This window comes from Pogoniulus pusillus, chromosome 27 (genome assembly GCF_015220805.1).
Source record: "Pogoniulus pusillus isolate bPogPus1 chromosome 27, bPogPus1.pri, whole genome shotgun sequence".
Taxonomy (NCBI): Eukaryota; Metazoa; Chordata; class Aves; order Piciformes; family Lybiidae; genus Pogoniulus; species Pogoniulus pusillus.
In genome coordinates this window covers 17,315,009-17,379,955 of record NC_087290.1, presented here as the reverse complement: position 1 = coordinate 17,379,955, position 64,947 = coordinate 17,315,009, and the positions used below count along the sequence as shown (strand labels likewise).

Here is a 64,947-nt window from a genome sequence, read left to right as displayed (position 1 = left end):
GTAAAGCTCTCAGCTCCACATTTCCCAGTGTGAAGGATTATGGTAATGACAGCTTAATTTTATTGAATTTTTAATTGATGATCCCTGGACTCACTGTGCTAACACTGGGGCTAGGGAGAGCTAAGCCCTTGAAGGAGAGCGGGATGCAAGCAGGGCTGCCCTTCCCCGAACAAAAGCAACGTCCACTTGTGGCCAGGAGGGCCAATGCCATTCTGGGGAGCATTAGAAGGGTTGTGGCTATTAGGTTCAGAGAGGTTCTCCTGCCCCTCTACTCTGCCCTGATGAGGCTGCATCTGGAGTACTGTGTCCAGATCTGGGCCCCTCAGTTCCAGAGGGACATAGAACTGCTGGAGAGAGTCCAGCACAGAGCCACAAAGGTGATGAAGGAAGATCTTCCTTAGGAGGAGAGCCTGAGGGAGCTGGGGCTGTGCTGCTGGGAGAGGAGCAGCCTGAGAAGTGACCTCATCAATGTTTATAAAGATGTGCAGGTGAGTGCCAGGAGGCTGGAGCCAGGCTCTGCTGCGTGATGCCTGATGACAGGACAAGGGGCAATGGGTGGAAGCTGAGGCATAGGAAGTTTCATGTGAACATGTGGAGGATTTTTTTTCCCTGTGAGGGTGGCAGAAGCCTGGCACAGGCTGCCCAGGGGGGCTATGGAGTCTCCCTCTCTGGAGATATTCCAGAGCTGCCTGGATGTGTTGCTGTGTGATCTGCTGTAGGTGATGCTGCTCTGGCAGGGAGCTTGGACTGGCTGAGCTTTGGAGGTCCCTTCAAGCCCCTGACATTCTGTGATTCTGTGAAAACCCTCAGCTGAACATGGCACCTAGTGTTCACCAGAGCTCACTGCTGTCAATTGTCAGCCTGCTTCACAAGCCCTTGTGCTGCAGATCTGTGCCTGTTCCTTCCACAGGGCTGCACAGCCCTTTAAGGAGCCCACACATTAATATGTGCTTCAGCTGCTGTCCTGTAACAAGGTGAAAGAAGTAGGGTGGCTCCAGGTCGCATGAAACAAAGCAAGCAGCAGCTTGTATTGATCCCTGGGTCGAAGACATCACATTTCTCTCTGCAGGCTGGAAAACCCTCAAGCCTCCTTCCTCTGCACCACTGCCATTTCCAGCCTTTCCACTGCTGTTAGCAGCAAGAGCACTGGACAGCAGGTTCTGCAACCTTCTCACAAAGGAGCAAACCCTGCTGCTGGCTACAAAGCCACAGAGCCATGGAATCACACAATCATGGAATGGTAGAGGCTGGAATTGAGCTGCAAAACTCAGCCAGTCCAACCCCCCTGCCCGAGCAGGAGCACCTACAGCAGAGCTCACAGGAACACATCCAGGCAGCTCTGGATTATCTCCAGAGAGGGAGACTCCACAACCCCCCTGGGCAGCCTCTGCCACACTTCTGTCACCCTCACAGGGAAAAAAATTCCTCCTCCTGTTTCCATTGAACTTCCAATGCCTCAATTCTCACCCACTGCCCCTTGTCCTGGCACTGGGCATCACCCAGCAGAGCCTGGCTCCAGCCTCCTGGCACTCACCTTTACATACATGTGTGCTCATAGCATGCACAGGGTCAGCCATGCAGAGGACTGTGCTGCAATACCAGCAAAGAATGACACAGCTGAGCTGGTGCTTGCCAGGTTGTTTTAAGGAGCAGTAAAGCTCCGTGATGACAGATAAACACTACTACCATGTATTAAACATGTGTGGTTTAAGGACAGGAAAAGGGGAGATTGAAACTGGATGTCAGGAAGAAGTTCTTTGCTGTACCCCAGGTATGCAGAGAGAGTACAGACAGTGGCACTGGCAGAATGCTGTAGGCTTAGGCTTTCTTCCTTCATGCCTCATTCCCCTGGCTTGCTGAAGGATTGGAAATGGAAGACTGCTTCAGCATCCATTTGTATCTAATAGCTGGCATTGATTTCCAATTTCATATCTGCTTAACAGTAGCCACTGACCACATTCAAATTCATCATTTTCTTCACTGCACCTTCCAGTTCAGACTCTGCCACCACCCTTAATGAATCAATTCATGTCAGAGTGCAACACATACATATGCATTTAAACTATTTTTGGTGACTTCATGAAGCTCATTCAGCTGGTCTCTGAACAGCCTGGTTTTACTTTGTGAGCCTGTATTGAAAAACTAAGTATTGGGCTACTCTCTGTCATTGAATCATAGAACCATAAAGTGGTTCAGGTTGGAAGGGACCTCAAATCTCAGACAGTTCCAAGCCCCTGCCATAGGCAGGGACACCTTCCACTAGAGCAGGTCACTCAAGGCTTCATCCAGCCTGGTCCTGAACACCTCCAGGGAGGTTGTGGAGCACAGAAGCACAGAATGGGATCAAAGATCACATTTGGTGCTTCTGTGCTCCACAACCTCCCTGGGCAACCTGTGCCAGTGTCTCACCACCCTCACTGCAAACAACTTCTTCCTAACATCCCCTTTCAATCTCCCCTCTGCCACTTCAAACCCATTCCTCCTCATCCTCTCATGACAAGACCTTGTCAATAGTCCCTCCCCTGCCCTCCTGGAGCCCCCTTCAGCTACTGGAAGGCCTCTCCAAGGTCTCCTCAACACAGTTGCTCAACAGGGCTCACATGGGGCTGTCAGGAGGGGCAGAAATGCATCATCTCTGCTATCTTATGTTGCTGTGTCAAAATTTGCATGGTGCTCCTCAGAAGCATCTTCCATCCCTCATTGCAAGAGGGATATGAATGTGCTGGAGTGTGTCCAGAGAAGGGCCACGAGGATGAGCAGAGGCCTGAGGCTCCTCTGCTATGAGGATGGGCTGAGGGAGTTGGGGTTGTTCAGTCTGGAGAAGAGAAGGCTCTGAGGAGACCTTATTGTGGCCTTCCAGGATCTGAAAGGGGCTACAAGAAGCTGGGGACGTTTTAGGCTGTCAGGTAGTGATAGGACTGGGGGATATGGAGCAAAACTAGAAGTGGGTAGATTCAGATTTGCTGTTAGAAGAAAGTTCTTCAGCATGAGGCTGATAAGAGACTGGAACAGGTTGCCCAGGGAGGCACTGGAAGCCTCATCTCTGGAGGTGTTTAAGGCCAGGCTGGATGTGGCTCTGAGCAACCTGATCTAGTATGAAGTGTCCTTGCCCACAGCAGCAGGTTTGGAGCTAGATGGTCCTTGAGGTCCTTTCCAGCCCTGACAATTCTATGATTCTATTTTAATTCTCCTTTGCAGTGGCTCCCATTTGTTAAGCCTGTTTTCCTCATTTCTATGTCACCCTTGAACTGCACTGCCACTGGGTACTGACCTCTCCTTGGATAATCTGTATAAATTTGGCTGTTAAGCTTAAAGCATTAACAATTTCCAACCAACTTTTGCCATTGTTTTGGCACTGCCAGAGGAAGAAGAGTCCTGTCTGAAGTTTATTTGGGCTGCTGATCAGAAAGCAGGGGAGGAATGAAGCATGGCTGAAGTATCTCCAGGAATTACCCATTGTGTGAATGCCTGAGATTTTTTTAATTAGTGGATATTTGACATTTCAGCCAAGCCTGACTTCTCCAGGATTTAACTGCAGCAAAATCAATGGTGCAGCAGGAGTAATGAGGTATGTCTGAATTAACCTGAAAAAGATGTAATTGTTGCATAACTCCCCCCCAGCAACTCCCAGTTTCCCCAGTTACAGTCAGTATCCAAGAGGAAGTCACTTTGCCAAGAGTAAAGCTGTTGAGCCAGTGGCATAGGGCAGTACTAGCCAGGGAGCTCTTGCTGGTTTTGAGTGACAGGTAAGAAACAGCATTTGAGAAGGGGAGAGTGTGCTGGAAGATGTTGGCTTGCTGGCACCCTGAGAGGCCTTCATACTCCAGTGGTAGAATTGGATGCCAGGATCACAGAACTACAGAATCACAGAAACTTTCAGTCTGGAAAAGCCTCTCAGGATCACCAAGTCCAACTCATAGAATAGAGTCATAGAATCAAAGAGGTTGGAAGACCTTCAAGCTCATCCAGTCCAACTTATCACTGAGCCCTATCCAGTCAACCAGACCATGGCACTAAGTGCCTTGTCCAGTCTTTTCTTGAACACCTCCAGGGACGGTGCCTCCACCACCTCCCTGGGCAGCCCATTCCAATGCCAATCACTCTCTCTGTGAAGAACTTCCTCCTAACCTCCAGCCTACACTTCCCCCAGCACAACAAGCATGCATGACTCCATACTTTCTCTGCTGGAGGCCTGCAAGACACCAGGATTCTACTTACTGTGCTGCACTTCCTCCTCTGCTGCAGAGGTTCCTTGATACGCAGTGTTACTGTGTCTTAATTAAGGGCACTCAGCTGGAGAGGCAGGATCCACAGCTGAAGGTGGGATTTGATGTAGGTCTTCCTGCTGTTGCAACCACTGAGCTACAGAGGCAGCCTCTGTGGCCTCTCAGTGTTGTGCCAGGTTGTGGATGAAAGGTTTCTGGAAGAAAGTGATTTGATAAAGTTGTATTAAGCATTTTATTTTATTTTTAATACCAAAGAGATCATTTACAAGCCCTGGGAGATGTAATGGGGGATATGGAGTCATCTGGGCTCTGACTAAAAACAATACCAGACAAATTTAGCTAATGAGTTCAGTGTGTAGAAGTTTTCATAACTTTAACTTGCCACAGTCTCCTGCTGGCTCCTGTAGTGCATCAATGTTTCTTTCAACACATGTAAGTAATAGAGAGGATGCAATTCAGACTCTCACAGAAAACAGCTTGCTTTCATTTGCAGGCAGAAATAAATGCAGCAGCAATCACAAAGAACCATCCCATAGCAGCAGCAGTGTGGCCAGCAGCACCAAGGAGGTCATTCTGCCCTGCACTGGCACTGGGGAGGCCTCACCTCCAGCACTGTGTGCAGCTCTGGGCACTCACTGCAAGAGACATATTGAGGGGCTGGAGCGGGGCCAGAGGAGAGCAACGAGAGTGGGGAAGGGACTGGAGGGGAAGGCTGCTGAGGAGAGGCTGAGGGAGCTGGGCTGGGTTAGCCTGGAGCAGAGGAGACTCAGGGGGGACCTTAGCACACTCTACAGCTACCTGAAGGGAAGGGGTAGTCAGGTGGGGGTCAGGCTCTGCTGCCAGGCAACTTGTGCCAGGATGAGAGGGCATGGCCTGAAGCTGTGCCAGGGCAGGGTTAGGTTGGATGTTAGGAAGCACTTCCTGATGGAAAGGGGAATTAGAGACTGGAATGGGCTGCCCAAGGCAGTGGTGGAGTTGCTACCCCTGGAGGCATTTCAGGCCAGCTTGGCTGTGGCACTTGGTGCCATGGTCTGGTCACTGTGGTGGTGTTGGGTCCTAGGCTGGACTGGATGATCTCAGAGCTCTTTTCCAGCCTCAGTAACTATGTGAGTCTGTGATTCAGGCAGTACATAAGAAATCTGGCCAAATTCTGCACCTTTTGCCCATGAAAATCATCCTTCCTGACTTCCTAACCTGAGTGTGATAAGCAGAGACAGATAATCACAGAATCAGGATGGGGCAGAATTCCATCCACAGCCCCTGCAGAGAAGCACACAGCAACATCCAGGTTGGCAAAGCCCCTCAGGATCACCAAATCCAACCTCCAACCCTGCTCTACAGGATTCACCTTAAACCATAGCCCCAAGCACCACATCCAAACCACCCTGAAATGCATCCAGGGTGGGTGACCACATCCAAACGATCCTTAAACACATCCAGAGTGGGTGACTTCAGCACCTCCCTGGGCAGCTCATTCCAGTCCCTGACCTCTCTCTCCATGAAATCCTTTTTTCCTAGTGAAAAAGTTGCTGTCTGAACCTTTGCTTCTTCCAAAGTATTTTCATCTGGACAAAGCACTGTGTACAATTTACTAGTGGAAAGGGATTTTCAGTGCATGCCTCTTTACCTCACCTATGTAGACAAAGTTTGATCTTACCCACACAAAGATGTCTGTTGCTGCTTTTGGTGGGATTGGGTATTAGAAACATGAAGAGAGGCTGCTACAAGAAAGTGCTTCCTGGCCAGTTTGCACAGAAAGGCTGGGAGACACCAAGTGCAAGAGTGCAACTTCAGGGAGAAGAAAGATGCAGATGTTGCATTTTCTCTGCTTAGAAATAGGTGTCCAAAAAAAATCAATACTCTTTATACATAGCTTTAAAATGTGCTGCCTAAGGTGACTTGGACTCTGCAGTGATGTGTGTCCTAGAAATCTGATCGATACAACATCTGTGCCAAAGGTTGCTAAGTCAAAACAGGACATGGGCAGCTCCTGAGTAAAGAAAGTATAGACATGGACTCCAAACAAGTCTGCTTATTCAGAGTAACACTTCAGCTGCAGCTTGCCTGCTAACTCACTTGTTGTAAGTTGTGCAAGGAGCAGCTGGTACAGTTTGAAAGGAGTATTAGTGACTTTGAAGAGATACTCTGCTCTCAGGAGCTAAGGAAAATGCATTCATTCTTTAAAGCATTACCCTTAACGATGCTTTGAGGAAGGTATTGCTGAGAGGGACATGTTCTTGTACAGGATCACAGCACCACAAGATGCTAGGGGTTGGAAGGGACCTCTGGAGAGCTTCCAGTCCAATCCCCCTGCCACAGCAGCACCACAGAATCTACTGCAGGTCGCACAGGAACACATCCAGACACGGCTGGAAAGGCTCCAGAGGAGACTCCACAACCTCTCTGGGCAGCCTGTGCCAGGGCTCTCTCACCCTTACACTCAAGCAGTTCTTCCTCACGTTGAGGAAGATGAGATGCAGTTTCCATCCCTTGCCCCTTGTCCTATGGCAGGGCACAAGTGAGCAGAGGCTGTCCCTGTCCCTTCTTCCTTCCTGATCCCCAGCTATCGATAGACATTGCTCAGATCCCCTCTCAGCCTTCTCCTCTGCAGACTAAGCAGCCCCAGGGCTCTCAGCCTTTCCTCAGCAGGCAGTGCTCAGCCCCTTCAGCATCCCTGTGGTACAGTGCTATTACTCCTAACATGTTAGTCAGATTGCATCACCAACACAGACCAGTAAACTAAAGAGCCAGGGCCCTCATTTGCACTCATGAACAGTGCAGTAATCCCACCAAGCCTGATTTTCTGTCATGCCTGAGCTGGGAAGAAATGTCTTGGAAAATCCAGTTACAGGCTGAAGACTGCTCCTCTTTTCTCTGGATGGCAGCTGGGGATGGGCTGGCAGCACTGTGCACTCAGACCATCTCCCTCCACACCTTTCCTCTTCCTGCAGGCCAAGGAGGGGTACGTGGCAGCTCAGTGCTGGCTGGGAACTCCCCAGGGAGAGGGCAGCCTGCTCAGGAGACCAAGCCATGTCCCACCTCCCTTTGTGCTAGCAGGCTGAGGCAAAGCAGGGAAGCAGATACTGAGTCAGACCGAATCACTCCCCTTTCCTGGCATAGAAGAGGAGCCCACAGTATCTTGTGCCTGCTGAGCACTAAGACAGAAATCAGTGCATTTGGGTAGAGTGTGGCCAGCAGCACCAGGGAGGTCATTCTGCCCTGCACTGGCACTGGGGAGGCCTCACCTCCAGCACTGTGTGCAGCTCTGGGCACTCACTGCAGGACACATATCGAAGGGCTGGAGCGGGGCCAGAGGAGAACAAGAGTCAGGGAGGGACTGGAGGGGAAGGCTGCTGAGGAGAGGCTGAGGGAGCTGGGCTGGGTTAGCCTGGAGCAGAGGAGACTCAGGGGGCACCTTAGCACACTCTACAGCTACCTGAAGGGAAGGGGTAGTCAGGTGGGGATCAGGCTCTGCTGCCAGGCAACTTGTGCCAGGATGAGAGGGCATGGCCTGAACCTGTGCCAGGGGAGGGTTAGGTTGGATGTTAGGAAGCACTTCCCGATGGAAAGGGGAATTAGAGACTGGAATGGGCTGCCCAGGGAGGTGGTGGAGTCACCATACATGGAGGTGTTTCAGGCCAGCTTGGCTGTGGCACTTAGTGCCATGGTGGGGTCGATGTTGTGTTAGGTCCTAGGCTGGACTGGATGACCTCGGAGCTCTTTTCCAGCCTTGGTGATTCTGAATTCAGTGGTGGAGTCTGGAGCCAGCTGCCTTTCTGCTCTGTTCAAATGATGCAATGGCCTGTGTCCTGGCTGACCTTCACAGTATTAATTAGTGTTAACCATGAGCCAGTAATGTGCTCTTGTGGCCAGGAGGGCCAATGCCATTCTGGGGTGTATTAAAAGAGTTGTGGCTAGTAGGTTCAGAGAGGTTCTCCTGCCCCTCTACTCTGCCCTGCTGAGGCTGCATCTGGAGTACTGTGTCCAGTTCTAGGCCCCCCAGTTTAAGAGGGACATAGAACTGCTGGAGAGAGTCCAGCACAGAGCCACAAAGGTGATTAAGTGAATGGAAGATCTTCCTTAGGAGGAGAGCCTGAGGGAGCTGGGGCTGTGCTGCTGGGAGAGGAGGAGCCTGAGGGGGGACCTCATCAATGTTTATAAAGATGTGCAGGTGAGTGCCAGGAGGCTGGAGCCAGGCTCTGATGGGTGATGCCCAGTGCCAGGCCAAGGGGCAATGGGTGAGAGCTGAGGCATAGGAAGTGCCATGGAAATAGGAGGAGACATTTTTTCCCTGTGAGGGTGACAGAAGCCTGGCACAGGCTGCCATGGGGGCTGTGGAGTGTCCCTCTCTGGAGCTATTCCAGAGCTGCCTGGATGTGTTGCTGTGTGCTCTGCTCTGGGTGCCCCTGCTCTGGCAGGGGAGTTGCACTGGCTGAGCTTTGGGGGTCCCTTCCAGCCCCTGACATTCTGTGAACACACACTTTTAAAGCTAAACCAAGCTGGAACAAATACTCATTCTTGCTCCTGCACCAAGCCAGAGTTCACAAGTGGGTTTCTTTTGCAAGCCAGGTTACAATATTGAACAGTAAATACCCACACTTTGACTCAAACTGTGCTTTCAGTTCCAACCAAATGCTGGATTTGACAAAGCCTGGAGCTGCTTCAGACTTCCACGCAGAGAATGAAGATCAAAATCTGCCCTTGACATTTGAGCCTCCCTCCAGTTTAGATCAGAAGTTTGATTTCTGTCTGAGACTAGAATTTCATTCTGGTTTAGCTATGAAAAAACCCTCTCCTGAGCCTTTTTCAGCATGTTTTCAACTTTATGCATAAACTGTAAAGCAAAAGAAGTAAAACTAGTAACTAAAATAGCAGGAATGTGATCCACTAAGTGTCATCTGAACAGTTCTTTCCCCTTCCCCCACATGCTGGCTCGTTCTCAAGTATTAAATCACATATGAAAGCTGCCTTACAGAAAAAAAGAGGCATCCAAGGAAAGCAGCTGTAGTACACTAGGGCTGGTTTCATCTTTACGTGTGTATTCCTGACTGTGGTGGATGAGGGTGAGGAAGCTGTGTGGGTCGGGAAGCAAATCACAAGCCAGAACTGCATAAATGATAGGATGCACACAAATAGACTTTGGGGATTAAAGGTATTTGGGGTGGGAGAGGAGCTTTAATTGGAATTGACCTCGCAGAACACACACCCTTATGTTCAGACTTCTAATCATGGGTGGGCCAGCTGAGCTATCTGAAAATGCCTGGTTTGCATTAACCACCCTGATTTTAGAGGCAGTTCACAGAATCACAGAATGTTAGGGGCTGGAAGGGACCTCTAAAAATCACAGAATCACAGAAACATTCAGTTTGGAAAAGCAACCCCAGGAGCACCAAGTCCAACCTATATCCCTACTCTACAAGCTGCACCCTAAACCATAGCCCCAAGCACCACAGAAAACCACCTTGAAACACATCCAGGCTTGGGGACTCCACCACCTCCCTGGGCAGCTCATTGCAATGCCTGACCACTCTTGCCAGGAAAAAATGTTTCCTAGTGTCCACTCTAAACCCACCCAGTGGCAGCTTGAGGCCATTCCCTCTTCTATCACTCATGACCTGTGAGAACTTTTGATCCTATGTTACTGTCAGTCTCTTGGGTTTGCTTGTTGTTTTGCTTTGGTTTTGGCAAAGCTGGACTCGCAGTAACTCCCTCTCTGCCTTGCAGGTATCCTCTCAAGGTTTGCTCCCTGGGCAATTCTCCTGCACCAGCTGTGGCCCTGTAACTGTGCTGGGGCTGAGGAAGCTCAGTGCCTCAGAAGGGCTGAGCGCTGCCAACAGGAAACAGGGTGAGATCAAGCTCTGGCTCCACACAGCAAGGAAAAGGATGAAGCATCTCTGTCTGAGCAGAAAGCCTGCTCCAAGCTAAAACTCTCAAGCAAGCTTCTGCCCCTTGCAAGTTTCTGCCCTTTAAGTGCAAACTTCAAGCTTCAGGGCTTCTGTGGCCATTTCTAAGTGCTGTCTACAATAAGTCCATAGCTAAACTGCATATAATCAACAGGTGCAAGTAAAGTGAAGTCACAGAATCATAGAATGAAGCAGTTTGGAAGAGAGCTCCAAGCTCATCCAGTCCAACCTAGCACCCAGCCCTGGCCAATCAAACAGACCATGGCACTAAGTGCCCCAGCCAGGCTTGGCTTCAACATCTTCAGGGATGACAACTCCACCACCTCCCTGGGCAAGGAACATTCAGTGCAAGAATCCACTTTAGAAACAATGTGAGAAGTGTTGGCTGCAACCTGTGCTGATAAGAAAAGGTTTGGGCAAAATGAAGGCTTCCTCAGAAACAAATTACTTTCCTCTATGTTAATTAAAAAGAACATTTTCTCCCCCTTTTTTTTTAATTCTTTGCCCCAGATCAAGAACTTTCTTTGTTTTCTGCCAAAATAATGAAGTTTCCTGTAAGGAAACTCTGTCTTAACCCTGCATGCAGCTTCTGACTGGCTTCATGAGTATAATCTCTGTCACCATAGCATCTGGGCGTAGCATCACACTTCCAGGAAACTAAACCAAACTCACATCTGACACGAATGACTCAGACACTGTATAAGAGCAATGTATTTAAACACACTGCCTGGAGAAGAAATGAGAACTGTTAAAAGCACTTTAAAAGAAACAGCCTCTGATCTTTTGCTTCCTGCAGTCTCAGGCTCCCTTAAAATCCTTTTGACATGCCTCAATTGTCTTTTTTTTTTCGTTCAGTCAATCTTCTCTTGCTAACTTCTGTGCAGGCTTTCAAAGTGGATGCTGTCCAGAAATCCTATTACAATAAATTTACTGTATTAAAAAGAAAGAAAGAAAAAATAGTCCGAGGAAGAAATGAGATCTGCTCATATTATTAAGTCTAACTCTTCACCATTGCCAGCCTTTCCTCCAGCCCTTTGTTTATTGTCATCTTATCCTGCACTTAATCTCATTTAAAGCATAGGTGCTTTAGTGCAAGGACCTTCCTCTTTTGTTCTCTTCTTTTGAGGGCCTGCTGCCTATAGGATAGCACATTTAAAGCAGATATCTTCTCTCTTTAAAGTGCTTTGCACAGCTGTGATGATGTAGAAATAAGAAAATGGTCACAAAAGCTTAAGGAAGAGGTTTAGGACTCACCAGAATACTTTTTTTTCTTAATAGCTCTCAGTCTCCTTTGTCATAAAGTGCAAATGAAGCTTTCTTGTATTTTAAGAGAAATCAACTATTGTATCTATTTAAAAATGCTGCTTCATGTAATGGATCAGTGTCAGCAAATCTGGAAAGATCAGCAGTGTATCAGAGTGCACAGCACTACAGAAATCTTAAGGATTGCTTGCTTGAACTGGAAGTGTCTTGGGGTGTCTAACACCTACTTGCAGAACCACCCATGGCTGCCAGATTCACGGAGTCACAGAAAGGTGCAGGTTGGCAAAGCCCTTCAGGATCACCAAGTCTGTGCAGGCTGGCAAGGCCCCTCAGGATCACCCCTCAGGATCACTCTACTCTACAAGATTCACCTTAAACCATAGCTCTAAGCACCACAGCCAAACCACCTTTAAACACAGCCAGGGTGGATGACTCCAGCACCTCCCTGGGCAGCTCATTCTAGTCCCTGACCACTCTCTCCAGGAAAAACTTTTTCCTAATTTCCAATCTAAACCTCCCCAGCCTCAGCTTGAGGCCATTCCCCCTTGTTCTGTCTCCAATTACCTGTGAGAAGAGACCAGCACCAACCTCTCCACAACCTCCTTTCAGGTAGCTGTAGACAGCCATGAGGTTTGCCCTCAGCCTCCTCTGTTTCACACTAACCATCCCCATCTCCTTCAGTCTCTTCTAATCATATTTATTCTCCAGGCACTTCCCCAGCTTCCTTGCCCTCCTCTGCACTGCCTCCAGCACCTCCACATCCCTCTTATATTGAGGTACACAAAGCTGAACACAGCACTCAAGGTGTGGCCTCATCAGAGTCGAGTCCCAGGGGAAAAACCCCTCCCTGCTCCTGCTGGCCACAGCATTTCTAATCCCAGCCAGGATGCCATTGGCTTTCTTGGCCACCTGGGCACACTGCTGGCTCACATTCAGCTGTTTGTCAGTTACAACCCCCAGGTCCCTTTCTGCCAGCAGCTCTCCAGCCACACTGCCCCAAGCCTGTAGCATTGCTTGGGGTTGTTGTGCCCCAAGTGCAGGACCTGGCATTTGGCCTTGTCGAAGCTCACAAACAGACTGCCCAGGGAGGTGGTGGAGTTGCCACCCCTGGAGGTGTTTAAGGCAAGCTTGGCTGAGGCATTTAGTCTCACGGTCTGGTCGATGTGGTGGTGTTAGGTCACAGGCTGGACTGGGTGATCTCAGAGATCTATTACAGCCTTGATCCTTCTGTGACTCTGTGTGTAGGCAGCACAGTGGTGCTGTTCCAAACACATCCTTGTTCCTCCATTGCCTACGAGACTGCTGTGCAGAGTAGCATGAAGCTGGCTTCCAGAAGAGTGCTGTGCTGATGGCTTGCAGGGCAGTGGTAGCCTTCACTGACTGCACAGCAGCTGCTCAGCAAAGCATTAAGTCTCCCAGCTCTTTTCTCGGCCGTGTTTCGTGCTGCATCGGGTTGGTGCCCCCTAGTGGTGGCAGTGCCACCGCGCCGGGCCCCACTGCTGCTCCTGCGGACGGTGCCTGCACAGCTCATCACCAAACACAGGGGCACAGCACCACAGGATGCTAGGGGTTGGAAGGGACCTCTGGAAATCTTCGAGTTCAATCTCCCTGCCACAGCAAGACCACAGAATCCAGTGCAGGTCGCAGAGGAACACATACAGACAGGGCTGGAAAGGCTCCAGAGAAGGGAGTTGGAAGACACCTCCAAAGCTCATCCAGTCCAAGCCCTTCTACAGTCAGCAGGGACATCCTCAACTATATTAGGTTGCCCACAGCTCTCTCCAGCCTCACCTTCAATATTTCAAGGGATGGGCTCCAACCATCTCCCTGAGCAACCTGTTCCAATGTTCCATCACATTCATGGCACAGAACCTGTTCCTAACATCCAGTCTCAATCTGCTCTACTCTAGTTTGAAGCCATTGCCCTCATCCGCAACCACAGAATCCAGTGCAGGATGTTAGGGGTTGGAAAGGACCTCTGGAAATCTTCCAGTCCAACTGCCCTGACATAGCAGCACCACAGAATCCAGCAAAGGTCACACAGGAACACATCCAGACAGGGCTGGAAAGACTCCAGAGAAGGAGACTCCACAGCCTCTCTGGGCAGCCTGTACCAGGGCTCTGGCACCCTTACACTCAAGAAGTTCTTCCTCATATTGAGCTGGAACTTCCTGTGCTGCAGTTTCCATCCCTTGCCCCTTGTCCTATGGCAGAGCACAGGTGAGCAGAGGCTGTCCCTGTCCCTTCCTTCCTGACCCCCAGCCCTCATCTGTTTATATCCATTGTTCAGATCCCCTCTCAGCCTTCTCCTCTGCAGACTAAGCAGCCCCAGGGCTCTCAGCCTTTCCTCCTCAGGCAGTGCTGCAGTCCCTTCAGCATCCTTGTTGCCCTCTGTTGGACTCTCTCCAGTAGATCTCTGTACCTCTTGAACTGGTGAGCCCAGAGTTGAATGCATGTCCTATGTGGGGCCTCACTAGGGCAGAGTAGAGGGGATGGAGAACCTCCCTTACTCTGCTGGACACACTCTTCTTAATACAGTAATAATCAGAGTATACTCTTCTCAAATGATAGAGAACAATGTCCCATTGGACACCCTGGCAAGTTTTGTCTTTGACCCCCAAACTGCTCATCAGATATCAGAAGACTGCAGATGAAATCCCAGATCTCAGTGAGAGAAAATGCCATCTATGTTCACATCTGTAAATTTACCTGCCCACTCCAGCTGGCATCTGCCTGGGGCTTGAAGCCAGAGGCAATGCAGTAATAAAACAGAGAGTAGAGAAGTGCTAGAAATGGGTAGATTCAGACTGGATGTTAGGAAGAAGTTCTTCAGCATGAGGGTGGTGAGAGCCTGGAACAGGTTGCCCAGGGAAGTGGTGGAAGCCTTATCCTAGGAGATGTTTAAGGCCAGGCTGGATGAGGCTCTGGAGAGCCTGATCTAGTGTAAGGTGTCTCTGCCCATGGCAGGGGTGTTGGAACTGGATGATCCTTGTGGTCCCTTCCAACCCTGACTGATTCTATGATTCTGTGATTCTATGATTCTATGATTCTGTGATTCTATGCTTCTATGCTTCTATGATTCTGGGATTCTATGATTCTATGCTTCTATGATTTTGTGATTCTATGATTCTATGCTTCTATAGGTCATCCAGGCACTTCTCACTCACTGCCACTTCTTTTATCTGCCCAAGTCACCATACAGTTGTCAACAGTTTGTGCATTGCCTGGGAGCCCTGAAAGGCATCTTGGAAGAAATAAGAGCTTTATTTAACCGATTTTGCACTTCACTTTGACTTATGATTATTGCCTACCCCAAAGCTGGAATGGATTGGCTTAACAAATAGTTGTCAGCAAACCTGCAGTAAAGTTTGAATTAAAATTCTTCTATTTGTCTTTGTTCAGTGACATTTTCAGCCTGGCTTAAGCAAATTCCTTCTGAAGATTTCTCATCTTTTTGACTGAACAATTTAATCTGGGGAAGAAGAAAGAAAAAAAGGCAACATCTCTCCACACTGCAGCATTGGAGTTCTACCAGGAATTAACTGGGCCTGCAGATTTATTGACCAAAACAGAACAGAAGAAGTATTTGACTGCAATCTTTCTGCACTGAGCAAGCCACAGAGCAGACTGCAGTTTTAATTAATAGATTGCAGTGGGAAAAAAAAAATCTACTATTGTGCATTCATGCAGAGTTTAATGGATCCAGGCCAATACTGAAAAGAAAGTCAGCACTCAATCCTCAGAGGAACTATCATGCTGTAAAATGTGCATTGTCCCCACTCAAAAATTTGAATTGCCCTGAAGAGGAGGTAGGAAGGGATCTGAAACCCTGAGCTGCTTCATAAGTCACTCCCCAGGAGCACAGCAAAATGTGATACTTCTGCCACTCTTTTCTGGTAACTCTCAGATTATCTTTAAATTAATACTGGGCAAGGGAGGGGATTCTGCCCCTTGGCTCTGCTCTCCTCAGACCCCACCTGCAGTCCTGGGGGCAGTTCTGGAGCCCCCAACACAAGAAGGACATGGAACTGTTGGAGCTAGACCAGAGGAGGCCACCAAGAGGGCTGCAGCAGTTCTGCTCCGAGGACAGGCTGTGAGAGTTGGGGCTCTGCAGCCTGGAGAAGAGAAGGCTTCCAGGAGACCTTGGAGTGGCCTTCCAAGAGCTGAAGGGGGCTGGGGAGGGACTACTGACAAGGTGTTGTAATGACAGGACGAGGAAGAATGGGTTTAAAGTGGCAGAGGGGAGATTGAAAGTGGATGTTAGGAAGAAGTTGTTTGCAGTGAGGGTGGTGAGACACTGGCACAGGTTGCCCAGGGAGGTTGTGGCTGCTGCCTCCCTGAAGGCATTCAAGGCCAGGTTGAATGAGGCCTTGAGTGATCTGTTCTAGTGGGAGGTGTCCCTACCTATGGCAGGAGGTTGGAACTGGCTGAGCTTTGAGGTCAGCAGTCACTCTTAACAGCATTGTCCCCTAAGAGATTGAATATAGTGCACAGCAAAAGTGGATGGTGGGCTGAGAGTTGGACCTGTCTATCCACATCATGTGCATTTTATGACCCTTTTCACAGTTAGAAAGATATGTTGAACAGGCTCCTCTGTCATGCAGAAAAGAAACTGTATCAGAAGGACAGACTAATTTAAGATGCTAACATTTATAGTCTTTGCCAAGGTCAAGAAGCATTACTGAGGCATGAAGCCAGGATATCTTCAATCCAGACCCCCAAAAGCAAGAAAACACTGCCCTTTAATGACTGCTGGATGAGCTCTGCCACTTGAAAAAGGGATTGCAATGAGAACTAAATCAAAGTAGTTTAAAATGAGTTGTAAAATAAGGCAGAACATGCTTGCATGAGAAACATTTGGGATTATGAGTAAAACCATGGGACCTGAGCCAGGCCAGCTGTGCTACCACTCCTCCTTTCCTCATGTATCAGGAGGTGCCAGAGGCTACAGACTCTGGAGGCAGAAAACACATTTCATTGCTCTTGTTTGATTCCCTCAGGCTGACCTGTGGAGTGGAGCTGACAGGCTCCATGGCAAGCTGTGTCTAGCCTTCTTTGGCTGGAGGGAGGACTGCTGACACATCATGCTTTAAGTTTTGGCAAAAGAAAAGGAAGAGACTCTAGGTGAGTGACTCTTTAGGGCAGGGTTGCCTGTGGTATACAAGTTTACAAGCAGGAATATATGAATGGCAAGAGAAGGGCCAAGGACAACCTCCATCCCTTATTAGATAGAGAGGGGATTATAGTGACAAAGGATGAGAAAAAGGCAGAGGTGCTTAACACCTTCTTTGCCTCAGTCTTCAATAGTGTGACAGGCTGTCTCCAGGACAACTGGACTCCTGAAGTGACAGATGGAGTCAGGGTCCAGTATAATCCCCCTGTAATCCATGAGGAAGAAGTAAGGGACCCCTGGGAGGTGGTGGAGTCACTGTCCGTGGAGGTGTTGAAGAAAAGCCTGGATGAGGCACTTAGTGCCATGGTCTGATTGATTGGATAGGGCTGGGGGATAGGTTGGACTGGATGAGCTTGGAGGTCTCTTCCAACCTGGTTGATTCTATGATGAAGAACAGATCATAAAGAGTTCCCTGGTTAGTTAGATGCAATAGGTAGCTGTTCACAGGCTGAAGTTCAAGTGAAAGGTGCTCAGGAAAAATCTAACTTAAGCATAGGATGGTTTGGGTTGGAAGGGACCTTAAAGATCATCTAGTTCCATACTCCCTGCCATGGGCAGGGACGCCTTCTACGAAACCAGGCTGCTCAACAACCCATCTGCTCTGCTCCTTGAACAGCTCCAGGGAGGGGGCATCCACAACATCCCTGGGCAACTCGTTGCAGTGTCTTGCCACCCTTATTGTAAAGAATTTCTCCATAGTATCTACTCTAAATCTACCTTCTTCCAGCTTAAAGCCACTCCCCCTCATCCTATCACCAGAAGCTCTTGTAAAAAGTCCCTCTCCAGCTTTCTTGCAGCCCCTCCTTCAAGCACTGGATGGCTGCTGTAAGGTCTCCTTGGAGCCTTCTCCTCTTCAGGCTTAACAGCCCCAATTCTTGCAGCCCCCAACTCTTAACCCCCAACTCTTCCTCTTCTTGAGGAAAACTCTAGAGGCCTGGGATCGAGAGACAGGGAAGGCCAAATATAAGAGTCTGGATATGGAGAGAGATGTAGTGAAGCTAAAAGACAGGAACAATGCAAAAAAGAAGTGTTCATGGGTCTCAAATTGGGCATTTCTTCACAGTTCTTCACAGAGAAAGTGAATTTGTCATTGGAATGGGCTGCCCAGGGAGGTGGTGGAGTCAGTGCGCCTGCAGGTGTTCAAGCAAAGCCTGGATGGGACACTTAGTGCCATGGTCTGGTTGACTGGACAAGGCTAGGTACTAGGTTGGACTGAATGATCTGGGAAGTCTCTTCCAATCTGTTTGATTCTATGATTCTATGATTTGAAATTATACATGTAAACATTTGAAAAGGATTTTCAGCTGTGGTTGAGCAGGAGAAATCACACCTGTCGATTCACCTGAAGAACAGCAACAAGAAGGTCTAAATCTGCTCTAAGTATCAGCAAGGCAAACCAAAATACATAGATTTGCTCTATAGGAAATACAGGCCAAAACCAGTGGACCCCTCAAGTGCTACAGAAACATAAAGTGACTTGAACTCAAGACTACTTAAACAGCAACTCAAGCTTTAAATGCTTATTTCTTTTAACAATGGGATCCAACTTATAATAGAGAGCAGCTACTGAGGGATGCACATTTACACCAGTCTCAGATAGTGTTTTCCATAAAACAGGAAACAATCTTTTCCAGACCATGAGCTTGTGAATACACAGTAGCTTTTTCTACACATGGATCCATCTTTATGACTTCATTATCTGCTTAGCACTCAGATGAAAATATTGTTACCTGTCTGAAGCATTTTAGCATCCTTACACCACGTTGCTTTGAGTTACTGTGTCTTGAGTAATGTGTACACACTGTAGCTGAAGATGCTCCACTGTAGCTGAAGATGCTCATGCACAGCAGCAGCAATAAAGAGCAAGGTCAGTGACTGATGTATTCACTGAAGTGCTTCCTCCACATCAGCTCTTCCCATCTTAGCTATAAGATTCAAAATGTAACTTAAATCAATCAGTGCATGTAGTGGAATGTGAATTCAATTGTTTCAGCATGATTTGTCTTGATTTATCTTAAAACAAGCCATTGTAAGAAATGTAATACTCTGCATCTGAGCATGGTGTGGTGTCTTATTTTGTTTCAGCATGAAAGAACGAAGGGGTGATCTCATTGCCTCAGGGGTGATCTCATTGCTGTCTACAAGTACCTGAAGGGAGGCTGTAGGCAGGTGGGGTTGGGGTCTTCTGCCAGGCAAACAGCAACAGAATAAGGGGGCACAGTCTCAAGTTGTGCCAGGGAACCTATAGGCTGGATGTTAGGAGAGTGATTGGCATTGGAATGGGCTGCCCAGGGAGGTGGTGGAGTCGCTGCCCCTGGAGGTGTTCAAGAAAAGACTGTATGAGGCACTTAGTGCCATGGTCTGGTTGATTGGCCAGGGCTGGGTGCTAGGTTGGGCTGGAGGAGCTTGGAGGTCTCTTCCAACCTGGCTGATTCTATGAATCAAACCATCTCTGAACCCAGCCAGCCTCAAAACATCTTACAAAAACATTAGTTTGGTTAACTGGAAAACACCCTGGAAGCACAGTGAAATGATGTTTGGCTTGGTTTCCATATCTATCAAATGGGAGAGATTCCTGGCTGTATTCTGATTTCTGGAATCTGGATTTTGAGCAAGTAGCTTGCCAGCTGTTTTTTCACATGCTGTAACAAGTCTGTATATTACTTTAAGAGGATGAGGCACTTAGTGCCATGGTCTAGTGGGTTGGACAGGGATGAGTGATAGGTTGGACTGAATGATCTTGGAGGTCTCTTCCAACCTGTTTGATTCTATGAAACTCTATGAAATAGTAAACTAGACCTGATTGAACACTGCAAAACAAACCACTGCAGTAACAAAGCAATCTGTTTTGTTTGGTGGGCCTAGCAGTTTCAAGTGTAGTCACCAAGAAGAATTTAATGAAACTACTGTCTTGGTCTTCAAATTCATTGATAAAGGTGTGTGAAACTTGGGAGTACTGCCAGTGCAGCAGGTTTCTTCCTACTTTTTCCTTTCAGAACACGTTACTTTGCTTGCAAGCCTTTCATTACAAGATTGATGCTCTCTCCTCCCTCTCATGTTGCTCAGCCGTTTTAGAGGGTCTGACCGAACCTAAACTTTGTGTTAAGTCAGTAGGACTGGCATCAAATTTTCCTTCCATGCCTGGCAGGGTGCTGTTCAGACACAGGGGTGATGAGCTCTGGCTCAAGAATCATAGAATGTCAGGGGCTGGAAAGGACCTCGAAAAATCATCTGGTGCAGCTCCCCTGCCAGAGCAGGAGCACCTAGAGCAGAGCACACAGGAACACATCCAGGCAGCTCTGGAGTATCTCCAGAGAGGGAGACTTCACAACTCCCCTGGGCAGCCTGTGCCAGGCTTCTGTCACCCTCACAGGGAAAAATTCCTCCTCATGTTTGCATGGAACTTCCTATGCCTCAGCTTCCACCCATTGCCCCCTGGCCTGGCACTGGGCATCACCCAGCAGAGCCTGGCTCCAGCCTCTGGCACTCACCTTTACATCTTTACAGACATTGATGAGGTCCCCCCTCAGGCTCCTCCTCTCCCAGCAGCACAGCCCCAGCTCCCTCAGGCTCTCCTCCTAAGGAAGATGTTCCACTGCCTTCAGCATCTTTGTGGCTCTGTGCTGGACTCTTTCAAGAAGCCCTTCTTGAACTGAGGGGCCCAGAACTGGACACTCCAGACGCAGTCTCAGCAGGGCAGAGTAGAGGGGCAGGAGAACTTCTCTCGACCTCTTACCCACAGCCCTTCTAATACACCGCAGGATGTCACTGGCCTTCCTTGCCACCACAGCACACTGCTGGCTTCATCCACCAGGACTGCCAAGTCCTTCTCCCCTTCACAGCTCTCCAGCAGGTCAGTCCCCAACCCATCCTGACCCATGAGGTAGTTCTTTGCCAGTTGCCAGACTCTGCACTCGCCCCCGTTGAAGTCCATTACAACTTCTCCCTGCTCAAGCCTCTCTGAATGGCAGCACAACGCTCACGCTGCACCTGGAGGAGGGACCAGCGACCAGCAGCAGGCCCCGCGAAGGAGGGACACAGGGAGGGGCAGTGTCCGCGGGAGGAGCGGCACCAGGTTGCCTGAGCCGGGGTGTTTTGTCTATCTATTTTGCCACTTCGAACACCTCATTCTTAATTCCTTTCAATTTAATGCAGACAGAGAGGGCAGGAAAAGACATCAGTAATGGGGAGACGGTGAAGGAAGCGAGCCCCGAGGGAGTACCCGAACAAGAAGGTGGATTAGAGTCTCCTGGCGGCGCGCTGAGGTCGGGTGAGGCGGCCAGGAACGGCCGGCGGCTGCCATGGCATCGCACGGGCTGCGGAAAGGTAGGGGCACTGCAGCTGCCCTTTCTCTAAGCGCTCTGTTTGTACCAAGGCAACGCTGCGAGCGCCGCTCTGGCGATTTGGTTTGCGTTTTTAACACCAGGCATTCAGTGTGCCCTGGCGCGGTGCTGCCTCAGCGCCCAGCGCCCCGCACTGCTGAGGGACAGGCCGGGGGGTGCGCGGCCTGCCCCCGGCCTCCTTCCCCGGGGGCGCTGCTCTGGCCACATAAAGCCCTTATCCTGCCGAGGGTAGCGCAGAGGCTTTTCGTACGGTTAATACACCGGCCGCACAACACGGCCCCCGGGGGGCAGCGGCGTCAGGGAGGGAGGAGAGCGGTGTGCGGGAGGGCAGCGGCGTGAGGGAGGGCTGTGGCCCCACTCGTTTAACAGGGCCCGCGTGGGCAGCGCTGCGAGGCGAAGCGGAGCGGCGGCACCGACTGCCCGGCGTGGCTCGCAGTGCTACCCGCCCCTCTTGGGCGGCCGCCGCGCAGGCGCCCGGCGAGGCGAGGCGGGCCCGGGCGAGGGCTTTGCTGGCGGAAGGCTGGCGGTGCCCGTGGTGGCTGTACGCTCCGCGCTGCGCCATGCCCGTGCGGTTCAGGGTGAGGCTGCGCGGAGCTCCCGGGGCGCGATCGCGGAGGCGGGCGGGGGCCGTGCGTGCGTCGCGCCCCAGCGGGCCGTGCGCTGCGCTGCGCTGTGCGGCGCGGGCGGGCAGGCCCCGCCGGGCCCGGCAGCCGGCAGAGGGAGGGCACGCAGGGGGTCCTAGGTGCCACCGCCGAAGCGGCGATGAGGGATGCCCTTGCGCCGGCGGGTACAGACAGGAGGAGCTCAGTCGGGAGGGCGCCGTTAGTTTTGGGGCCGCATTTGTTCCTGAAACCTTATTCGCTTAAAGGATACAAATAAGGAGATTTCTTTTGTGCGTGAAGTTCCTTCACGCGTTTGATGCAGCGGGGTGCAGCAGTTTTTGCTCCTCGATGGAGCTGGCTTTGGGAGAGGCAGAGCAACCTGCCAGCTTAGCTGCATTCTGCGACGGCCTTGTTGGTGTTTTTTTCTCCCCATGGAGATGGGTTACCAAGAGCAGCGGAGAAGCAGAATAAGTGCACCCATGGCTTGACAGACGCCTCTCTCTTTGCTGCAGGGACTGAGCGAATATAAGAGAAACTTCCGATGGAAAACCCCAGAGCTTTGTAGCTCATCCCAACAGCAGAGATCCTTGTGGGCAGGACTTCGGTCGGATCAGTTTGGTAAGCATGGTGCTGTCCACGCCTGGTTTGGAGAGAATGAGCCTCGGCAGCAGCAGCAGCAGCAGCAGCAGAGCTGGGGGAAGGTTTTCTTGCACAGTGAAGTGGTAGTGTTGGCAGTTGTGCACTGTTAGACAGTTGAAAGTGTGTTCCTCTTCCTCATTTAGAACACGTTTTCAAGTGCTGTGTTCTTTGTGGCTATGCTGAAACTTTCTTTTAACGCTAGCTCTGTTTCTATAAAACCTGACAAATATCTGGGTTCTGACGTGCAGCAGGAGCTGAGTCCCAGCTGTGAAGTGCTTAACCTATACAGAGTGTGTAGAAGGAGGCATTGGGTGACTGGTGTGTGAAAACAGTGACATCCCTTGCCCCTTGTGCTATCCCAGGGCACAAGTGAGCAGAGGCTGTCCCTGTCCCTTCCTTCCTGACCCCCAGCTCTTGTCTGTTTATAAGCATTGATTAGATCCCCTCTCAGTCTTCTCTGCAGACTAACCAGCCCCAGGGCTCTTAGTCTTTCGTCATCAGGCACTGCTCCAGCCTCTTCAGCATCCTTGTAGCCCTCTGTTGGACTCTTTCCAGTAGATCTCTGTCCCTGTTGAACTGGGGAGCCCAGAACTGGATGCAGCATTCTAGGTGAGGTCTCACCAGGGCAGAGTAGAGGGGGAGGAGACCCTCCCTCGATCTGATGGACACTCTCTTCCTAGTGCACCCCAAGATCCCCTTGACCTTCTTGCCCACAAGGGCACATTGCTATGCCATGCAGAACTTGCTGTCCACCAGCACTCCCAGGTCCTCCACAGGGTTGCTCTCTAGCAGATCACCTCCTGACCTGTACTGGTGCAGTTTATTGTTCCTTTCCAGGTGCAGGACTGTGCACTTACCCTTGTTGAACCTTGTTAGGTTCCTCTTTGCCCAGCTGTCCAGTCTGTCCAAGTCTCTGAATGAAGATTGTTCTTGGTATTTCCCTGATGGTTCTTGGTATTTCCCTGATGGTTCTTGGTATTTCTCTGATGGTTCTTCCTGTTGAAAGACACAGTTGGCAGTTTTGAGAACGATTTGGAGCATCACCACAAGAAGTTAACAGCTTGAGAGCAGCCCTGAGGGAAGGACTTAAGTGTGCTGGTGGATTCACTTTCATCCCAGAGACACAGTTAGAGCCTGGGCTGTATCAAGATAAGTGTGGGCAGCAGGGTAAGGGAGGTGATTCTCCCTCTCCACACCACTGTGGTGACACCCCACCTGGAGCACTGTGTCCAGTTCTGGAGCCCCTATGACAAGAAAGATCTGGATGTGCTGAAGGTGTCCAGAGAAGGGCCATGAGGATGATCAGAGGGCTGGAGCTGCTCTGCTATGGGGACAGACTGAGAGAGTTGGGGTTATTCAGTCTGGAGAAGAAAAGGCTCTGAGCAGACCTTATTGTGGCCTTCCAGTATCTGAAAGGGGCTACAAGAGAGCTGGGGAGGGACTTTTTAGGGTGTGAGGCAGTGATAGGGCTGGGAGGAATGGATCCAAGCTAGAGGAGGGACGATTTAGATTAGACATAAGGAAGAAGTTGTTCACCATCAGGGTAGTGAGAGACTGAAACAGGTTGCCCAGGGAGGTGGTGGAAGCCTCATCCCTGAAGGTGTTTAAGGCCAGGCTGGTGGATGTGGCTCTGAGCAAGCTGATCTAATGTGAGGCATCTCTGCCCATGTCACGAGCTTGGAACTAGACGATGCTTGAGGTCCCTTCCAACCCTGACAGTTCTGTGCTTCTGTAAAACACTTCTTTCTGCTGATCAGCTCTTGTGGCAGAGTGATGCTGTGTCATCAAGAGGATGTGCTTCTTAAACCCAGTCTGTCTCTTTCAGGAATCACAAGAGAACCAAACTTCATTTCCAAGAGAAGGGTACCTTACCACAATCCACAGATTTCAAAGTCCTTTGAATGGACAGAAGATGGTGATTTGAATGACCCTCTGGAAACTGACGCTGCTAGGAGTGCAGAGTTGCACACAGACCACAACAACAATGATGTGAATCAGGAAACAACTGAACTGCTGGAAGGACCCAGGCTCCCCAAGAAAGTTTGGTCACATTCAGTAGATTCTACAGGACAAACAGCTCTTGCCCCTGCAGAAAGTGACATGAAGAGATCACCTCCTGCAGCCTCACCAAATCAAAATGAAGCTTTTTCATCTCCAGAAAAGGAATTGGGAAAGATGAGTAATGGGGTAAGGGAAGTTAGTTGTGTTTAAAATTGAGGAGTATAAAGATTGCTAAGCTGGTACAGCAATTTAATGCACCTGCACCAGCCACGGTTGCCTGACTATCTCCTTAGTTCTGTAGCTTCTCTGTTGGGAGAGCAATCCTTTTGAAACCACATTTCTGTTCACTTAGATCAATAGGAATTTGCCCTTCATGTGCCATCACTCTTCTTTTCAATTGTGCCTGGATGTCTTGGGTTCAAATGCAAGTTCCCAGAGACTCTTATAAATTTGGTAGACCCAATGACAATTTATAGAATTTATAGAGTTTATAGAGTGCCCTCCCCTCCTCCCCCTCCTTTCCCCAAAAGACAGGGAGAGAGATAAAAGGTAGGGACACCCCAATAAATCAATCTCACTCGATTTGGAAGTTAAAAAAGGAAAAGTTTAACAATAACTTAGAAAAAAGGGATTGGAGGTAGGGGAGTTTACAAAGGATAAGGAAGGGAAAAACAGCAAAATACAAAACAGGGATGGATACAACCCGAGTGTGTGATGGTGTCTCTGCCTCGTGGCTGGTATGCAGTATCAGTGTGTGTGTGATCATGAACGCAGGTAGAAGAGGAAAAGGGAAAGAGAGCGAGGAGCAGGAAGTGCTCCTCTTTTATACCGCAGGAAGTGGGGGGAGTGGGCTAACCATCACCTGGAGTGTGGCCCACCCCTGAGGAGGGGCCAAGACCCCTAGGGTCAGGTTCAGGGTCACTCCCCCAGGAGTGTTAACCCTATACACTGGAGCACAGCCCTCTGAGGAGAGGCTGAGGGAGCTGGGGTTGTTTAGCCCAGCTCAGGGCAGAGCTCATTGCTGGCTACAGCTACCTGAAGGGAGGCTGTAGCCAGGTGGGTGTCAGTCTCTTCTGCCAGGCAACTAGCAACAGAACAAGGGGACACAATCTAAAGCTGTGCCAGGGAAGGTACTGGCTGGATATTAGGAGGAAGTTTTTTAGAGAGAGAGCAGTTGACATTGGAATGGGCTGCCTGGGGAGAGGGTGGAGCTGCCATCCCTGGAGGTGTTGAAGCAAAGCCTGGATGAGGCACTTAGTGCCATGGTCTGGTTGATTGGCTGGGGCTGGGTGCTAGGTTGGACTGGATGAGCTTGGAGCTCTCTTCCAACCTGCTTGATTCTATGAATTATACAAGGTCATAGACAACAATGTATAGGCTTTCTGAGGTTGTGTGCTACAGTGCTAAAAATGTGCTTTGCATTTGTTTATTTCATACACCCAAACCCCTAACCATTGTTTTAAAAGTGTGCATTGAAAAACCCCTCACTTTGATTTTCCCCTTTCCTAAAATGTTTTCAGTGTTAAAGATGTCTTTCTTATGCTGTCACAGCTTCATAGAGTCCTTCAGAGAAAAGCAGACATGAATATTCCACACTTAAGTGCTTTCCCCAGAAATTCTGAATATCAAAGCCAATTTGTTTGGAGGAGTCCTCATGAAAAATCACCAATCCTTGCAGCTGAACAGGTAACTTAAAGTATTCATTCACTTTCTGGATTTTTTAATGTATCAACAAAGTTTCTTGTCTTCTAAGATTTCCTTTCCTCCTTTTCTGGCAAGAGAACAGAAAAGAAAAATGTTGTTGCATGATACTCTGTTTCTTTTCCTTCTCATATGCAGCAGTGCAGCATAGTTAGATTTGTTTCCCTGTGGTTCTTTATTGTAGTGAGGTCTAGTGACTTGTTCTCATCCCTTGTTGTATTCCATCCTTCCTAAGAGGATCATAGAATCCTAGAATGGGCTGGATTGGAAGGGACCTCCAAAGCTTATCCAGTCCAAGTCCTTCTACATTCAGCAGGGACATCCTCAACTAGGTCATGTTGCCCACATCCCTCTCAGCCTTGAATATCTCCAGGAATGGGCCCCAACCACCTCCCTGATCAGCCTGTTCCAATGTTCCACCACACTTATGGTGCAGAACCTGTCCTAACATCCAGTCTCAATCTGCTCTGCTCTAGTTTGAAGCCATTGCCCTCGTCCTCAACCACAGAATCCAGTGCAGGTCGCACAGGAACACATCCAGACAGGGCTGGAAAGGCTCCAGAGAAGGAGACTCCGCAACCTCTCTGGGCAGCCTGTGCCAGGGCTCTGCCACCCTTACACTCAAGAAGTTCTTCCTCATGTTGAGCTGGAACTTCCTGTGCTGCAGTTTCCATCCCTTGGCCCTTGTCCTGTGGCAGGGCACAAGTGAGCAGAGGCTGTTCCTGTCCTTTCCTTCATCAGCTGTTTATATCCAGTGATGAGATCCCCTCTCAGCTGTTTATATCCAGTGATGAGATCCCCTCTCAGCCTTCTCCTCTGCAGATTAAGCAGCCCCAGGGCTCTCAACCTCTCCTCATCAGGCAGTGCTGCAGTCCCTTCAGCATCCTTGTAGCCTTCCCTTGGACTCTCTCAAGTAGATCTCCTATTGAGATGGAATTTCTTGTGACCATGTTTTCGCTCATATGTGAGTCTATTTGTGTGAATTGCTCAACTGATGCTAAAAAGTTACTTTTAAGGTAAGCAAATTGCACTCAGGGTTTCTTTTTGTTTTCTTTCCCATCAAGGCTATTAGCAACAGGAGTAAATCCATACCTCCACTTAAAAGTCCTGCAATTACTTCAGAAACTGGATGTGAGAGAAATGGCAAGGGGTCTCCTCCTGTTAAGGATCCAGAAGTGGGAGCTGGTCTGGAAGGGAAGGAATTTCTGGTGTGTGACCAAGTAAAGATTTTTATTGTTCATTTCTATAACTCTGGGGTCAGTTTGAAGTTTTTCAGTTACATTTCAGAGCTGTTGCTGGTGATAACTCTGCTTGGTAATAGGTTTGCTATAAAAGGCTGGAAATAACATTAGACAGCTCTGTTTGCCCTTAGTGGGGAGGTTCTGTAGTGAATGTGTTCACTTTACAATGCCATTTTAGATGTGTGTTTATTATCCACTTAGTTTATGATATTTCAGGTCGATTGTGCCTCCCTCATCCTACTGGCCACACTGTTCCTGATCCAGGCCAGGATGCCATTGGCTCTCTTGGCTACCTGGGCACACTGCTGGCTCATCTTCAGCCTTCCAGTACCCCAAGGTCCCTTTCTTCCTGGCATTTTGCTCGTTTCTTTTTGTGTTAGCAAAGGAATGGAGTTCTTGTTGGTATTTAACGTGCACAACAGCTAACATGGCAATAACATTCTTGTTGTCAAAAGAGAGGTTTTCAGATTGTTAGCTAATGTGGTGTTTGGAAAATTATCTTTCCCTTAGAGTGAGAAGGAAGAACCATTTCAAAAGCCAGCAGAGGATGCAGCAAAACAAGGGAAATCAGGACAGAAACATCCTAACCAAAAACATAAGCAACGAAGCAGGCCAAAGCCCCTCTCCTTACGTAGGAGTCATGGGTATGTATAAACCAGGGAAACCTAGCTTAGTGAGTAGGGCTGCAGCAACCTGGTATTTAGAGTGCTGGAAACCATGCCATGCTGCTGTTGCAGGGGCAGATGTTCCCTTGCAGGGATTGAGCTTCCTGTGGATTTGTCTAAATCTGTTGTTAATTTCCATCCCTTTCTCTTGGGCAGCCAAAGTGGAAGCTTTGCAGCCGTGCTTGTGCAGGTCAACCTCTGATGCAGTAGAATCATAGAATCAAGCAGGTTGGAAGAGACCTCCAAGATCATCCAGTCCAACCTAGCACCCAGCCCTATCCAGTCATCTAGACCATGGCACTAAATGCCTCATCCAGTCCCAGAGCAGAACAAGGCTCATTTGCGCTGAAGCACAGAGTGGCTGTAGGTGCAGGTTCTCCTCTTCCCCTGCCCAGTTTGTGAGCTGCTGGCATGGTTTTGTTGCTGGAAGAAAACTCTCCTGCATCCTGGGATTTTGTTTTGGTCTCCCTCATGCTGCAAGCAGGCTTGAGAGCTATTCAGTTGAACAGGCTGGATGTTAGGAGGAAGTTCTTCACAGAGAGAGTGATTTCCCATTGGAATGGGCTGCCCAGGGAGATGGTGGAGGCACTGTCCCTGGAGGTCTTCAAGAAAAGCCTGGATGAGGCACTTAGTGCCATGGTCTGGTTGACTGGAAAGGGCTGGGTGCTAGGTTGGACTGGATGAGCTTGGAGGTCTCTTCCAACCTGGTTGATTCTATGATTCTAAGCAGTTAAAGCTGTTCCTACATTTCATGTGACTGAAATTCCCTTGATGCAGTGCTGCTGCTAAACTTTCAGCAAGTGCCTTGGAATCACAGAATCACAGAATGTCAGGGGCTGGAAGGGACCTCCAAAGCTCATCCAGTCCAAGTCTTCTGCCAGAGCAGGATCATCTGGGATCAACAGGACCTGATTATGCAAGTCATATTTTTAGGCAAAAATAAATATGTATTGGATATGTCTATATGTGAAATCCTGAAGGAGAATTAAGTTTCAAGTATTTAGTAGCTGGAGATAATTCCTAATGGGATTTTCTGTGTGCATGCATGAGAGAAGTCATTCTGTGGAAACAGCCACATGAGAATGTTAGAGGGCTGTAACCAAGCAATCATTAATTTTTTGCATGTATTGGTTAAAGCATCATTAAGGCCATGGAATAATCCAGAATGCTGCATGCAGCTTGACCATAAGCAGCATACTCAGAATCACAGAATGTCAGGGGCTGGAAGGGACCTCCAAAGCTCATCCAATCCAACCCCACTGCCAGAGCAGCGTCACCTAGAGCAGATCACACACAAGCACATCCAGGCAGCTCTCTCCAGAAAGGGAGATTCCACAACCCTCCTGAGCAGCCTGTTCCAGGGTGATAAGTTGCACTGGATGATCTTGGAGGTCTCTTGCAACCTGGGTGATTCTGTGATTCTGTGACCTCCAACGGTTCCTTCCAACCCCTAGCACCCTGTGATCCTGTGATCTCAATACGTAGCAGCACTGTCTCTCTGTATGCAAGCTTCATTGAATGGCTTGCTTTTGCAGCAGAATGACTGGGATCAAGACACAGCAGTGCTCTGTTTTTTAAGCTAATTCATTTCCTTTGCAACCAAACCAGGAGGAATTCTGTTAGTGTCAAAGAAAGGGAGATATGGAAAGGAATTTTGGATATAAAGGTACTTTTTTGCCTTGGCATTTTTCTTTATACACAGTGCATTTATCTCTGACTTAAGCCTTGCATGATCTCTTTCTGAAGAAGTAAAATAGAGAGCTTTTCACCCAGTGCTGAATAACCTGACATAAAAAAGCAGGATTAAACCCAAAGCTAATAAATCCACATTTTAGTACTTAAGGACTTGGGGTATTAGAATCATAGAATCAGTCAGGGTTGGAAGGGACCACAAGGATCAACCAGTTCCAACCCCCGTGCCATGCCCAGGGACACCCTACCCTAATGCAGCCTGGCCACAGACTCATCCAGCCTGGCCTTAAACATCTCCAGGGATGGGGCCTCAACCAGCTCCCTGGGCAACCCATTCCAGGCTCTCACCACTCTCATGCTGGAGAAATTCCTCCTCATGTCCAGTCTGAATCTCCCCACCTCCAGCTTTGCTCCATTCCCCCCAGTCCTGTCACTCCCTGGTAGCCTAAAAAGTCCCTCCACAGCTTTTTTGTAGCCGCTTTCAGATCCTGGAAGGCCACAAGGAGGTCACCTGGGAGCCTCCTCTTTTCCAGACTGAACAGCCTCAACTCTTTCAGGCTGTCCTCAAAGGAGAGCTTCTCCAGCCCTCTGAACATCCTTGTGGCCCTTCTCTGGACACACTCCAGCATCTCCACATGCCTCTTGTAACAGCGGCTCCAGAACTGGGTGCAGTACTCCAGGTGGGGTCTCAGCAGAGTGGAGCAGAGGGTGAGAATCACCTCCCTCGACCTGCTGGCCACACTTCTCCTAATGCAGCCCAGGATCTGGTTGGCTTTCTGGGCTGCAAGAGCACACTGACAGCTGCACCCCCAGGTCCCTCTCCTCAGGGTTGCTCTCCTGCCTTCTGCAGGTTGCATGGTGTTAATTTTTCTGTGTATGCCTGTGTGTGGCAGAAGGAAAAAAGAATCCATTTCTTTTGAACTGCTGAGGCCTTTTGAAGATCAAAGTAAGTAGGACATAGTTAGCTGAATTACACTGACCATTGTTCTGGCAGTCAGATCTTTCTAGCCTGAACAGTTCACCCCACCCTGCCTTTAGAATGGAGTTCATGGGAGGAAAGAGCTCAGACACGTTAGTGCCAAACCAGGCTTTCACCTTCATCGGTGAGTTAGAGCAAGATGCTGCACGTTGCATTGAAGCAATTAAGGCACATGTGTCTATTATGTTCTGATTTGGTTGTCAGGGCAAATGAGGAAAACCCAACAGGAGTAACTGCAGGAAGAGCCACCAAGTGTGACTAAGCTTTTCCAGCTATGTTGGGATGGATGAGCTGTGTTTCAAAGCAAGCATTTTTCATCTTAGCCCTCATACTTAGCTGCAAGGATCTTTATTATTGTTGATAACAACTTTAAAAGTGCTTTTTCTGTCTTTTTTTTTTCTTGTCCTCTCCTCATTCTTGATTTCTTAGGAAGATAAACACTGAATATAGGTCAAAATTTTTGTCTCCAGCTCAGTATTTGTACAAAGATGGAGCTTGGTCTCGTATCAGGAGCAACCAGGTGAGGATTCTTAATAAATCTGAAGCCTGAATATGCTTTGCATGTTGATTTTTAGATGCACAACACTTTGAATTGTGGTGTTTATAAGATACAGATTTGAGATTGTGATGCAGATGACTCCAGCTCCCAAGGGTGAATATACAAAGAGAATTAGGTCCTTACAAGTCAGTGTAATAGATGATGAGGAAGAGGAAGAGATGATGTAACTTACAGACTATATTCAGCTGGCATCCAAAGTGAGGGAGGAGTTTTCTTTCCCTTACAGTATTAATCATTCAGAACTGAGTCTTTTGGAGTAGATAATGACTCTGGGGAGACCTTGTAGCTGCTTTTCAGTACCCAAGGGGAGCTTACAGGAAAGCCGGAGAGGGACTTTTCATGAGAGTGTCTAGCAACAGGACAAGGTAGAATGGTTTGAAGCTGAGGATAGGTTTAGACTGGATCTTGGGAAGAAGTTCTTCAGTATAAGGGGGGTGAAACTCTGGAATAGGTTGCCCAAGGAGATTGTGGATGCCTCCTCTCTGAAGGTGTTCAAGGCTAGGTTGGATGAGGCCTTGAGCAACTAAGTCTAGTTCAGAAGTGTCCCTCCCCATGGCAGGGAGGTTGGAGTAGATGTTCTCTGAGGTCCCTTCCAACCTAAGCCATTCTGTGATAATCTCAGTGTGGGTGTTCAGCCCAGTTTTAACAAGTAGAAGTTTTCCAAGTGCAGCATTGATGGATAGGAGATTCCAAGGGAACGAATGGGAAAGGGAAAGCACAAGGTATATGGCAGCTTAAGTCAGCTTGATAGTTGAGATTGCTTTCTTATCTTGCCATGCTGAATCCATTCAAAGTGGTCAGCTGAATTCAGTCATACACAACACAGAATTAGGAGTTTCTCTTCTGTTTTGCAGCCAGTCTAAGTATTTTCATGTAGCTGATTTACTAACTGTGATCAGTTCAGAACTCTGGAAATGCTGAACAGCTTCAGGACCATAGGATTTCTAATCATAGATTCAGAGTTATTGAGGCTGAAAGAGACCTCTGAGATCATCCAGTCCAGCCTAGGATCTGACACCACCACAGCGACCAGACCATGGCACTAAGTGCCACAGCCAAGCTGGCCTTAAAGACCTCCATGTATGGTGACTCCACCACCTCCCTGGGCAGTCCATTCCAGGGTCTAATTCCCCTTTCCATCAGGAAGTGCTTCCTAACATCCAACCTAACCCTCCCCTGGCACAGCTTCAGGCCATGCCTTCTCACCCTGGCACAAGTTGCCTGGCAGCAGAGCCTGACCCCCACCTGACTACCCCTTCCCTTCAGGTAGCTGTAGAGTGTGCTAAGGTCCCCCTTGAGTCTCCTCTTCTCCAGGCTAACCCAGCCAAGCTCCCACAGCCTTTCTTCAGCAGCTTTCCCCTCCCCTTCCCCATTCTCGTTGCTCTCATCCTTGCTGAAGGTGCCTTCAGAACTTTTCCCCTTACCTGGGAATGCCCATGTGGGTCCAAAGCAGACTGTCTGCAGTTCTGACAGCGAACAGGCCAAGACTGCAAGAGAATCCTGGTGTGACCTCTGCTGTAGCAATCACTACCAGACTGCTACTCTACACTGTGTTATAAAGGATTGCTTTTCAGCAAGCTGAAGGACAAAAAATCCCTTTTGAATTTTGCTTTTGAAAAGTTTAGTGTGAGCAATTCACAGTCACAGCAGGACTCTCTGCAGCCTGTGTCCTGCTGAGATCATGCTGCCTGCTGACTTCACTGAAGGAGAGGGTTTTCCTTTGTGCCTCTTCACAGTTCACTGGAGACTGCTGTGTTTTTCCTCCCCCCAGCAATGTCCTGCTGCTCTGCATTTATATTCTTTCTGTTGTGGCTATCATAATTAATTTTTCATTCTTCTTTTTAAGAGTGATTAATCCAATAGGTCACTTGCACCTCAGACTTCAAACTCTGCTCTTAGAATGCCAAGTATCTATTTTTAATGAGCTATTCTTTGGAAGTTTAGTGGGTCAAACTGTGGGATGTTAGCTGGTGTAGGCTAAGTGGATTTCCTTCTGCTCCATTCAGTTACTTTTAGTGGGCTTAGTGGAACTTGACCCACTTCACTCTGTTCTTTGCAAGAAGATTGATGCAGGAAATCTGACATAAAAGGATAAATAAAAGCCTTAAACCTATGCCAGAGGTGTCAACATTACTTTGTTGCTCCTTGACAAACTACTTATTTCCTGTGAATCATCTTTTTTTGTGAGCCACAATATCACAAAGTTATTTTTGATCAATTAAACAGAGATGTTTTGCTGTTGCTTTTTCTTCCTGCACTTTAATTGTCCTTGGGTGAAGGGATTGAAATAGTTTTAACAAGAAAAGTGACAGTGTGAACTCAGCAGTATAAGGTCTGTCACTTTTTTTTCCCCCTAGGACTAAACTACTTCTAGCCTAAAATGACTCCATACTGGGACCTGTGCTGATTAATGATTTTTATCAGTGATACAGGGATTGAGTGCACCATCAGGAAGCTTGCAGATGACACCAAGCTGAGTGGTGCTGTTGGTACACCAAAGGGACAAGATGGCATACAGGGAGACCTGGACAAGCTGGAGAGCTGAGCCCAGGTGAACCTCATGAGGTTCAATAAGAGCAAGTGCAGGGTTCTGCACCTGGGCCAGAACAATCCTCACTGTCAATAGAGACTGGGGGAGCTGATAGAAAGTGGTCCTGTGGAAAAGGACTTGGAGGTGCTGATGGATGAGAAGCTGGACATGAGCAGGCAGTGTGAGCTTGTAGCACAGAAGGTGAATCACAGCCTGGGCTGCATCCAAAGCAGTGTTGGCAGCAGATCCAGAGAGGGGATTCTGCCACTTTGCTCTGCTCTGCTGAGGCCTCACCTGCAGTGCTGCATCCAGCTCTGGAGCCCTCAGTACAGGAAGGACATGGAGCTGATGGAGCAGGTCCAGAGGAGGAACACAATGATCAGAGGGTTGGAGCAGCTCTGTTACAAAGCCAGGTTGAGGGAGCTGGGGGTTGTGCAGCCTGGAGAAGGGGAGGCTCTGGGAAAACCTTATAGCAGCCTGCCAGTACCTGAAGTGAGCTACAAGAAGGCTGCAGAGAGACTCTGCAAAGGGCTGCAGGGACAGGACAAGGGCAATGGCTTCAAACTAGAGCAGAGCAGATTTAGGTTGGATGTTAGGGACAGGTTCTGCAGCATGAGGGTGGTGGAACATTGGAACAGGTTTCCCAGGGAGGTGGTCGAGGCCCCATGCTGGGAGATCTGAAAGGTGAGGCTGGACAGGTCTGTGGGCAACCTGATCTAGTTGAGGATGTCCCTGCTGAGTGCAGTGAGGGTTTGACTAGATGTCTTTGAAACTCAGCCCATTCCATGATTCTATGAATGATTTTGATGTTATTGCACAGCAGCATCAAGATGTGTCATGTAATCAGCAGCTCCTCACTGAGGTAAGAGTAATGCAGTTGGCAGCATACACCTGCACAGAGACCTACTGACTTGAAACAACCATACATTAGTGTGTGATGGATGCAGTTTTGTGTGTTAAGTCTTAAAAATCTAAGTTAACCACCTCAAGGCTGGCAAAAACTGGGGAAGTGCTGATGTATTTGTCCTACAGCTTGTCCCTGGATCTCAGGGAGGCAGCATAGAGCTGTGCTGACAGGTTCTTAGTGCTTGATTTCATGCTTAGACTGAAACACAGCTACAATAACAATATGATGTTGAGAGAAAAAGAAGACACTTTAAAACAATTCTGTATTCCTCTCCTTAGGCATCTCAAACCACCCTAAATTCCATGTGGTATATGGAGGTTGGTTGCATCTCAGTTCCTCTTTCAATTGCTTAGAGCACTGTGTCTGAGCGCTGATAAAAGAATTAGTATCCAGCACTAAACTTACTCCTTAGTTGCTGCATAACTTCTTGTGCTTGTTGAATGAGTAATTGACAGTTCTGCTTTAGCTTCGTGGCTCAGACATGCTTATTAAACACACACTTGTGTTATTTTTGCTTTTCTTTAGTTGCTTTTACTGTGGCATGCAATGTTTGTGCTGGGGGCAGCCCTGTATCACAAGTAACTTGCATTGCTCCTTTAGCTGCCACTGGCTTATGCAGGTATGTTCTAATAATCTAGCCTGGTGAACTTTAAACAGGCAGGGAACTCAGGAAGCCTTCTTTGTTGGTGTGCAGGTGAAAGAGCTTCGAGAAAGAGCAAAGGCTTACAGGCAACGAGTAGAGGGAACACACTTCTCCCGCTATCACCTCAATCAGATCCTGTCTGATAACAACAGTCTCTGGGATGTGTCTTCAAATTCCAGTTCAGAAGAAGGCATCAGCAGCAACATCAGAGCACTAGATCTTGCTGGGTGAGGTCATCATTCCTGCTCATTAACAAAATATTGAGCACAGGCTCAACGTTAACACTGTGAGATCATAGAATCAGCCAGGTTGGAAGAGGTCTCCAAGCTCATCCAGTCCAACCTAGCACCCAGCCCTAGCCAATCAACCAGACCATGGCACTAAGTGCCTCATCCAGTCTCCTTTTAAACACCTCCAGGGATAGTGACTCCACCACCTCCCTGGGCAGCCCATTCCAATGCCAATCACTCTCTCTGACAACAACTTCCTCCTAACATCCAGCCTAGACCTCCCTGCCACAGCTTGAGGCTGTGTCCCCTTGTTCTGTTGCTGGCTGGCTGCCTGGCAGCAGAGCCCAACCCCACCTGGCTAAAGCCTCCCTGCAGGGAGCTGCAGACAGCAATGAGCTCTGCCCTGAGCCTCCTCTGCTGCAGGCTGCACACCCCCAGCTCCCTCAGCCTCTCCTCACAGGGCTGTGCTCCAGCCCCCCCCAGCCTTGCTGCCCTTCTCTGGACACCTTCCAGCACCTCGACATCTTTCTTAAACTGAGGGCCCCAAAACTGGACACAGGACTCAAGGTGTGGCCTAAATTCTGTATAAGAGATGAAAGCATTTACTTTTTCAGAGCTAGATCAGTTAATGTGTGCTCAAATCGAAACCAGAGCACTGTCTGGCCTTCTCAAGGAAGAGAAACTTGCTCTTCTGGTTCTCCACAAATGCATATTCAGTGTGGCAAACTCAGTTTCATCAAATCTGGAGCAATTTTGCACTCAGTCATACTGAAGTAATATTCTGCTTTCAGCTGGAATGATATGAAGTATGTTTTGCCTACTCAGATGTTAGCAGTGTTCTTGTCAGGATTCATTAATTGTCATAGAATCAACCAGGTTGGAAGAGACCTCCAAGATCATCCAGCCCAACCTAGCACCCAGCCCTATCCAGTCATCTAGACCATGACACTAAATGCCTTATCTAGTCTTGAACACCTCCAGGGATGGTGACTCCACCACCTCCCTGGGCAGCCCATTCCAATGCCAATCACTCTCTCTGGGCAGAACTTCTACTAACATCCTCCACCTCCCTGTGCAACCTGTTCCAGTCTCTCACCACCCACATGGTGAAGAACTTCTTCCTAACATCTGATCTAAATCTCTCCTCCTCTAGCTTGGATCCATTCCCTCTAATCCTATCACTAACTAACACCCTAAAAAGTCCTTCCCCAGGTTTCTTGCAGCCCAATTCAGATACTGGAAAGCCACAATAAGGTCTCCTTGGAGCCTTCTCTTCTCCAGACTCAAACCCAACTCCCGCAGCCTATCCTCACAGGAGAGGATCTCCAGCCCTTTGATGGCCCTTCTCTGGACTCATTTCCCTGTACTGTGCTAATTTGTGCTAATTTCTGTGAGCACATCACATTTTAAGACTTAAAAAAGTACTTCCTAAAGAGCAGCCTTCTAAACTGCTTGGCTTTCAGACATGCCCCATGCACAGAGGCTTGCAAAACCCACCTGAATGCAGTAAGCCAAGGAGCACTGGATACAAACTGGAACAGAGAAGGTTTCACCTCCACGTGAGGAGAAACTTCTTTCCAGTGAGGGTGCCAGAGCCCTGGAGCAGGCTGCCCAGAGAGGTTGTGGAGTCTCCTTCTCTGGAGCCTTTCCAAGCCCACCTGGATGCATTCTTGTGTCAACTCCCCTGGGTGATCCTGCTTTGGCAGGGGGGTTGGAGTGGATGATCTCTGGAGGTCCCTTCCAACTTCTAAGGTTCTGTGATTCAATTCCAGGTTTTAATGTCAGAGTTGTACTAGTAGCAGAGGACTGGACTGGATGCCTGTGTTGCCCATGGCCATGTCAATGTTATGAACCACTGCTTGCTTTGTTACCTAGAGTTTCTGAAAAAGAGACTGCACCCAGCCCCAGAGTGCTGCAGCATCCTGACCCCAGAGAACAGCCACAGCAGGACAGCAGTGACAGAAAGGAGTTGCCAGATGCTTTAAGTGCTCCAGTCAAAAGGCGTTTAGCCTGGGGTGAGCAAGAAGGCACTGAAGAAAGAGAGAATCCAAAGTCAACAGAAGAGGAAGAGCACCAAGATGAGCAGGCTGTAGTCCTGGCTCAGCAGTTAGAAGAAAACAATGAGGATGCCAATGAAGATCAGAAAGTTGAAGGGTAAACCAAAACGTTTCTTGTATATATATTTATATGTTTTTTTGACTCCAACAGCTCAGAGGTTTTTGGTATGCACTAATTTCTTGGGTTTCTACTTAAGAGGCTGTAAGTTGGTATGGCTCTGCTTTAGCTTTTAGGTTGCCTAGGGAGGTAGCTGAGGCCCCATCCCTGAAGATACTCAAGGTCAGACTGTGGACAAGGGTCTGAGCAACCTGATGTAGTTGAGGATGCCCCTGCTGACTGTATGACTTTTGGAGGTCCCTTCCAACCCAATCCATTCTATGATTCCATAAATCCAAGGCATTGAGCTGTTGGATGGAGCTGAATCTGTGGTTAAGGATAGTGGATTTGTAACTTGCAAGGCAGAAATGTGTAGAAGCATGAACAGGTCTGCTGTTTTTTATCAACACCTTAACATTTGCAGTGTGGGCCTACCAGAAGAGACTGTTCATAACACAGCAGCCAAGAGTAGTGAGGATCAAAGCTCACAGTTTGCTTCACATTGACTTGTTAGGGTGTTGGGTAGTGATAGGACTGGGGGGAGACCTTGTAGTGGCCTTCCAGTGTCTGAAGGGGGCCTACAGGAAGGCTGGGGAGAGACTATTTATAAAGTCTTGTAACAACAGGACAAGCAGTAATGGGTTTGAACTGGCAGAGGGGAGAGTCAAACTAGATGTTAGGAAAGGGTTCTTTGCAGTGAGGGTGGTGAGACACTGGCACAGGTTGCCCAGGGAGGCTGTGGAGCACAGAAGCACAGAATGGGATCACATTCTGTGCTTCTGTGCTCCACAACCTCCCTGGAGCTGTTCAAGGCCAGGTTGGATGAGGCTTTGAGCAACCTGTTCTAGTGGGAGGTGTCCCTGCCTATGGCAGGGGATTGGAAGTGGCTGAGCTTTGAGGTCCCTTCCAACCTAAACCATTCTATGATTCTCTGATTCTAGATGTCCTCAGAGCATGTAGCACACACAGATAGGATCAGATTCCTTGCACAGCACAGCTGTGCCAACAGCTTTTCAAATGCAGCTGGAGGAAGAAGACAGAAGTGGTAGTGCTGATTTGTTTAACAACCTGAGGGCCAGAGTGGCTGCATGAGCATGAGGGATATTTGAGTTCAGTTCCACCACACTGACTGAGAAGAGTCAAACCCACACACCTACCTCTAAGATGGCAACCAGGTGTGATGCTTTTCTAGGTGACAACTCCTTCCAGCCCCTGCTACTGTACAGCAGTAGAGTCATGGCTTATTGGGGCAGAGGGAGCCTGATTTTGCAGCTTGACACTGTTTGTATGTTTTATCCTGTTACATGAACAAATCAAACTGAGGCCAAACAGCTGGAATCCAGGACACCTCTTTGCAATCAGATGTTGTAGCTATAGGCTATTGGTGTTTTATGGCCCTGACTTTCCATCCTTAGGCTTCATTGTAGGAATATATGAGAAAAAAATGCTAAAGTGCACAATTCCCTTAGTAATGGCTCTCTCTCTTTTTATTTTTCTCAGTGAGAATGCCTTAGGACTGAACTCCTCTGCAGCTGTGTCAGATTCTTCTTCTGTATCCTCGAGGGCAGGCGGACGGCTTCCGACTCCTCAGCTGAGAGCTCGTGGTGGAGCTCAGAGAACTCATCATGACCTTACCACCCCAGCTGTTGGTAAAAACACTTCTAAATGCAAAGCAGTATTTCATAGATTCCAAGTTGGAAGAGACCTCCAAGCTCATCCAGTCCAAACTAGCACCCAGCCCTAAACAATCAACCAGACCATGGCACTAAGTGCCCCATCCAGGCTTTGCTTGAACACCTCCAGGGATCGGGACTCCACCACCTCCCTGGGTAGCCCATTCCAATGCCAATCACTCTCTCTGTGAAGAACTTCCTCCTAACATCCAGCCTAGACCTGTCCTGACACAGCCTGAGACTGTGTCCCCTTGTTCTGTTGCTGGCTGCCTGGGAGAAGAGACCAACTCTCACCCGGCTACAGTCTCCGTTCTGGTAGTTGTAGACAGCAATGAGATCAACCCTGATCATCCTGTTCTGCAGGCTGCACACCCCCAGCTCCCTCAGCCTCCCCTCATAGGGCTTTCAAGAACTCAAGAAGAAAATAACACAACAGACATGCTGTTTTTCAGCGAGACTTAGATTGGCTTGAGGGTTGGGCAGGGAGAAATTGAATGAAATTCAACAAGGGCAAGTGTAGAGTCTGGCACCTGGGAAAGAACAACCCCAGGGATCCAGGCAGGTTGGGGACTGACCTGTTGAAAGGCAGTGAAGGGGAAGGGACCTGGGGTTGGTAGTGGATGGGAGGTTGACCATGAGCCAGCAATGTGCTCTGGTGGCCAGTGACATCTGGGGGGATTAGAAGGGCTGTGGTTAGGAGGTCGAGGGAAGTTCTCCTCTCCCTCTACTCTGCCCTGCTGAGGCTGCATCTGGAGTACTGTGTCCAGTTCTGGGCCCCCCAGCTCAAGAAGGACATAGAACTGCTGGAGAGAGTCCAATACAAAGCCACAAATATGCTGAGGGTAGTAGAAGATCTTCCTTACGAGGAGAGCCTGAAGGAGCTGAGGCTTTTTAGCTTGGGGAGGAGGAGCCTGAGGGGTGAGCTCATGAATGATTATAAAGATGAAAGGTTGAGTGCCAGGAGGCTGGAGCCAGGCTCTGCTGGGTGATGCCCAGTGCCAGGACAAGGGGCAATGGGTGGGAGTTGAGACATTGGAGGTTCCATGTGAACCTGAGGAGGAATTTTTTCCCTGTGAGGGTGACAGAAGCCTGGCACAGGCTGCCCAGGGGGACTGTGGAGTCTCTCTCTCTGGAGATATTCCAGACCTGCCTGGATGTGTTCCTGTGTGATCTGCTGTAGGTGCTCCTGCTCTGGCATGGGGGTTGGACTGGCTGAGCTTTGGGTCCCTTCCAGCCCCTGATTTCTGTGACTCTGTGATGTATAAATGAATCTCTTAGATTACTTAAGGTAATAAAGCATTTTCCATCTTCTCCCCTGCAACAGGAGGTGCAGTTTTAGTGTCTCCTCCTAAGCTGAAGTCTTCTCAACGGAGAGCACAAGCTTTAGCAACACATCCTTCTCCAGCTAAGAAAGGTGCAAGAGAAGCTTCAAAAAGAAAGTCCTTCCAGGTAAGCCAAGAGAAGGAACTTGCCACTGTGCATTTTAAGAAGTAATTTTGAATAAATAGCTTAATACATTTTTTGAGCTGTCATTTGCTATTGTAGAGTTGTCAACATAGAGTCATAGAATCACAGCATCTGTGATTAAAAATGGCTGATGCCTGAAGAAAAGATTTTTGAGGGTGTGTCAAGCAAAAGAGTTAAGATTATTAGAATGAGATCTAATGAACTCAATTTTGGCTTTTTCTACTGTCAAAACCAAACACTGCTGCCATCAGGAGCTGCTGATTGCCCCATTAGTGTTACTGTAGCTTATCAATGGCATAGAACACAACTGCAGATTCCTTGATTGGAAGAAATTCAAGGAGAGTTTGGGTGCCCTATGGACAAGATAGGCAAATGTGCCATAAGAGTTTGATTCTCCCTTCCCATCCTTCCCCTTCCCCTTCCCCTTCCCCTTCCCCTTCCCCTTCCCCTTCCCCTTCCCCTTCCCCTTCCCCTTCCCCTTCCCCTTCCCCTTTCCCTTTCCCTTCCCCTTCCCCTTCCCCTTCCCCTTCCCCTTCCCCTCTTCCTCTTCCCCTTCCCCTTCCCCTCTTCCCCTTCCCCTTCCTCTTCCCCTTCCCCTTCCCCTTCCCCTTCCCTTCCCTTCCCTTCCCTTCCCTTCCCTTCCCTTCCCTTCCCTTCCCTTCCCTTCCCTTCCCTTCCCTTCCCTTCCCTTCCCTTCCCTTCCCTCTTCTTTTACTTCCCTTCCCTTCCCTTCCCCCTTCTTTTACTTCCCTTCCCTCTTCTTTTACTTCCCTTCCCTCTTCTTTTACTTTGTAGTTTTTGTAGCTACTAATAGAAATGTTGAAATATGTAGGAGCTGTTTAACTGTCTTCCTCTCAAGACTTTTTGTCAAGTGCTCTAAGGCACAAAGGCAGCTGGCATGGCACTGCATCTGTGGTAAGTTCTGCAATAGAAGCAGACACAGTGGCAGGAGGAGCTGATCACAGAATCATAGAACAGTTTGCATTGGAAGGGACCTTAAAGGTCATATAGGTCCAACACCCTTGCAGTGGGCAGAGAGACCTTTCACCAGACCAGAGCCCAATCCAGATGGGCCTTGACTTTGCTCAGCTGAGACTTCACCTGCAGTGCTGTGTCCAGCTCTGGAGCCCTCAATACAGGAAGGACATGGAGCTGATGGAGCAGGTCCAGAGGAGGCCACGAAAATGCTCATGGGGTTGGAGCAGCTCTGCTACAAAGCCAGGCTGGAGGAGCTGGAGGTGTTTAGCTTGCAGAAGAGGAGGCTCCAGAGAGACCTAACAGCAGCCTGCCAGTACCTGAAGGAGGCTAAAGAAGGCTGCAGAGAGACTGTTTGCAAAGGGCTGCAGGGACAGGATGAGGGCAATGGCTTCAAACTAGAGCAGAGCAGATTGAGATTGGATGTTAAGAACAGGTTCTGCAGTATGAGGGTGGTGGAACACTGCAACAGGTTGCCCAGGAAGGTGGTTGGGCCCCATCCTAGGAGATACTGAAGGTGAGGCTGGACAGAGCTGTGGGCAACCTGATCTAGTTGAGGATGTCCCTGCTGACTGCATGGGGGTTGGACTGGATGACCTCTGGAGGTCCCTTCCAATCCAGCCCATTCTATGATTCAATGATTTCAAGGGAGAGAGCATCCACAACATTTCTGGACAACCTGTTCCAGTGCCTCACCAACCTCTCAGTTATGTTAGTTTAAAATGTAAACACTTTCCTTTCTCTCACTTTGAGGACAGTGAGCTTTTGGGTTGACCTAACTAGATTACTTTCAGACCATGTTCAACACTTGTTATTAAAAGGGATGGATTTTCTCTAAGCTGTCTCTCAAGCTTGAAATACTTCTTCCAGTACCCTCCTGAGAAGTGGAACTGTGCAACATCTGCTGCTTTGCTGTGGATCTGTAGATGAGCTGCTGGTGTGGGGTTCTTACTTTTTCTGCTTTCCATTGTCTTTTAGAAGGACACAAAAGTGGAAGCTGTTTCACTTCTTACTTCTCCACCTGCTGGGCTAAGGACTCTGGATCCTTTGCCACTTAGGCAGGATCGATGGCCTGCTACCAGTGTTTCTAAGGAGCAAGTTGCTTCAGCCCATCGAGAGCATTCTGCTGTACCTCCTATGCTGAAGTCAGCCAAAAACTTCTCTATGCCTTTCTGGAGTCCCTCTCCTCGAATTCAAGGGACTCTCAAGGATCCAGAATTCCAGCATAATGGTGAGTTTTGAGTATTAACTGGTTGTGTTAGGCTGCTGCAGGGTGGAAATAAATCTTATGAGAACAAATGAGCACCTCAGTACTAAAGAGATGTGGAGGTGCTGGAGCCAGTGCAGAGGAGGGCAAGGAAGCTGAGGAAGGGCCTGGGGAATAGATCTGATAAGGAGCAACTGAGGGAGCTGGGGATGGGTAGTGTGAAACAGAGGAGGCTGAGGGCAGAGCTCATGGCTGTCTGCAGCTACCTGAAAGGAGGTCGTGGAGAGGCTGCTGCTGGGCTCTGCTCACAGGTCATTAGTGATAGAACAAGAGGGAATGGCCTCAAGCTGTCACTGGGTGGGTTTATACTGGACATTAGGAAACATTTTTTCCTGGCAAGAGTGGTCAGGGAGTGGAGTGAGCTGCCCAGGGAGGTGCTGGAGTCACCCAGCCTGGCTGTGTTCCAGGGTGGTTTGGAAGTGGTGCTTAGGGCTGTGGTTTAAAATGTATCTTGTAGAGTAGTGATGTGGGTTGGACTTGGTCCTCCTGAGGGCCTGCTCCAACCTGGACATTTCTGTGTGTTTCTGTGATTTCCTCTTGCCCCATCAGCAGATATTTGGATGTTTTAAAGGCCAGGCTGGATGTAGCTCTGAGCAACCTGATCTAGTGGAAAGTGTCTCTGCCCATGTGAAGGGGGTTGGAACTGGACCTTGAGGTCCCTTCCAATCCTTCCTATTCTGTGATTCTGTGAAGTAGTTGTCTGCTTAAGTGGGATAGTGAAATCCAAGCTGGTTCCCTTGGGGAGAGGTTAGAATCTGTGCTGTGTTCTAGCTCTGCACTTCAAGTGCAGTTTACTGAGCACTTAATTATCATCTCCCAAAAGTAGGTGGGCTGAGCAGAACATAGTGGGCTGAGTTTATATGGTGGGCTAAGTTTGTTTTACCTCAGCATAGACTAAAAGCATCTACTGGAGTTTTTGGTCCATTTGCTATTTGTAAAGCTTAGGTTTTGGAAATAACCTGTAAGAAGTGCTGTGAAATGGAGCATTGTCCTGGCTCTGTTTTGCCATTGTTCCAAAATACAATGTTTGGCTTTGTTTTTTGTCCTAGGGAATCTTGGCAATCCAAAACCAAGACCTTTCCAGTTACCCCTTCAGGAGAGGAACTATAGTGATGAAGGTATTTCTTGTCCCAAAGTGTTGTTGGATGGAACCTGGGTTAATTTGAACTTCTGAATGCACTAAGAGGGTCCTGTGGCTTTGCATGAATAACACAGAACCACAGGATCACAGAATGTTAGATGTTGGAAGGGACCTCCAGACATCATCCAGTCCAACCCCCTGCCAAAGCAGAATCCCCTAAGGTAGTCCACACAGGAATGCATCCAGGTGGGTTTGGAAAGGCTCCAGGGAAGGAGACTCCACAACCTCTCTGGGCAGCCTGTGCCAGTGTCTCACCACCCTCCCTGCAAACAACTTCTTCTTAACATCTAGTCTAAATCTCTCCTCTGCCAGTTCAAACCCATTCCTCCTCATCCTGTTATTACAAGGCCTTGTCAATAGTCCCTCCCCAGCCCTCCTGTAGCCCCCTTCAAATACTGGAAGGCCAATCCAATGTCTCCTTGAAGCCTTCTCCAGGCTGAAGAGAAGTTAATCATAGGTGAGTAGTCAGGGACTCACCTTCTGGAGATGATGCTGAGCTCAGAGCCTCAGTGGCAGTGCTGCTGTGTGGGCAGTGTCTGGGCACATGTACTCCACCTTAACTAAAGCTGCTTCTCTGCAAAATGGCTTTGTTCAAATAGAGCCATAGAATGGTTTGGGCTGGAAGAGACCTCCAGAGGCCATCCAGTCCAGCCCACTCTGCACTCAGCAGGGACATCCTCAACTAGATCAGGTTGCCCAGAGCCCTGTCCAGCCTCACCTTGAGTATCTCCAGAGATGGGGCCCAGCCACCTCCCTGGGCAACCTGTTCCAGTGTTCCACCACCCTCATGGAGCAGAACCTGTTCCTAAAATCCAGTCTCAATCTGCTCTGCTCTAGTTTGAAGCCATTGCCCTCGTCCTGTCCCTGCAGCCCTTTGCAAACAGTCTCTCTGCAGCCTTCTTGTAGCCCCTTTCAGGTAATGGTAGGCTGCCATTAGGCCTCCCCTTGGGGAGCAAGCAGTGCAGGGGCCACCACTGCATCTGCTTGTCCCTTTTGTGGGCAGATCCAAACTCATTCAGTAGCAGGAGTCAGCCCAAGGTGCTGTAGCCTCAATAGGTTTTGCTGCTGCATGTTGTTTCTTAGCACAGTAATGAGCAGGAGCTTGGTGTGGTGCTGTGCTGGCTGCAGTCCCCTGCCTTTGGCTCAGATCAGAATAGGGGCAGACCACCTATCTGATGGCAGTTTATTTATAAATATACCACAGAGAAACCCAAAGCTTTTTTTCTCTACCCTTTCTGCTTCTTTGCTTCTTGGTTTTAACAAAGGATCAGGCCCATTCTCTATCTTACTCACTGCAGTTGGCTGAGAAGTCTGTGGGTTATGCAGGTGGCTCAGCCAAGCATCTGTGTGCCTGCAGAGAACGTGCACAGTCTGCACCTTGCTGCACACAGATTCAATACTCTGTCTGTTGTTGTTGTTGTTTCTTTTGCCTTGTTGTTTCCACCTCTGAGCTCAGTGGTGATAGAAACAGGTACAGTGTACCAGTTCACAGGCATTTCACAGACTAGACACAATGAACCAGGTTGGAAAAGACTTCTGAGGTCGTTGAGTCCAACCTATCACCTCCTAATTAACTAACCCATGGCACTAAGGGCCTCATCCAGCCTCCTTTTAAACACCTCCAGGGACAGCAACTCCACCATCTCCCTTGGCAGCCCATTTCAATGCCAATCACTCTTGCTGTGAAGAACTTCTTCCTAACATTCAGCCTTTCATGTGCCCAAACCTGGAAGCTGTTCCAGTTATGTGTCTGCAGAAGTGCAGTTGGCAGTTTTCTCATGCATGGCAATATCACTGTTAGCCATTGTGTGTGAGCCTGTGCCACTGATCACTGTGTTTCAAGAGTTTAGAAGTGCTGTAAAATCTGAATTGAAGCACTGGCAAAGTAAAGGGCCTGGTAGGACTGAGTTGTGGAAGTGTTGGGTCGGGGGGTGTTATGTGTCTATTTACATCTGAGTCAGGGCAATCCCAATCAACAGTATAGGTTGGACAGTGACTGGCTTGACAGCGACTGGCTTGACAGCAGCCCTGAGGAGAGGGACCTGGGGGTGCTGGTGGATGAGAAGCTCAATATGAGCTGTCGGTGTGCTCCTGCAGCCCAGAGACACAACCAAAGCTCGGACTGCATCAAGGGAGTGTGGGCAGCAGGGGGAGGGAAGTGATGCTACCCCTCGACTGCACACTGGTGAGACCTCACCTGGAGTACTGCATCCAGTGCTGGAGCCACTGTTACAAGAGGGCTATGGATGTGCTGGAAGGTGTCAGGGAAGGGCCACAAGGATGATCAGAGGGCTGGAGCCTGCTTTGAGGAGAGACTGAGGGAGTTGGGGCTGTTCAGTCTGGAGAGGAGAAGGTTCCGAGGTGACTACCCTGGGGGATCCTGCTTTGGCAGAAGGGTTGGACCAGATGATCTCTGGAGGTCCTTTCCAACCTGTAACATTCTGTGATTTTAGCACCCGTTGTGAAAGAGGCCATCAAAAGATTTGCATTTTCAGAGCCTGCCATAAATGTCAGCTGTGGTTTAATATGTCTGCTTAATCTTCCTACTTAGCTCTTCTCTTGTTGCTCTCCCCACAGACGAGAGGCTGTCGCAGCTCTCTGCTCGCTCAGCAGCATCTAGCTCGCTCGCATCGCAGATACTGGAACGAGCTCAGAAGAGGAAGGATTTCTGGGGCAAGACATAATCTCTCCCACCCAGCTGGATGGATTTGGAGGTTTATAGGTTGTAGCAGTGTACATTTGAAACAAGTATGATTGGAGATATCTTCACTTCCCACTAATCAGGCCACACTTTTAGGACTTGCCATCTCAATTTGAATTTTCGGTGGTGATATCCTTTAGATCTGAGAGTTATGTCTTAATTTATTAGGTCACAGCATTCATTGGGGGGGGTTGTGTTTGAGTTTTTTGTGTGTTGTTTTTTAATTTCCAGTGGCAGCTCTTGCAACTGAGGTGATTGGCTTTTTTCATGCCACCAGCCTGTTGCTTTTCAAGGTACCCTGTTGTGGTCATGCAGTATGACCTAGGACAGTATTCGAAGGGCAACGCCATCATTTTCCAAGCAGCTCAGTTGCTTGACTTTAACCTGCCCTCTTGAAAGGCAGCTGTGGGGTATTTGTGTATGTTACTGTATGAATTGGCAGCACAAGGCAGTGCTGTAACCAAAACTTCCTTCTTTTAACTTGTTACTAAAGAAAAACAAGTGCATTATTTCTTGAGAGAGCTAATCTGAAACATGCAAGAGCTGAAGAAGAGGACACTAAGTGTTAGAGTTTATTCACTGTCCACAGGTTTCTAGCTAAGATGAGTGTTAGAGGTCAACGAGTGCAGCACTGCATCCTGTCAGATGTACTGATAGGAACATTTGGCCTTCTGTGGGCAATATCCTTGCTTGATGTTAATTTTGACTTCTCTAGACAATGCAACCTCAGCCACCTTAAAGAGTGGCATTCCCCATCTCCACTTCAAACTCAGGTATTTAGAAGTAGTTAATCCCTTACACTCAGAAGGGTGTTTTTTCTTCACTTGGACGTTTTAATTACCTCTCCACCTAGCTGCCTGTTTCTGGGAGGCTGGCAGACTGTTTATTGTGACAGTGAAAAACGTTTGTGATCTATGCTGACAGCTCAGCTGATCTTCGTAAGCAATGCAAACAGTTTGAACGTGAAGCAGAGGGAGCAGGCAGGTGGCTGGCAGGCAGCTGGGGTCTTCTTGTAGGGCTTTAAGTCTTAACACTACTTAATTTGGGAATTTTCTACAAGAGCAATGTGAATTTTGTACCCATTGTGATTTTGTACACAATCATGCATGCATATTGCTGAAAATAAAAGCTGCTGTTTGGTTTGTTTCTACTCAAGTTATGTCAGATAAAGTGGTAGAGCCTCTTGTGTTGGCACTTCTTTCACCTCCCTTCTGTGTTTAGTCCTCTTTCATCTCTTCAGCTGGAAGGGTATCTGTGGCCTTTTGAAAGACAAGATCACAGGATGTTAGGGGTGGGTAGGGACCTCTGGAGATCTTCCAGCCTAACCCCCCTGCCACGGTAGTGTGGCCGTTTGAGCTGATCCTCTAGCAGAGGATCCTGTGCAGAGGATCTTGCACAGTGTCCTGCACTTTGCAGCACTTTGTTGGTGGGCTGACTATCTAGTTGGAGGTGTCCCTGCTGACTGTAGCAGGGCTGGACAAGATGGTCTTTGAGACAACATGCAGAACTGAAGACACCCTGATAGTACAACCAGTGGCTGCTTAGAAGAAAGCATGGACTGCATTGAGCCAAAGTGGATACCAAATAAACTTTTCAGTCACAGCCATCAGCAGGACCCCCTTGATGTGTTTAAAACTGGTGTAATTGGGAACAGAACTGTGAAACAGGATTGCAGATCATCACAGGATCAAGGGATCACAGGATCACAGGATGGTAGGGGCTGGAAGGGACCTCTGGAGATCTTCCAGTCCATCTGTCCTGACACAGCAGCACCACAGAATCCAGCACAGGTCACACAGGAGCACATCCAGACAGGGCTGGAAAGGCTCCAGAGAAGTAGACTCCACAACCTCTCTGGGCAGCCTGTGCCAGGGCTCTCTCACCCTTACACTCAAGAAGTTTCTTCCTCATGCTGAGATGGACTTTCCTATGCTGCAGTTTCCATCCACTGCCCTAGCAACCTCTGCCATTCTGTGAGGGTGAGTTTCGGTGTGTGCTGCATGGTATCTGTGCATTGATTTCTGCCAGGGACACAAGAGGCACAATGAAGACAGAGATGTATTTATTGCATGGGGGTACAAACCCAACCTAGAGATGAGAATGGAAGCCCCTAGTGTTCCACACTTCATCATGGCATTATTTCCCTTCTGAACAAGTTTTAACTTCTGCCTCAAATGCTGATTGAGGTTTGAGCAGAAGTATTTAAGGGTAATCAGAATCACAGAGTGTTAGAGGTTGGAAGAGACCTCCAGAGACCACCCAGTCCAACCTCCCTGCCAAAGCAGGACCCCCTAGGATAGTCATAGAATCATAGAATCAACCAGGTTGGAAGAGACCTCTAAGCTCATCCAGGCCAACCTAGCACCCAGCCCTAGCCAGTCAACCAGACCATGGCACCAAGTGCCTCATCCAGGCTTTGCTTGAACACCTCCAGGGATGGTGACTCCACCACCTCCCTGGGCAGCCCATTCCAATGCCAATCACTCTCTGAAGAACTTCCTCCTAACATCCAGCCTAGACTTCCCCTGCCACAGCTTGAGACTGTGTGCCCTTGTTCTGTTGCTGGTTGCCTGGCAGGAGAGCCCAACCCCACCTGGCTACAGCCTCCCTTCAGGTAGTTGTTGACAGGAATGAGGTCACCCCTGAGCATCCTCCAGGCTAAACAACCCAGTCCACACAGGAATGCATCCAAGTAGGGTTTGGAAAGTCTCCAGAGAATACTCCACAACCTCTCTGGGCATCTTGTGCCAGGGCTCTGGCAGCCTCACTGGAAAGTTTCTCCTCATGTGGAGCTGAAACCTTCTCTGTTCCAGTTTGCATCCATTGCTGCTTGGCTTATTGCTGTGCACCACCCAAAAGAGCTTGGCCCCCTCCACTTGACCCCCACCCCTCAGATATTTATGGGCATTGCTCAGATCCCCTCTCAGCCTTCTCTTCTGCAGACTAAACAGCCCCAGGGCTCTCAGTCTCTCTCCATAGAGATGCTCAATGTAGTCAAAATGCCTCTTGAGCCATGCCAGTGCAGGGCTTCTTTAAGATGCCCTTCAGTAATCCCTAAGGCAAACATCGGATTCTTAATGCCTGCTTTCTGCTATTGTTGTTCTCTACTTGAAGAAGGCTTTTCTGGTTTGTTTAGCTGAACGTTCAGACCAACCTTCAAATATGTTTCCTGTTGTGTTTTCCAGCAAGCTGAAGCTGGAAGAAAGGTTCAAAAGTGCAGCTTTTGTTAATAAGGGTAAGTGCCTGCTGTACAGGCAGTGTGTATTGTTTGCTCTCAAGGAAGTCTTGGAAGCCTTGAGGTGGAGGCACCAAGGAGCTGCCAACAGGAGATGCAGCCAGTGGATAAACAGCTTTGGGAGCTTGTTGAGTCCAGAGAAGGGCCATGAGGATGAGCAGAGGGCTGGAGCTGCTCTGCTGTGAGGACAGGCTGAAAGAGTTAGGGTTGTTCAGTCTGGTGAAGAGAAGGCTCCAAGCAGACCTTACTGTGGCCTTCCAGTGTCTGAAGGGGGCTTCAAGAAAGCTGGGGAGGGACTTTTTAGGCTGTCAGGCAGTGATAGGGCTGGGGGGAATGGAGCCAAGCTAGAGGAGGGGAGCTACAGATCGGATGTTAGGAAGAAGTTCTTCAGCATGAGGGTGGTGAGAGCCTGGACCAGGTTGCCCAAGGAGCTGGTGGGAGCCTCAACCTTGTAGATTTTTGAGCCAGGCTGGATGTGGCTCTGAGCAACCTGATCTAGTGTGAGGTGTCTCTGCCCAAGGCAGGGGGGTTGGAACTGGCTGATCCTTGAGGTCCCTTCCAACCCTGACAATTGTGTGAAGAGAGTTAGGAGGATTTAGGCCATTGCTCACAAGCAGCACCAAAGCAGTACTTGGCTACTTCTTCCTTTTGTGGCTCTGGCATTTAATTTCTTTCCAGAGTCTCAATTCCCAGTGTCTTCCCTGACACCTGCTTAAACTGCTGAAATAACCCCTGCAACCCTTGGTGGAACAGTGTGAGAGGATTCAGCTGAGGCTTTTTAGCTCTGCAGGGAAGTTTGGGAGAGCACTTGGGGTTGTGGATAATCCTATCCAGATAAAAGCTGCTCAAATGCATTACTTCTGCAATAATATTTTGTTGCTACTTTCAAATGTTAATGCTTGCTGAGGTGAGTTCTGAAACTGAAGTCATCAATGCTGTTAACATCACTAATGTACACTGTCAGCATTCTGGAGGTCTGGAGGCCTCAGTACAGGAAGGACATGGAGCTGATGGAGCAGGTCCAGGGGAGGAACACAATGATCAGAGGGTTGGAGCAGCTCTGCTACAAAGCCAGGCTGAAGGAGCTGGGGGTGTGCAGCCTGGAGAAGAGGAGGCTCTGGGGACACCTCACAGCAGCTTGCCAGTACCTGAAGGGGACTACAGGAAGGCTGCAGAGAGACTGTTTGCAAAGGGCTGCAGGGACAGGACAAGGGCAATGGCTTCAAACTAGAGCAGAGCAGACTGAGATTGGATGTTAGGAACAGATTCTGCAGCATGAGGGTGGTGGAACACTGGAACAGGTTGCCCAAGGAGGTGGTTGGGTCCCATCCCAGAAGATATTGAAGGTGAGACTGGAACAGAGCTGTGGGCAACCTGATCTAGTTGAGGATGTCCCTGCTGAGTGCAGAGGGGGTTGGACTGGATGGCCTCTGGAGGTCCCTTCCAGCCCAGCCCATTCTATGATTCTTTAGTCACCAGAGCTAGGTTGGTTTTAAGGCAGGTGCAGACAAGAAGGCACATATTTGGGCCATTATATCCCAAGGCTGCCCACAGCTTTCCTGGTCATTCTGAGCACATTGTTGTAGAGGGGTTTTCAGCCTGTAACAACTAATAGATCCATGTGTCCTCTGTATTGCTCATGTAGATTACTATGTAGTAGCAACCTCCTGCACACAGGTTTGTCTTCTCCAGTCATTGAATCAGTCAGGGTTGGAAGGGACCACAAGGATCATCTAGTTCCAACCCCCCTACCATGGCCAGGGACACCCTACCCTAGAGCAGGCTGGCCACAGCCTCATCCAGCCTGGCCTTAAACATCCTGAAGGGAGGTTGTAGCCAGGTGGGGTTGGTCTCTTCTCCCAGGCAGCCAGCAACAGAAGAAGGGGACACAGTCTCAAGTTGTGTTAAGGGAGGTTCAGGCTGGATGTTAGGAGGAAGTTCTTTACAGAGAGAGTGATTGGCATTGGGATGGGCTGCCCAGGGAAGTGTGGAGTCACTGTCCCTGGAGATGTTGAAGCTAAGCCTGGGTGAGGCACTTAGTGCCATGGTCTGGTTGATTGTTTAGGGCTGGGTGCTAGGTTGGACTGGCTGATCTTGGAGGTCTCTTCTAACCTGCTTGATTATATGATTCTATGATCTCCAGGGATGAGGCCTCAACCACCTTCCTGGGCAGCCCATTGCAGGCTCTCACCACTGTTATGGTGAAGCACTTCCTCCTCATGTCCATGCCTTGCAGGTAGCCTAAGTTTGCTCTGGACCTAAGTGGCACAGCCTGAAAGGCAGCACAGCAGAAAGATGAGAGGAAGTGAAGTGACTTACCAGCCACCAGCACACTCAAAAATTCTAGTCCAGGTGGTCAGATGGTTTCCTTATCTCATTCTTGATGTCATCACTTTCTGGCAGACAGCAGCAGGGGAGAAAGGAGTTTCCAAATGCTGTCTGTACCGATGAGCAAATTTGCAGTACCTGAGGACTGGGCAAAGAAGCTTCTGAGAACGATTTCATTTGTGCTTCTTTCCATCATTGCTTCATTACATCTGCCCCTTCCTGCCAGGCTGAGCTGGCAGCTCCTGTCCTGGTATCAGAGCAGTTCTTGACATCTGGTAAAGGCTGTCTGATGCAAGTGGAAGTTTTGCTGTGCTCTGTCTGGGTGACCAATTTTGAACGTAGCCTCCAGCAAGAGTTGTTCCGTTACCCAGATGCACGCAGAGAGGTGGTGAAGAAAACAAGCCAAACAGTCATTTTGATGTGAAGTGACCTAAATTAACGTCCTGATTCCAGCACTTGTTCAAACCTCTGCAGACAGGAGCCTTAGGAAAAGGAGTGGGGGGGGGAGGGAGGTCAGCCTGCGGTTAACTCTTTGGGGTGCAGTCAATTCTCTGCGTCAAAACGCAGTGGGAAAGTGTTGCTCACGTAGCTGTGGTGGTACTGAAAGCAGACAAGCAAAAGCTGGAGAGAGGATAGTGGATGGTAGCTAACCAGAAAGCTCCTGAGTTTAATATTTGGAAGGCAGACATCTGGAGATTCCTGTTCAACATGTGGGTGAGCTTACTGATGCTGTGCTACTTGCTGCGGCTCACCTGTGTCCCATCTGAGCTGACCTCACCGAGGTGCCTGTTTCACAGGGGGGGTTCTGGAGGAGCCCATGGAGCAGCTGGGCCTTGCCTAGCAGGTTTGAACTTGTCCTGTTGGCTGTGCTGCTCGTGGCAGAAGTTCTGAGACACTGAGGGATGTTGCTTGGTGGTGCATGGTTAGGGTGGAGGACTAAGAGCTGTGCGAGATGATAGAATCAGAGATTCAGTGAGGGTTGGAAGGGACCTCAGGGATCAGCCAGTTCCAATATCCTTGCCTTGGGCAGGGACACCTCACACTAGAGCAGCCTGGCCAGAGCCTCAGCCAGCCTGGCCTTAAAAAACTTCCAGGGATGAGGCTTCCACCACCTCCCTGGGCAACCTGTTCCAGGCACTCACCACCCTCATGCTGAAGAACTTCTTCCTAACGTTCAGTCTGAATCTCCCCATTTCCAGCTTTGTTCCATTGCCCCCAGTCCTGTCACTCCCTGACATCCTAAAAAGCCCTCCTCAGCTTTCTTGTAGCCTCCTTCAGATCCTGGAAGGTCCACTGGGAGCCTTCTCCTCTCCAGACTGAACAGCCCAAACTGCCTCAGTCTCTCCTCACAGCAGAGCAGCTCCAGCCCTCTGATCATCCTCGTGGCCCTTCTCTGGACACCTTCCAGCACAGCTTTATCCCTCTTGTAACAGTGGCTGCAGGAGAGCCTGAGGGGGCTGGGGCTGTGCTGCTGGGAGAGCAGCAGCCTGGGGGGGGACCTCATCAATGGTTAGAAAGATGTAAGGTGTGAGTGCCAGGAGGCTGGAGCCAGGCTCTGCTGGGTGATGCCCAGTGCCAGGACAAAGGGCAAAGTGTGGAAGCTGAGGCATAGGAGGTTCCATGTGAACCTGAGGAGGATTTTTTTTCCCCTGTGAGGGTGACAGAACCCTGGCACAGGCTGCCCAGGGAGGTTGTGGAGTCTGGAGATATTCCAGAGCTGCCTGGATGTGTTGCTGTGTGGTCTGCTCCAGGTGCTTCTGCTCTGGCAGGAAGGCTGGAGCAGATGATCTTCCCAGGCCCCTTCCAGCCCCTGACCCTCTGTGATTCTATGGTCCTCGAGATGCTGTGCATTCATTAGATGGCCAAACTGTTGATAAATCAAGGTGCATAGTGCTGGACCTATTTTGCACCATGAGCAACTGTCACAGTGAATTTTAGATGATAACCCAGCTTGCAAAATCCTCTTCCTGGCTAGAGTGGTTTTCTCTGAGCTGCACTAAGTCAGTAATTCCACTTTGCCATGGCACTGAGTCACTGCTGTGCAACCACACCACACTAACAGGAAGCACAGGAAGTTTCAGTTCACCTGATGTGCCTGCTTGCAAGACATTGTTTGGGTGGATGTAGGTCACTGCACGAAGTGACACAGCCTCACAGTGCACGCCTGCTTTTACAGCCTGGAGTTAGGAGACATAGCAACCTGCTGGACAGCTCAGCAGCAGTGCCTTCAGGGCTGCAAGGCTGCCTGCAATGAGGTGGTTTAAAAGCCCTTTGCTCCTGCCTGCAGCAGGTAAACGATGGCTCTGGTTGGGAAGTCTTACTACAACCTTTGGCCATGCTTTGCTGGTCCTGGCAGCAGTTGTCTGTGCAGGCAGCACCACAGGACCACAAGCCCTGTGAGGAGAGGCTGAGCCAGAGAGGGTTGGTTAGCCTGAAGAAGAGGAGGCTCAGGGCAGACTTCATTGCTGTCTATAACCACCTGAAAGGAGGCTGCAGCCAGGTGGGGTTGGGCTCTGCTGCCAAACAACCAGGGACAGATTCAGCATCAGGGCAGGTTCAGGCTGGATGTTAGGAAGAAGTTCTTGACAGCAAGAGTGATTGTCAGTGGAATGGGCTGCCTGGGGAGGTGGAGGAGTCACCATCTCTGGAGGTGCTTAAAAGGAGGCTGGCTCAGGCACTCAGTGCCATGGGTCAGTCAGTTAGAAGGTGGTAGGTGACAGGTTGGACTCAATGATCTCAGAAGTCCTTTCCAACCAAAGTCTGCATAGCATCGGATGCTCAAATAGCACAGGAATTCTGCCACACGACCAAGTGATGGTCAGGAAAAAAAATGCAGCTTGATGAAGTGCCAGATAGATCAGCAAAAGTGTTACTGTCAGAGGAAATGTGCTACTCACTGTGCCACAGAAGTGTTGCTGCTGGGGGGGCTGGGAGTGCTGCACATCCGCACCTGAGAGCCTGAGTCAGCAGTGGCTGCGCTGAGACCTGCCGCAGCAATCACAGAACCTCAGAATGGGCTGGGATGGAGGGCAGCTCCAAAGCTCACCCAGCCCAAGCCCCTCTGCACTCACCAGGGGCATCCTCAGCTAGATCAGCTTGCTCACAGCCCTGTCCACCCTCGCCTTAAACGGGCTGGAGAATCAACCACCTCCCTGGGCAAGCTGTTCCAGACCAGATGGGGCACTTAGTGCCATGGTCTGGTTGATTGGACAGGGCTGGCTGCGAGGTTGGACTGGATGAGCTTGGAGGTCTCTTCCAACCTGCTTGATTCTATGATTCTGTCACAAACCCAGCAGAATTATGATGGTCAAACACTGTATGCCCTCTCCCAGTCTCTGTGTGGACATAATTTCCTCCAGAGGAGATCAATCCCTTCTGCTTGTGCCCCAGAGATGGTTCTTGCCTGGGTGCTAGCAGCAGCCCATAATGAAAATCCTACATTAGAATTTCATAACAAACTCCAGCTTCCATTGCTGATGCTTCCATTGCTGGGGCTCTTTGGTTTGGAGAGGAAGAGCTTGAGGGGGGACCCCAGGAATGGTTAGAAAGATGTAAAGATGAGTGCCAAGAGGCTGGAGCCAGGCTCTGCTGGGTGATGCCCAATGACAGCACAAGGGCAATGGGTGGGAGCTGAGGCATAGGAAGTTCCATGGGAACAGGAGGAAAATGTTTTCTCTGTGAGGGTGACAGAAGCCTGGCACAGGCTGCCCAGGGGGGCTGTGGAGTTTCCCTCTCTGGAGATAATCCAGAGCTGCCTGGGTGTGTTTCTGTGTGATCTGCTCTAGGTGCTCCTGCTCTGGCAGGGGGGTGGATTGGATGAGCTTTGGAGGTCCCTTCCAGCCCCTGACATTCTGTAACCTCTAAAATAAGGCTACAGTGGAGCTTGAGCCACAACACTAAAAAGAAATCTGCTTTAATCTTTGCAAGCTTGAAAACCCAGGCAAAAGCAGAGAAGGACTCAGATAAAACACAATGGACCAGCTGACAAATGAGCCAAAGAAAAAGATGAGGATGAGTGTGACCTGCAAGTCAAGGCTGTGTCCACCCATACAGATTGCATGTTCAGTTGAGACACTGTGCTGCCTGAGGTCCATCCAGACAGGTACAGACACAGATGTCCCTGGTTTGGGGCAATCCCAGGCACCAATGCAGGCTGAGCAGTGCCTGGCTTGAGAGCAGCCCTGAAGAAAAGGACTTGTGGGTGCTGGTGGGTGAGCAGCTCAACATGAGCCAGCAGTGTGCACTTGCAGCCCAGAGACACAACCAGAGGCTGGGCTGCAGCAAGAGAGTGTGGGCAGCAGGGTGAGAGAGGGGATTCTCCTCCTCTACACCACTCTGGTGAGATCTCACCTGGAGTTCTGGGCCCAGTTCTGGAGCCCCTGTTACCAGACAGATCTGGAGGTGCTGGAAGGTATCCAGAGAAGAGCCACAGGCATGACCAGAGGATTGGAGCTGTTCTGCTCTGAGGCCAGGCTGAGAGAGTTGGAGTTGTTAGGTCTGGAAAAGAGAAGGCTCTGAGGAGACCTTATTGTGGCCTTCCAGCATGTGAAGTGGGCTACAAGAAAGCTGGAGAGAGACTTTTTAGGGTGTCAGGTAGTGATAGGCAGTAGAACCAATTGCCATGTGAAAGAGCCAAGGGGACAACACACAGGCTCACCCTTTCACATGCCTGCTCTCCAGGATGTTTCTAGCCCAGTGTCCATTACTGAATCACAGAACCACAGAATGATCCAGGTTGGAAAAGACCTCTGAGATCACTGAGCCCAACCTATCACCCAACCCTTCCAATTAACTAACCCATGGCACTAAGTGTCTCATCCAGCCTCCTTTTAAACACCTCCAGGGATGGGGACTCCATCACCTCCCCTGGCAGTCCATTCCAATGCCAATCACTCTCTCTGGGAAGAACTTCCTTCTAACATTCAGCCTAAACCTGGCCTGGCACAGCTTGAGACTGTCTCCTTTTTCTATTGCTGCTTGCCTGGCAGCAGAGCCCAACCCCACCTGGCTACAGCCTCCCTTCAGGTAGCTGCAGCGAGCATAAGGTCCCAATCAGACCTCTTCTGATCAATCGAATGGAGAGGCTGGGTGCTAAGTGGACTTAGAGTACTTTCTAACATGGCTGCTAATTAATTAAGCCATGGCCTCCCCTGAGCCTCCTCTTCTCCAGGCTGAGGCTGTTTGTGACCATGCAGTAGATTCCTATCTGACAGAACATGCACCAAAGCCCAGGAGAACTCCTCCGTGCCTGTGATGCCACACAACAGCTGAGCAGCGAAGTACAGTGTTGGTTATTCACCTGTGGCCTCATTCAAAGCAAGGAGGAAGCATCTGTGGCTTTTGAGGCAGATGTGATGTAGACTTCCAGTCCTCCTCACAAAATCCTCTGCCTTCAATATGGGTCAAGAAGTCATTGTCGAGAAGATTCAACCGCTTTGGTTTCTTGATGAACTGAGGAAACTCCTTGCAATTAGTGCCTGAGAGCTGGGGCTGGGCTGGGCACTTAACCCTTGGGATGGCACTCAGCAGAGAATAAGAGCTGGGAGCAATGACAAAGGTTAATTTCTACTGTGTAGCAGCTTGGAGAAGTTTGTAAAATTAAGTAAAAGCATAGCAGGTGTGGTTTAGGAACAGAGGCCTTAGCATGAGGGTGGTGGAACACTGCAACAGGGTGCCTGGGGAGGGGCTTGGGGTCTCATCCCTGCAGGTATTCAAGGTGAGGCTGGACAGGGCTCTGGGCAACCTGGTCTAGCTGAGGATATCCCTGCTGACTGTAAAGGGAGTTGTACCAGATGGCCTTTGAAGATCCCTTCCAACCCACCCCATTCTGTGATTCTCTAATGCCATGATTCTGTGATTCTGTGATTCTGGGACTCTGCCATTCTGTGATTCTGTGATTCTCTGAGTCTGTGATTCTCTGACTCTATAATTCTATGATTCTATGACTCTATAATTCTATGATTCTGTGATTCTATGATTCTATGAATGACTCTTTAATTCTATGGTTCTCTGATTTTATGATTAATTCTATGATTCTGTGATTTCTATAACTCTGTGATTCTATGATTCTCTGAGTCTGTGAGTCTGTGATTCTATGATTCTCTGACTCTATAATTCTATGATTCTATGACTCTGTAATTCTATGATTCTGTGATTCTATGATTCTATGAATGACTCTTTAATTCTATGGTTCTCTGATTTTATGATTCTATGATTCTGTGATTTCTATAACTCTGTGGTTCTATGATTACAGCTCAGGAGAGACAGGGACCTGCTGGAGAGAGTCCAATAGAGAGCCATGAGGATGAGTGAGGGAGTTGAGCATCTCCCCTCTGGAGAGAGACTGAGAGCCCTGGGGCTGTTCAGTCTGGAGAAGAGAAGGCTGAGAGGGGATCTGAGCAATGTCTATCAATAGCTGAGGGGTGGGGGTCAGGTGGAGGGGGCCAAGCTCTTTTGGGTGGTGCACAGCAATAAGCCAAGGAGCAATGGATGCAAACTGGAACAGAGAAGGTTTCAGCTCCACATGAGGAGAAACTTCTTTGCCATGAGGCTGCCAGAGCCCTGGCACAGGCTGCCCAGAGAGGTTGTGGAGTCTTCTTCTCTGGAGCCTTTCCAAAGCCACCTGGATGCATTCCTGTGTGGACTGCCCTGGGGCATCCTGCCTTGGCAGGAGGTAGCACTGGATGATCTCCAGAGAGCCCTTCTGGATTCTAAGGTTCTGTGAACTGCATGAAAGAGAGTAGAAAAAAGATATTCAGCATTTTACACCACCTCCCTCTGCCTGGTGTTCAAATATGTATCAGAAGATGTGGGAAGCCTGGAGCCAGGTGGGCTCCTTGCAGCAGTCTGAACAAATGTGAGCAGCACAGCACCTGCTGAACCAGGTCAGCCAACCAGGCAAGACTGGTTTGGGCACTTGTCACTGAATCACAGAATGCCAGGGCCTGGAAGGGACCTCCAAAGCTCAGCCAGTGCAACTCCCCTGCCAGAGCAGCATCCCCTAGAGCAGAGCTCACAGGAACACATCCAGGCAGCTCTGGATTATCTCCAGAGAGGGAGACTCCACAGCCCCCCTGGGCAGCCTGTGCCAGGCTTCTGTCACCCTCACAGGGAAAAAAATCCCCTTCATGGTTCCATGAATCTTCCTATGCCTCAGGTTGTCCTGACAACCTCAGCCAGAAGGGATGAAGCCCAACCTCATGTCAGCCAACAAGGCAAGGCTGGTTTAGGCTCTTGTCCTGAGAACCCCAGGGTTGTCTCTGTTCCTTCTCAGTGGCAGAGCTGAAGCCTTGGCTTTGCAGATCTGCTTTCTCACTTGTGCCAGCTGCATGCCTGGTGTGCATGCATCAGACAAGCAGGAGTTTGCATTTGCACCAGTTCTGTGCCCTCAAGCATTGCCAGCCACAGCTGGGTTGCAAATCATGCTCTAAGGAGAGCATAGTTTCCCTTTAGCACCCTGCAGAGTATTTGAGCCTGAGGAGCAGCACTGCCTTTATGTCAGCAGAATGGGGTCAGGAGTATGGAAATCACCTGGACAGATGAGTGGATGGTCAGTGCATCTGACTGCAGCCTGGAATGTGGATAAGTTGGTGGAAGATGGGAATTTGGTGATCAGGAACGTGATAAATGCAGTGTTGGTCCTACAAGATTTCTGATGTCTCAGTGATGGGCAGCAGGAGACTGAATCCTCAATTTAAGAGAGATGCTGAGATGCTTGAGTGTGTCCAGAGAAGAGCAGCAAGGCTGGAGAGGGGCCTGGAGCACAGCCCTGTGAGGAGAGGCTGAGGGAGCTGGGGGTGTGCAGCCTGCAGCAGAGGAGGCTCAGGGCAGAGTTCATTGCTGTCTGCAGCTCCCTGCAGGGAGGCTGTAGCCAGGTGGGGTTGGGCTCTGCTGCCAGGCACCCACCACATGAGGGGGCACACCTCAAGATGCACCAGGGCAGGTTTAGGCTGGATGTTAGGAGGAAGTTGTTGTCAGAGAGAGTGATTGGCATTGGAATGGGCTGCCCAGGGAGGTGGTGGAGTCCCCATCCCTGGAGATGTTTAAAAGGAGACTGGCTGAGGCACTTGGTGCCATGGTTTGGTTAGTTAGAAGGTGTTAGATGATAGGTTGGACTTGATGATCATAGAATCAACCAGGCTGGAAGAGACCTCCAAGCTCATTCAGTCCAACCTATCCCCCAGCCCTACCCAATCAACCAGACCATGGCACTAAGTGCCCCATCCAGGCTTTTCTTCCTCTCTGCTGCCACTTCCATTGCTTTTAAAATCTATTCTCACACCAGATTGTTAAGACCTGACTTCAAAACTGCAGCACTACAGCAGGTGGGTGGAGGACTGAGATGCTACCCAGCTCTCATCCTGCAGAATCTGTGATTCCAGGGGGGGCACTGTGTGGGAAAGAGTATTTGTAGGTCTTTGGGTCAGATTCACTCTCCGACCACTCATGTATAGCAAGCACCAGCCTATTACCAGAGAAGACCAGCTACATTGATATCATTTACACCACCTGCCATCAAATTGGCAGTCTAATTAGCCTGTTCAAATCAGGTCAGGAGGCACAGACCCATGTATTTCTCAAGTGCTCTTCTGGAAAAAGAATCCAAGATTTCTACCCCAGTAAAAGCCCCTGCCTTAAAACTTGGTTTGCTTTATAAGAAACTCAAGTCTACTATGGCCTTGATACTGTCTTTGTGGCTTTTGAAGTGGTTAGGTTGTTCTCAGAAGAGGATACTGGAAAGTAAGAGACTTGCTGATGTCATCTTTTCTTTCACCACCAGTACCCCCCCCCCCCCCAAAAAAAAAAAAAGAGGCTGAGAGAGATGTTGGCAACCCTATATAAGGTGCACCTCACCTCCTGCAGAGCACATCAGGAATCACAGCAAAGGTAAGGCTTGCAGCCTTGCTGCCTCTCTCACTGCACCTTGCCCACTCTCTCTGGTGCTAAGGCTCCTCTCTCACCAGAGCTGAGTGGTGCTGGAGCAGACGACTGGATCGTGAGCCATGGCCTGCCTGCAGACTTTGACCAGGAGCTTCTCAGGATGGGTCTTCTTCTGCTGCTGTTGCTGCCTTCCTCTCCTTCTCACCAGTCCTCTGCCTCCCAAAGGGGCAGGGGTGGCTTTCACTGCCCACCATGCCTGCAGGCTCAGGAAGATCAGCTTCCAGCCCTACATCAGGAACCACACCTACACCTTGGCTAAGACGGTACAGTAACCTGCGTGCCCTTCGGAGCGGGACCTGGGCACTGGCGCCTCTGCTGCTGCTGCGGCTCCCGGCTTTGCCACTCCTCTCTCTGCTATTTCTCCACGAGAAAACAACAACCCTCCATGCATTTGCAGCAGGGCAGAGCTTGGGAGTGTGAAGTGGGTCCGTGCCCACTGGCTGTGCAGCTGCCAAGAGCCTGTCCTCCTCCTGCTTCCCCAGGCAGAGGCAGCTTCTGGCGCAGTGCAGCTTCTTCTCTTTGAGTGACTGCTATTAGCTTGGGACAGCTGTGAAGTGTGAGCTTAAATATCTCTGCTCACTTGGAGCTGAGCCTGATGGTGGCCCCAGCTATGGCCAGGCAGCTGCTTGGGCATCCCACAGCCCTCTGCTTGGGCAGGATTCGTGGCTGCTTTTCCCGTGGGTGGGTCCCCCTTGGTGCATGGCAGTGAGTGGTGCAGCATCTCCCGGCAGCGCTGCGGCCGCTGGTGATGTTGGCCAGCTGTGGCACTGAGTTTGGACACCAGAACCACTACAACAGCTGACATTTCAGAGCAGGACAGAAATTCAGGCTCCTGCTTGCTTATTTCCCAGCTATACTGACCTGGAATCCCACCCAGTTAAGGGGTGGAAACAGACACAATGTCCAAGCTCATCTACCTGTAACAGGCTGTCTATGGTGTCCGTTCCCTCATCTCATCTCAACTGGTATTGAGGAAAACATCAGGGGGTTAAATTATTTTGGCTTTAGGGGAGGTTCCTGTCCCCACCTGACATTTCCTTTATTTTTCTTCCTTCCTCTCAGGCCAGAGACTCAGACCAGGACACAGACAACAGGCTCATTGGCCAGCAGCTCTATGCTAATGTCAAGGTGAGCCTCACATCAAGAGGCTGCACTGTGCATCCTCATGCAGCACTTGTTGACCTCCTGCCACGATTTAATGTGACCTCTCCCTTGCATACACAGGAAAGCAACCACTGCTACGTGATGAGGAGGGCTGTGGAGATGGTTGTGAAAGATGTCCTCCTCACTGAGGCCAAGGACCAGTACCTGTATGCTAAGGAGGTGGCAGAGTTCTTGGCAGCCCTGACCCAGCAGCTGAAACACTGTGTGAGTAGCATTGGGTTTCTCTCCCTCCCCTGGGCTGTGACTCTTGTGGCTGCTCCTGAATCTCAGAATGCTGCAAACAGCAGCACAAGGCAGTGATAGAAAAAGGAAACCTCAGATCAAAGATATCCAGCTCCAGGTTGACAGAAAAACATGAAGAGAAGAAAATAAACCCCAAAGCACATCGTTGCATTTAGCTGCCAATGTTAGGTCTGAATGTTTCCCTTTCTTTGCTTTTCAGGAACCATCAGGACAGAGAGAGCAGATTGAAAGGAACCTGGGAGAAATGAAGAGAAAGATGGAAGAGGTACATTTTTGCTCCAACATTCTACAAGATTAGCACCAAACCCCAGTCATTGAGGCTGAGCTGATCATGAGACAGTCTCTGGGAATCATTTAAGGGGAGAAGCCTGCAGAGGCATTTAAGAGGGCATTAGGGATGCTTCCACTTCCAGCCCTCTCTGCACATGTTATGGCAATCTAAACCTTCAGAATCATAGAATCATGGAATCACAGAGTCATGGAATCATAGAATCAGAGATTCATAGAATTATAGAGTCAGAGAATGACAGAATCATGGAGTAATAGATTCATAGAATCATGGAATCACAGAATCAAGGAATCATAGGATCATGGAATAATAAAATCATAGATTCATAGAGTCATGGAATCATCAATTCATAGAATCATAGAGTAATAGATTCATAGACTCTCAGATTCATAGAATCATGGAATAATAGAATCATAGATAGATTCATAGATTCATGGAATCATCAATTCATAGAATTATAGAGTCATAGAATTATAGAGTCATAGAATCACAAAATCATAGAGTAATAGATTCATAGACTCTCAGATTCATGAATCATGGAATAATAGAATCATAGATTCATAGATTCATGGAATCATCAATTCATAGAATCAGAGAATCATAGATTCATAGAATCAAGGAATCACAGAATCACAGAATAATGGATTCATAGAATTATGGAATAATAGAATCGTGGATTCACAGACTCAAAGAATCATAGAAACATGGAATAATAGAGACATAGGTTCATAGAACCACAGAATCATAGAACCATGGAATAATAGAGCCATAGATTCATGGATCCATAGACTCACAGAATCATAGAACCATGGAATAATAGAATCAGAAGCATGGAATAATAGAGCCATAGATTCATGGAATCCATAGACTCACAGAATCATAGAACCATGGAATAATAGAATCAGAAGCATGGAATAATAGAGCCATAGATTCATGGATCCATAGACTCACAGAATCATAGAACCATGGAATAATAGAATCAGAAGCATGGAATAATAGAGCCATAGATTCATGGATCCATAGACTCACAGAATCATAGAACCATGGAATAATAGAATCAGAACCATGGAATAATAGAGCCATAGATTCATGGATCCATAGACTCACAGAATCATAGAATCAAGGACTCATGGAATCATAGAATCACAGGATCACAGATTCATACAACCACAGAATCATAGATTGACAGACTCATACAATTACAGAATCACAGAATCATAGATTCAAAGAATGGTTCTGGCTGGAAGGGACCTCTAAAGGTCATCTAGTCCAACATCCTCAGCTAGACCAGGTTGCAAGCATATGAATGAGATAGTTTATATCTTCAGGCACAATGACTCAGATAAGCCTACTTGAGAGAAAGAGGAGAGTTAAGTTCTCAATTCAGTTTCTGCAACAAGGCTAATTTCAAATTGCTGAAGAAATAATGAGATGCTAAAACTTAAATTCCTCTCTTTTCTAGCTGGGAAAGAATGGGAAGACTAAAGCCATTGGAGAGCTGGATTTGCTGTTTGACTACATAGAAAATGCCTGCACTGATGCCCCAAAGAAAGGAGGGCACAAGAAGAAATACTGAAAGGATTCCAGCTCAGACCTGAAGGCATGGCTTTGAGCAACTCTTGCTATAACTCAAACTGATTCAGTATTGTGGAACCTCCCCCCCACTCCAGATGCAGTTTGTGTTGCACTGCAACTGAGAGGCATAGACTGGCTGTATATTGCTGCTGCCTTTGAAAAGGAAAACTCCAGGCCAGTGTTTACAGCTCTGTTTCAACACAGGGCATTAGTTTCTTGTCAAAGGTCTGCTCTTGTCCTTCTCATCTCCATAAGGTAGCTGTGCCTGTATTTTAGAGGCTGAGGTTTGACACCTCACAGCATTGCTCAAAACAGGCAGTGCCACAGAGCCAGGATGCCTTGAACCTTTCACTTAGAAATCCCTCTTGCATATGTTGCCCCCTTCTGATCTTTGCCTGACAAGCTGAGCTTTTCAGACTGACTCAGGGAAGACTTCTTTCTCAGTTCCTATTTAATAGTAACTTATTTTAAGGTAATAATTACACAACACTTTTATTT

At 49.0% G+C, this 64,947-nt stretch overlaps 2 protein-coding genes across 6 annotated transcripts; both read left to right on the top strand.

The window, feature by feature from the left end:
* Positions 1 to 20,699: 20,699 nt before the first annotated feature.
* On the top strand, positions 20,700 to 47,830 carry MDM1 (Mdm1 nuclear protein). Of its 5 annotated transcripts, none has more exons than XM_064166202.1 (15): positions 20,700 to 20,891; positions 22,023 to 22,128; positions 23,975 to 24,336; positions 25,702 to 25,836; positions 26,916 to 27,059; positions 27,603 to 27,736; positions 30,858 to 30,948; positions 34,703 to 34,741; positions 35,119 to 35,294; positions 37,173 to 37,451; positions 38,952 to 39,100; positions 40,449 to 40,573; positions 42,545 to 42,797; positions 43,883 to 43,951; positions 46,552 to 47,830. In XM_064166202.1, exons 1-15 carry the CDS (start codon positions 20,715 to 20,717, stop codon positions 46,656 to 46,658), a joined length of 2,346 nt encoding a protein of 781 aa, XP_064022272.1. In that variant the 5' UTR covers positions 20,700 to 20,714; the 3' UTR covers positions 46,659 to 47,830. The 5 variants fall into 5 exon arrangements, with proteins under 5 accessions (XP_064022272.1, XP_064022273.1, XP_064022275.1 ...); XM_064166204.1 differs by lacking the exon at positions 20,700 to 20,891 and adding an exon at positions 21,330 to 21,486; XM_064166203.1 differs by lacking the exon at positions 34,703 to 34,741.
* Positions 47,831 to 61,240: 13,410 nt separating this feature from the next.
* IL22 (interleukin 22) lies at positions 61,241 to 64,564 on the top strand. The gene is made up of 5 exons (XM_064166573.1): positions 61,241 to 61,441; positions 62,241 to 62,306; positions 62,403 to 62,546; positions 62,785 to 62,850; positions 64,337 to 64,564. Exons 1-5 carry the CDS (start codon positions 61,241 to 61,243, stop codon positions 64,448 to 64,450), a joined length of 591 nt encoding a protein of 196 aa, XP_064022643.1. The 3' UTR covers positions 64,451 to 64,564.
* The last annotated feature ends 383 nt before the right edge of the window (positions 64,565 to 64,947 follow it).

Bases quoted from the DNA above. Each gene is read 5' to 3' on its own strand.
- MDM1 (XM_064166202.1), top strand. From the start codon at position 20,715: ATGCAGACAGAGAGGGCAGGAAAAGACATCAGTAATGGGGAGACGGTG. The intron at 34,742-35,118 runs GTTGGTTGCATC...GTTGGTGTGCAG, and splicing joins ATTCCATGTGGTATATGGAG to GTGAAAGAGCTTCGAGAAAG. The intron at 39,101-40,448 runs GTAAAAACACTT...CCCCTGCAACAG, and splicing joins CCTTACCACCCCAGCTGTTG to GAGGTGCAGTTTTAGTGTCT.
- IL22 (XM_064166573.1), top strand. From the start codon at position 61,241: ATGGCCTGCCTGCAGACTTTGACCAGGAGCTTCTCAGGATGGGTCTTC. The intron at 62,307-62,402 runs GTGAGCCTCACA...TTGCATACACAG, and splicing joins AGCTCTATGCTAATGTCAAG to GAAAGCAACCACTGCTACGT. The intron at 62,851-64,336 runs GTACATTTTTGC...TCTCTTTTCTAG, and splicing joins TGAAGAGAAAGATGGAAGAG to CTGGGAAAGAATGGGAAGAC.